General features: G+C 43.0%; 2 protein-coding genes across 3 annotated transcripts; one reads left to right on the forward strand and one right to left on the reverse strand.

Moving 5' to 3' along the window:
- Positions 1-31,315: 31,315 nt before the first annotated feature.
- Positions 31,316-42,165, forward strand: Lect2 (leukocyte cell derived chemotaxin 2). The gene is made up of 4 exons (XM_052728847.1): positions 31,316-31,361; positions 33,287-33,383; positions 35,010-35,155; positions 40,793-42,165. Exons 1-4 carry the CDS (start codon positions 31,316-31,318, stop codon positions 40,957-40,959), a joined length of 456 nt encoding a protein of 151 aa, XP_052584807.1. The 3' UTR covers positions 40,960-42,165.
- Positions 42,166-46,380: 4,215 nt separating this feature from the next.
- On the reverse strand, positions 46,381-59,814 carry LOC128104084 (F-box/LRR-repeat protein 21). 2 transcript variants are annotated; one of them, XM_052728845.1, is made up of 6 exons: positions 59,679-59,813; positions 57,470-57,600; positions 56,031-56,397; positions 55,497-55,619; positions 50,471-50,642; positions 46,381-47,485 (listed from the first exon to the last, which is right to left on the reverse strand). In XM_052728845.1, the coding sequence occupies exons 3-6, from the start codon at positions 56,394-56,396 to the stop codon at positions 46,842-46,844; spliced, it is 1,305 nt and encodes a 434-aa protein (XP_052584805.1). In that variant the 5' UTR covers position 56,397; positions 57,470-57,600; positions 59,679-59,813; the 3' UTR covers positions 46,381-46,841. The 2 variants fall into 2 exon arrangements, with proteins under 2 accessions (XP_052584805.1, XP_052584806.1); XM_052728846.1 differs by lacking the exon at positions 57,470-57,600 and having other exon boundaries at positions 59,679-59,814.
- Positions 59,815-66,645: the final 6,831 nt, after the last annotated feature.

A 66,645-nucleotide genomic window follows, 5' to 3' on the forward strand; every position in this document is an offset into this window, starting at 1 on the left:
ATCAGAGCTATCATCATCATCAGTACTACCCACCATCTCTCTCCAGATGCCTACACTCTCCTAAGTCAAGGCTCACCCATCTCCCTCTGGGAAGATGGCAAGGAACCTTCAGTTAGCCTTCCTGCTTCCTAACCTGCCCAACCGCGTCCACAAGGTCCATCCATGGAGAAGGGAACCAACACACAGTAAGCATCTATCATTGGAGGCATTCAAATCGAAATCCCCACATAGCTCAGAGGAAGACAGCATTATCCTTATTTTACCAGGGAGAACCTGAGGCTGTGAAGAATTTAGTTCTTCCCAATTCAAAGGGCTTGTGAGAGGCCAGCTGAGCCAGGGTCCCAACCCTCCATTCACAACTCCCAGGTAGACCTAAAAGTTTCTTCCGTCCACTTCCCTTTTCCCCCTTCCTCCCATTTCCTCTTTCCTTCTCTTCCTTTCCTCCTTCATTTCCTTCCCTGGAACTCGTGATCCTCCTGCATCAGCCTCCTGAGTACTGCTGTTGCAGCTATGGCCCAACACCTGCTCCTATATGGGTCTTAATTCCGATTCCATTCCATTTAGTTCCCCCACTAAAATTCTTTGAAGAACCAACCCCTCACTGCTTTCAAAAATAACTTCTAAAGCTGGGTGGTGGTGGTGGCGGCGGTGGCGGCGGCGAACGCCTTTAATCCCAGCACTTGGGAGGCAGAGGCAGGTGGATCTCTGTGAGTTCAAGGCCAGCCTGGGCTACAAAGTGAGTTCCAGGAAAGGCACAAAGCTACACAGAGAAACTGTCTCAAAAAAACAACCAAACAAACAAACAAAAATAATTCAAAAATAATTTCTAGTGTTTTGAGTCAGTACAGAACTGCCTATTAAAAATATCTTGTCTTATTCTTATGTGCCCCTCTGACAAAGCACTGAAGTGTGAGTAATTTGATAAACAATAGAATGAATTCCTCACCGATAGGCTGGAAACCCAGGGTCAAGACAGCAGCGGCGAAGGCTGCTCTCTGCTTCCAAGGTGGTACCTTGACAGCTGCATCCTCTGAAGGGAGGGAACACTGTCCTCACTGGCCAAAGAAAAACTCCCTTTTCAAGCCCTGGTATTTGTGTGCTTTACATGTGCATTAGTGTGTGTGGAAGTCAGGGGTGACAGCAGGTAGGATTCAGTGTGAATGGAAGTGACACCAGGCACCTGCCTATTCACTTTCCTAGGTGATACCTCTACTGAGGTCATACTGAATGGGGGGTGGGGTGCAGCCTGAGAGAGCAGAGAGCTGTCTTTCTTACTTTATTAAAAAATTTATAACTCTGAGATTAGAGTATCTGCCAAAAATGTGTGCTGTGTGCGTGAGCATTTATGTGTGTATGAGTCTCTCCGTGTGTGTGTGTGTGTGTGTGTGTGTGTGTGTGTGTGTGTGAATGTGTGTATGTGTAAAATGTATATATGTGTGTGGGAGTGGATGTATGTGCATACATGTGTTAGTATATGTGTATATATGCACGTGTGTGTGTATATATGTATGTGACTGTGTGTGTACGTGCACATGAGCGTGTGTACATGAATGCACACTGGTTGCTTGGTTTGCTGTGACTAAGAGTACCCCAGCTACCAAGAGGAATTAATAAACCCACTGCTTCTCTCTTGTCCACAGTTGTCAGGGAATGAGTTATGCAGAATATTCTACTTGGAATTAATTCCTAGGAGTATATACATCTGAAGCAATCATGTATCACTGACCAAAATAGTAAACCTGAATATACAGACATCTGGTTGACAGTGGGATGTCCTAAGACATAAAACAAATTTTGATGAAATAGTTAGATGCCTAAATTTCACTTGTGTCCAGGACAAGCACCCTCTCAGAATCTGTATTTATACATGGAGTTGGTCACAGGATCACATAAATCACAGGGGAATTTGGAGCAGATGTTGTCGAGTAGCCGGGATTCTGTTGGGATTGCATTTTAATGAAAAAATGACACAGAACAGACTTCTACATGCTTCACAGATAGAGCAGCATGACTACTTGAAAGGGATATTTATATTCCAGATAGGCTGATTTTTAATCAACAAGTGTGATTACTTTATTGCTGGTCCAGGATAAGCCAGATGGCAGAGTATGCAGGCATTGTGAGCGGAGGGGATAGGGCCACGGGGAGAAGGCTGTACGGTGCCTCATCTTGTGGTGCCTGTCATGTGGTCCTTTCTGCTCTGGCTGGCAACTGAGACCTTTCCTGAGGCCCTCCCCAGAGTGGGGTAAACATGAGCTGACCTGAAATCCCAGTCCCAGAGTCCGTTCTCGGGCAGAGTCCACGCAGACATGCTCAACAGGATCCTCTGCTCTGCTGTTTACTCCACTGAGTCTGCTTTGTCTGAAGTCATTGTTTTGATCTTCACTTGGAAGAATGTTCCAGGCGTTCTTTCCTAGGGAGGAAGAGTGCTCCTCTTAAGACAAATGCCTGCATCGCTGAGATAAAGTGAGGGATGTCTGTTCCATGTGGCCTCTGGCTCCCCTGCTGTCATCTCCACACAGTACACCCACTCCATGTGACCAAGTGGAGTAAGGTGGAACCATAGGCCAGAGTCTCCTCTCTTTGTAACTTGGCAATGTTTAATGACATGGGAGGTCTGGTGGGTAAATGAAGTAGAAGATGGCTTAAGCCAAACAATGACTCGATTTTCTGGCACAAAGACCATGTTGTTTAACTCTGCTGTGAAATGAGCCTAGGTGCTCTGCTGAGGGAAATCACCCTTCTGAGCTGGGTGACTGCAGCTGCAGGCTAACAGAAGAGGGACTGTATGGACCACTTCTGGAGTGCAGAGCAGGTGGGAGGCCAGGGAGAGGCCCAACAAGCTTCTTTATCTTGCTCCTGAGTGCAAGAAGCCTCCCTCACTGGCGTCCTTCTGCATAAGAACCCCTCAAGTCCTTCCACAAGAGACACCTCAAGTCCTTCCATGAGAGACACCTCAAGTCCTTCCACAAGAGACACCTCAAGTCCTTCCATGAGAGACACCTCAAGTCCTTCCATGAGAGACACCTTAAGTCCTTCCTTTCATGAGAGACACCTCAAGTCCTTCCTTCTATGAGAGACATCTCAAGTCCTTCCTTCCATGAGAGACACCTCAAGTCCTTCCTTCCATGAGAGACACCTCAAGTCCTTCCTTCCATGAGAGACACCTCAAGTCCTTCCTTCCATGAGAGACATCTCAAGTCCTTCCTTCCATGAGAGACATCTCAAGTCCTTCCTTCCATGAGAGACATCTCAAGTCCTTCCATGAGAGACACCTCAAACAGCTTTTTTTTTCAGTCTGGCACAGTGCATGGTAGACAACAAAAACCAATAAAAGTGTCCTCAACCTGAAAAATCACTTTCTGATTGTAGTAATTACAAAGATCAACCTTTAGACTGACTTGTGCAGAATACTGATGCGTCACTGGCTCTCCATGATCTCAAATATCAAGTAAATGCTTGTTACACACTCATTTATGTGCTAGGCTTGGTGCTCTGGGATAGGCTTGTGATAGTGTTTTTACTAGCATAGTGTAGTATTCAGAAAGGAGTTTGAATCACAAAAAGACATAGACTAGGGGACACACAGCGATGAGTTAGCCATGGCGTTGCTAAAATTTCTTCCTGCAGGGAGATATAAATAATGTCTACCTTCCTCCTATGTTCCAAAGACAAACCAAAGCACCGTTCAACACAGGTCCACTCTGGGGAAACAGTGAGTGTGTTAGGTTTACTTACAGAGTAATGGGAGGAGCTACTTGGCAGCAGAGTGTATTGCCTTTAAGCAGCCACACCAGAAGGGAAGATCTGCACCCCGCATGGCTGATGACTCTCCCAGAGCTGTGGAGATAGAGTCCCCTCTTCTGATCCTTCCCCACCCGTATCCTTCTTAGATGCCGAGGCCACAAGCAACCAGGGTACAACTGCATGCAAATGGTTGAGAGGATACTCAGGTGAGGGTCCTCTGACCCTACCTGCCTCTTCCAGGAGAAACATCAATAGTCATCCAGCCCAGCTGTAACGATCTCTGGTGAGCAGACCCAGCTGAACTCCAAAGATGGCAGAAGTTAGGCTGTGAGGATAGCTCTGTACAACATGAGACTTTTGGGTAATTGGATAATAAACAACATTTACATTTTTATAGTATTTCAAACTTAGAGATGTTCTTACTGAAGATCTAACACAGGCTACCAGGAAAAAGCTTTCCGAACCATGAACCATCTAGAGCTAACAAAGGATGTATGCTATTTGTTGCCATAACTACACAGATCATTACAGACTGGTCACTCACTCTACCTAGAAGCCCTGAGATGTCTTCATAGCTTTGCAGTACATGAACCAGATGGACAACCTGGGAGCAGCTCAAGGTTCAAGTCCTAGAGAAAACATATTACCATCTAAGTTCTTTACACAATCCTTATGTGTGGGAAAACAAAATTTGTGTGAATTAATCAGCATGAAATCAAGTTGCTGAGGTCTGAATGCATACCCCCTCCCCCACAGCGTGATAGCATTAAGAAGTAGGGCCTTTGGCAGGTGGGTTAGGTCATGACTGTGGAGCTCTTGTGAACGGGAGAGGAGGCTCATGTGAGGTCATGGTGAAAAGACTGCACTCTGAACCAGGAACCAGTTGATTACTGGACACCACATCTGCCAGACCCTTGATCTTGGAAATCCCAGCTTCCTGAACTGCAAGAAATAAATCACTGCTGTTTATAAACCACAGGCTTTATAGTGTTTCATTAGAGCATTCTGAATGGACTAACACAGCCCTTCCATTTTCCACCAGAAAACTGCATCACGCAATTGCTTTTGATCTTTTCTCCTGAGCCAAGTTTAGTCAAGAGACATAAACTTCAGGTAATTCCTCCTGAGCCGCAGTGTACTGAGGACATGTGCTTCTGGAACACTGGGGTTTTTGATGAATAGCATGGGAGCCACATCACCAGCGAGATGTGACCAAGGACTTAGCTTTTCATAAGCACTGATCACATTACCTGAGTATTTTTGAATTACACATAAGGCTTTATTTCTCTGAAAAATGTTTCTGTCTTAAAATACTTACATAACCCACAAGAAAAACAATAATAAAGATGAAATATTTGGTGAATTAGGCATATTCCTAGCTTATTGCAAGGAAAAGACATGGAGATTTATTTCTAAATGAAATTTGATATTGTCTCGTGCTGTGGGATGGTCTGTATGTCAAATGTGTTGCTGATTGGTCAATAAATAAATCACTGATTGGCCCGTGGCCAGGCAGGAAGTATAGGTGGGACAAGGAGGAGAATAGAGCTGGGAAGTGGAAGGCTGAGTCAGAGAGACACTGCCAGCCGCCATCAGGACAAGGAAGATGTAAAGTACCGGTAAGCCACAAGCCACGTGGCAAGGTATAGATTAATAGAAATGGATTAATTTAAGCTGTAAGAACAGTTAGCAAGAAGCTTGCCACGGCCATACAGTTTGTAACCAATATAAGTCTCTGTGTTTACTTGGTCGGGTCTGAGTGGCTGTGGGACTGGCGGGTGAGAGAGATTTGTCCTGACTGTGGGCCAGGCAGGAAAACTCTAGCTACAGTCTCGAGTTATGGATACATCCTAATGACATGAGACAGTTTGAGATGTATGCATGGCCTAGGAAAACCAACTTCATGATTACTATGATGTTCAAGGCACAAACTACATGAATGCTATTTTTGTCTTGCCATCCCTCAGTGGAAAATCCTGGTTTTGAACTTGGACCTGTCGAAGTCCACCTCTATGTTATGTTTTGATTGTCTCAGCATAAATTCTCTTTGTATGTTTGCTAAACAGGATGGCATTGCCATGGATACTTTCCACTGCCCCATAACTTCCCTCACATATTCTGGCACCTTCTTTCAAAGCTACCACATATGATATCAATTGAACATATTAGCATGTCATTTGTTTCCAACATGGATGGGAAATCCAGAGAAATATGCTTGAAAGGGAGGAGACATATAATGGGAGGGCTGGAACACACAATTTATCTTAGAGAATGTCTGGGGAGCGGCTTTCTGTGCTCACATGGGACCCTCTGTGCAAAGGGACACACTTAGGAGTGCTGACAGACACCAGGGGGTGGGGGGGAGGAGACTGGTGCACAATGAAAGAAGACAGCTTTCCCCGATGCTTGATAATGGGCAACAAGAACCAACAACCCCTGTGACTCTAACGGTGCCACACCCAGGGACCACTGCTCAGCCTTCAGCTTCCTCACACACTTGTGCAGGGTGGGGTGAGACCTGTCCCCCCGAGTCAGTGTGGGCCACTGGGCCACTGACATGTCTGCTTGTGTGTTTGGCTGACTGCAGAGGATGGTGGGTATATCTCTCCCCAGATGGACACTTCTTGCTGAGCTGTGACAGGCCAGGGGCAGGAGAGTAGGACTCCACAAAGACAAAAGCTGCTGTGACTGCCCACCCTGCTCTCTAACTCCACTGCTAAGTCAAAGTCAAGGACGCCATGTCCTGCTCACTGCCTGGTCCAGTCTCTGACTTTCTCTACTCTACTAGTCTCACTGCACACGAGACACATCCTTTCAAAACCACAGCTCATAGACATGGCTTTGTTCTACACAAACACTGTCAGTGTACCCCTACACACACACACACACACACACACACACACACACACACACACACACACACACACACACATATCCCAGGACAGAATCCCAAACCCCTCATGTGACCCTCAAATTCTTTGTGGTCCTCTTCTGCTCTTCTGCCCACTGCTAGGTCGACCCACCCCTTTGCATCATGATGGATGAAGACTGTCAGGGCTCAGAGCACGCTTCCTGACCCTGATGACCCCGAATCTGGGCCAGGTCCCTTGCCGTGCTGCTGTGGCAGATCCATGTTCCTTTTCCTCAAGGTGCTTTCCTCAGTTAGTGAGGAGACCCAAGCGAATCACCACAACCTAGGACACAGGTTCCACAGGACGGAAAGGGACTTGGACTCTCCGTTTTATCTTTAGCCTCCTGGAGGCCTGTATACAGTGAGCACTTAATAAATGCCTTCATGATTGCAATGCATGTCATCTGATCTGACCGAGTCATGCAATCGCCGAAGCCTGTTCCCAGGAGCAGCTAGCATGTCCTTTCTTCTCTTTTTACACTCCACTGCTAAACGACTGTTAACAACAAAATGCACACTTTGCGTTAAAGTTGATAAATCTTGCTTTGACCAAGGACTGGAAAGAGCTACAGTGGTTTCATTTCCTTATCTCTCTCTGCCATCTTGTGTTAACAATGATTTTTGGATGTTTTTCAACTGTTCTATTGGCAGGCTAAGACTACTAGGTGATGCCAGATTTCAGAGACTCTAAAGTGAGTCCAGGTCAGAAACAAAAAGGCTTAATTACAAGCTTCTTCCAACTGCAATCTCCCAGAGCCAGCTATCTGGCATTCCTGGACAGCCAGACAAGTGCAAAAACTAAATGCCAACCAATGGTTCCGAGGTCCTTCTCAGATACCCATGTCACTTCCATCCCATGCCCTAAAGCCGTGGCAAGAGGATGGCATGACCAATGACATGAAGGCTAATGCCACACATGGCCACAAAGAACATTACTGTAGCATGAGCCCTGTGGCACACATCTACAATCCCAGCTCTGGCTGAGGCAGGACCAGGGCACTTGTTAGTCTAACCCTATCCTGGATCTTATAACAGATTTGATGCTAACCTGGAACTACATAGTGAGACCCTGTATCAAAAACCCCAGATAATTAAAACTCAAAGTGCTATTCATTGCTGCTGCGTCACTGTGACCAGTAGACGCAACCCTGTGGAGGGAAGACTCATGTTGTGCCTGTTTGTGGAAGTGTTAATCCATTGGAATGAGAAGCACTGACAGCAGTGCTGTCCTTGACAGCAGGAGAGGTTGGTGGCTTCCCAGGGTGCAAAGAGGCGTGGCTTCCCAGGGTGCAAAGAGGCACCTGGACTTAGAGTATACCCTTGACACAGCTGCACCCAGAAATCTGCATTCATTCCACCACCTCCAAGGAAAGTGCCAACAGCTGACGGTGATATTGGCCTATGTAAAGAGATCCATCTTCAAGACCTGAGTCTGTGGGGGCATTGTAAACTGAAACCATAGCAACCATAGCATAGTGTTGTTGTGAACAGCCTTGGTTTATACTAATACACAAGGGGGATCCTAGGATGTCTCATTGCAAAACCTGCCTGGCAGACAACCACACTATAAGACAAGGATTCTTGTTTCAGGACAGGAAATAGCAAGCATTGCTCTTTTCCCATATTCATTCACAGAACATCTGAGGAGGAGGGTGAGTCAGTAACCCATCTCTTGATAATAAATTAAACTCGGCGATACACAGTGAATTGTCTAAGTTCTCAGAGCAAGACAATAGGAGGGCCAACCTAAAGAATAACCAGTACACACACCTTTAATCCCAGCACTCAGGAGGCAGAAGCAGGTGGATCTCTGAATTTGAGTCTGGCCTGGTCTCAAATTCCAGGACAGCCATCGCTACACAGAGAAACTGTCTCAAGAAACCAAAAAGAAAAAAAAAAGTAAGAAAGAAAAAGAAAAGAAAGAGTAGCCAGTTCATTAAAAAGGGTTTTACAAAATGCCTTGGGCTGGGCAGTGGAGGTGCATGCCTTTAATCCAAGCACTCAGGAGGCAGAGACAGGCGGATTTCTGTGAGTTCGAAGTCAGCCTGGTCTACAAAACAAGTTCCAGGACAGGCTCTAAAGCTACACAGAGAAACCCTGTCTTGAAAAAAACAAACAAAAAACCCAAAATGCCTTGGGAAAGGGGTCACCTACATTAAAAAATCATACCATAAAGTTTGTGGAAAACATTCTAATGTAACAAGTCTTTCTCTGTCCCACCAGCCAGATCTCAAATAACAACACAGAGACTTATTATTAATTATGAGAGTTTGGCCTTACTTTAGGCTTGTTCTCAACTAGCTCTTATAAGTTAAATTAACCCATTTATTTTAATCTACACTCATGTGGTGTTACCTCATCTCTGTACTGCCCATTCTGCTTCCTCTAAATCTACCTGTCAACTCTGCCTTTCTTCTTCCCAGAGTTCTCTCTCTGCCTGGAAGTCCTGCCTATACCTCCTGCCTAGCTATTGGCTATTTAGCTTTTTATTACACCAATCATAGCAATATATCTTCATACAGTGTACAAATATCCCATAACATTTCCCCCTTTTTGTCTAAATAAAAAGGAAAGGTTTTAACACTAATACAGTAAAATTATATATTCTTATTGAACAATTTTCAAGTAAGAATTACATTCACAATGTCCAGTACATTTGTATCTGGCAAATTTGGAGAAATTATTATCTATCTTATCTTGATGAGTTCAAAATTTTATACCTAAATCATTTTCTGTCATAATTTGTATTACCACCCTAAAAATATCTTTTCTGACCTTAAAATATCTTCTTAGATAAATAACTTAAGCTTTTGTTTCTCAACCATATAAACTACATCTCTTATATGAGTTTCTTTTCTGAATTTGGTAACAACGAACACTGTAACTATAACTATCTAATCTTCAACCCCATCAAAGACCTGAGAAGTATATAATATTAACTGAGTAAATAGTAAGTACAGAGCAAACAACTTCCAAAACTATAGAAATGACAGAAACAGCTAGCTGCCTAGATAGTCACCCAAGTTTCTGCTGTAACATTGGAGCATCTATCTTTGGCCTACAGTTCTAGACAGTCTGACAGACTTTTCTGTGAAGCAGGAATTTTGAAGGACTTTCCCACCTTGTCCTGGCAAAGTTCAGCAGTTGATTTCTTTTGTGTCTTGCTTGTCCAATTTGGACAATATATTGTCAGCAGTTGAGGCAAAGGCAGTTTCTTGCCCAGTGGCTAACTTTTGCCACAAAGAAAGTGAACTCCATTTCTTCAATGCCCATCATCTTCTCTGAGTAGATTGGTGCTACCAGGAGCAGATGTGTCTTACTGTCAAGAAAAGCTTTGTTATTAAAACATTTTAAATGCCATATTCTGCAGATCTCTGACATGTTTGAAGACCATCTGTCTATTTAAAATATATCTCTGTTTGGCCTTTAAAACATACCTAACATGGCCACAAATTTCATTGTTATAGATGATTAACTACTAACCTACATTTCTTAATTATCTTAAACAGTTTGTAATAATAGCCTTTAAGGACTAGAACTTTACATTTTAAATTGAGCTGCATAGGTACAATAACTTAAGCAAGAAGAGAAACATATATACAGTATGTTAAAACAAAATAACCTTAAATTTGTATCATCATACAAAAAGATCTTAAACAAGAGTAGAAACATATATACAGTGTGTTGTGGAAATTACTTAACTATATAAAGCTGTGTTATATTTGTTTATGCTGCAGAATATTACTTTAACTGTGTAAAAGTGTGTTACATTTATTTATGCTGCATTTGTTTGATTATAAAAAAGATGTGTTGCATTTGTTTCACCTTCCCTGCCTAAAGTACCTGATTGGTCCAATAAAAAGCTGAATGGCCAATAGCTATGCAGGAGAGGAATGGGCAAACAGAGAAATAAGTAGGAGGAGAAATCTAGGCTTGAGGGAGTAATGAGAGAAGGAGGGGAGGATGAAGGAAAAGTCTGAGGCCATTAGCCAGGTAGCTACCAGCCAGCCAGTCACAAGAAGCAGTGAAAGTAAAATATACAGAAGGAAAGAAAAGTAAAAAGCCCAGAGGCAAAATGTAGATAAAGAGAAACAGGTTAATTTAAATTACAAGAACTAGCAAGAAATGAGTCTAAGCTAGGCTGAGCATTCATAACTAATATTAAGTCTCTGTGTCATGATTTGGGAGCTGGTTGGTGGCCCCAAAGAAAAAGCCTGGTACAACAGTATAACAAAAAAACCCTTAAATTTGTATCAATATACAAAAATCCATACCAATGTATGCTGTGGGATGGTCTGTATGGCAAATGTGTTGCTGATTGGTCAATAAATAAATCACTGATTGGCCATTGGCTAGGCAGGAAGTAAAGGCGGGACAAGGAGGAGAATAAAGCTGGGAAGTGGAAGGCTGAGTCAGAGAGACGCTGCCAGCCGCCATGATGACAAACAGCATGTGAAGATGCTGGTTAGCTACAAGCCAAGTGGCAAGGTATAGATTTATAGAAATGGATTAATTTAAGCTGTAAGAACAGTTAGCAAGAAGCCTGCCATGGCCATACAGTTTGTAACCAATATAAGTCTCTGTGTTTACTTGGTCGGGTCTGAGCAGCTGTGGGACTGGGAGGTGAGAGAGATTTATCCTGACTGTGGGCCAGGCAGGAAAACTCTAGCTACAAATGTAAAATATTTAAGACTAGTAGTTGCTTTTTTAGTTTAAAAGTAGATTCAGTAATCTACCCTTTATCCTACCATTCCTATATTCCCCTTTTTCCTTTCAGAAGGAGATCCCTGACTTTAATTTCCTTTGCTTGTTTTCCTCCCTGACCATGACCAGTAACAACCGACCCCCTAAATGATGATCAACACCCATAATCCACTGAATAACCAAAAACCACCCACCCGACCTCTTGTGAACATGGGTGTCATTTTCTCTAGAGTGCTTCCTGATGTCTGGAGGTGACAGCATCTTTAGGGGACCCTGAGAAAATTGGGATAATGGTCAAGTCCTGGAAGAGCTAGTTATTATCCAGTCTCAGTGTGATATGAAAGTGCAGAGATTATCAGAAGTCCTGGATGGAGTAGTCTGTGAAGCTGGACCATCTCAGCTAACCACCTTGAATTGTCTTGAGCAGTTTGTAGTGCAAAACTGATTTTTGGGTGGTGTTTGTCAGCTTAGTGGCATTAACACCATCCAAGTGGATTCATCATTGTAGGGCCCCAATATCCTTTTGGAGACTTCAAAGGTTGCTGTTATAAATAGTCATAGTTCATTGCAGAAAACTTGAACATTTTAAATGTCATATGCAGCATATCTCAGAGAGATTAAAAGACCACATCCATTAAATACATCCGGGGTACACATGCTTAATTCCCAGTTACCTGGTTCAAACTCAAGCCCAAAAATCACATACAGGAACCTAGATGGAGCCTATTTCTAGAATTAGTTAGTGCTGTATATGACTATTAATATCACAACAGAGTTATAAATATTTTTATTAATCTTATAAATTTTGAGATAATATTTATATTTTAAGAAAAGTTTTAAAGAGTCAAAATAAAACCAAAGGATTATGAAATTAGTGTCAATAGAATAGTCCCTTAATTTTGTTTTTTCTTCTGTCCCATACCAGGTAGCTCTTCTGACATGAGACAGAGATTTTGGATTTTCTTTTAACAAGCATTCTTAGGTTTAGAGAAAGAGAGATCCACGCTCCAACTCCAAAGCCAGATTTAATTTTTAATTGAAATGGGACTACAAAAGACCATTTGTCTTATATGTCTGTAGAGAACAGCAGAAACAAACATTTGGGAAGATTTATGAAATTTTATCCTATTGGAAATGTGATATACCAATAGGCCAATTTACTCTTTTACTTGAGACATTTTCTCTGGATGATTCTCTCTTCTTCGTATATCTCATTTGTCCAGTGGCCTTCAGATTCCTTAGTTGGTGCTTTTATTCTACTGGGAAGACAAAAACAAAACCCTGCCCCAACCTTAACTTTGGGGAGTTTCCATTTTTGGCAGGTTATATCTGATCAAATGACAGGTATTTGTTAGTCTTGTAAGTTGGTTTAGATAGAATGTACACACTGATGAACTATCACTTCTCCTAATCAAGAGGTCTCTCCTGTTTGAATCTAATCTTTATCAGTTTTGATGGTATTCATAGTTTTTCTTCTCCTGTGGAAACAAAAGCAAAACCTCTTCCCCAATGTAACACATATCCTGGTTTCCATTCTGAGGTCAACACATCTTTAAAATATACAGAGCTGATTTAATTCTGTAGTTTTTTCTATTATCCAGTGTCTCTCTGCAGCTGTCATTCCTTTCTCATTAGCATTTAAAAATTTAAAGTTAATAAAACATTCTGTAATATATCTCTAGGGATCTTTATTACCCCTTTCTGTTTATTAAGCATATCTTTTAAAGTGCAATTAGATCTTTCTATAACTGCTTGTCCTGTAAATTGTGTGGTATACCTGTAATATGCTTTATGTTATAATATGCAAAAAACTGTTTCATTTTACTAGAGACATGTGCTGAAGCACTGTCAGCCTTAATTTGTATAGGTATTCCCATGATGGCCATAACTTCTAATAGATGTGTAATTACAGAATCAGTCTTTTCATAACTCAAAGCAGTTGTCCATTGAAATTCTGAATATGTATCTATGGTATGGTGCACATACTTGAATTTTCCAAACTCTGCAAAATGAAGCACATCCATTTACCAAACTTCATTTCTTTGAGTCCCTTTTGGGTTACTTCCTGCAGATAGTAAAGTGGGATATTTGTACACTGTGTGAAGATGTATTGCTGTAATAAAAAGCTGAACAGCCAATAGCAATGCAGGAGGTATAGTTGGAACTTCTGGGCAGAGAGAGAGGAAGTCAGAGGGATGCATCTAGGCATGCCAGAGTCACCAGCCAGATGTGGAGGAAGCAGAGCATGCAGAAGGAGAGGTAACAGCCATAAGCCAAGTGGCAGGACGTAGCTTAATAGAAATGGGTTAATTTAAGTTATAAGAGCTAGTTAGGAACAAGCCTAAGCTATAATTAGTAAGAAGTCTCCATGTCATTATTTGGGAGCTGGCTGGCAGGACAGAGAGACTCCTTACACCCTGACTCAAACACTCCTGGTGGTGTAACATCAACATCCCCAACACATTCAAATCCTTGCTGAGGATCCTGTTTTCCACTAATAGGTGGGATCACATTACTGAACCTAAATTTCTGCCTTGAAAGTTCCCATCTTTTCCAATTTTATACTCAAATTAGGTTTCTAAGATAGAGAGGAAGTAGGGTAGTCTTATATCATCCCAGATGATGTCACTGGTACTGGGAATCAAAAAGGGGGGCTTCTATATTATGGTAGAGATGGAGCGTAGTATAGGAACGATTTTGGACAAGGGAAGGATAGTGCTTGCTATGGGGATGGATCTGATCTATGCCTTGGACTTGTCTGAACAGACTTTCTACAGCTCTAGGATTCAAGCAGATCTCTTTCTGGAGTGCAGAAAGAGAGAAGAGCAATCTCCTTTAGGTGGAGACCACAGGGCTGCACACCAGCAGCAGTGGATAGAGAAGCAGGTATGCCGTGGCAGGGCTGTCCCTCTGTGTGGAGTCACCTCAGTCTCTGGTTCCCCTTCCAGCTCTCCCTGGCTTGCAGAGGTGCTGAGGAATCTGGGGAAAGCAAACACAGTTCCTTCTGGAATTAAAACCTCATTCTGGTGTTCCACCTCCACAGAAAGTTTATAAACACAAGGTTCACCATAAGCTAAAAATGACCAGAGTTGTTCTGTGACAGAACCCCATGGGAGAAACAGCAGGGCAGCTCTAGGGAGGACTGATGGATCCACATGGCTCTAAGTCACTAGGTTTACCACGCAGACATTAACAATCCCATTTATTCATTTGCCATGGCCAGCACCATTCACTGTAAGGACCGTGGTTTCTCCCACATATGTGACTCCTTTGTGTCTACAGCTATGTGGATTCCTCTCTGGGTCCTGGACCGCATGTCTGTTTTCGTGCCAATAGCCAGCTGGAAGCTTTAGAAAGTAAATATATGGTAACTAAAACTTAGAAAAAAGTGGATCGTTTTTACGATAGACAGATAGAGAAAAGTGCCTGGGCTTCTCAAGAAGACACAAATGGCAAGAAAAAGGACGGTGGTAAAGCTGACGGGATGCACTGAGGATCCCTCACGATAGGAGCTGTGGCTGACAGCAACCAGGGGCCGGCAAGCAGGAGGACCCAAGCAGATGGACCAGAATGGAGGGGAGATGGAAGAGTGAGGCTTGAGAGCCTTTACCATCAAACATGCCGAAGTGCAATCGGATGCTAGCAGCAACGGATTCATCCATTGTGGAAGCAGAGACATTTTTGTTACCTTTGTAATCTTTTTCAGTGTTTTAATTTTTTCCTCCCCTCTTCTTTCTTTTTGACTGTTCTATTTACTTGTTTTTGAGAGGGACTCTTGCCCTTTATAAACCCGGGCTGGCCTGGACCTCACTATGTAGGCCAGTCTGACCTTACATCAAAATATCATTGCACAAATCAAGTTTTCAGTACTAAAAGGAGCAGAGATGTGCAATAATAGTGTTACAGTAACTGACAGAATAAATACACAAGAAGGCAACTGAGATGGAGGAAACATCAACAGCAGGATAAGCAAACAGACAATGGACACACATTCCATGTTGCTTTTCCAAACTGCAAAGAATGCATGTTTCCATGCATATGGAAATTTTACACAGTTTGACCAAGCTGAGGTTACAGAGTGCTTTCTCTTCTGATAAATCATCAAGCTACCAATTTCTGTCTCATGTATAAAATTGTTTTTGTACCATTTCCCACAGTAGTTTGGGCTTCTGTATTCTGTCTAGGACTATTACCATCCTCCATGGCAGGGGTCAGGGATAGCCCTCCATGATGTTAGAGACACAGGCTTTTTCTGACACACAGGCTCACATGTACACACACACACACACACACACACACACACACACACACACACACACACCTTAAAAAGTAAAAGAAACACTTTCTAAAACTTGCAAATGCTATTTCTACTTATATCATACCTAATTCATAAAAGGCTGGGATTAAGTATCCCATCACATAGTGCTAGTCTAGGGAAGGCTCATAGTTCAAAATTGACACGTGATTTCCACTGGATGAATATTGCTTTTGCATCATCATGAAGTTGAAAAATCCCAAGTCAAACACTGTAAGTCAGAGACTGTGTTCCTTTGGGATGAAGTGGAATCAGACAGGCCAGGGATGAAGGGGCAATTGTCAGTCAAGTGAGCTCTGCATCTATTTGCTGCCTCTTAAGTTAAAATGAGTGAGCTGTGTGGAAACTGAAGCATTAATAAGGACAGCCCCTATTTTATGTAGGATGTCCAAGTCTAAATCAAAGGCAAGTGTTGGAAGGCCAGATGTTCTTCCCATCACTGCATTTTAGTGTTTTCCTGGAAATGATCTCATCACAATGGCAGCGCTGTTGGCCAACTGGGCATTCTATTTATATCCTGAGCTCCTATGCTCAGGTTTGAAATGCACCAAACCGAATGCACAGCTTTGAATGTTGAGCTCATCCTGGAGAATCCTTTGGCTAGGGCTGTAATGTGTTAATTGTGACAACCTGTGTCATATGTACACATGTGGATGTATTATGACCTAGAGCTAAGGGGTGATTCTGAGTGACGCCTCCATGTTAACCAACATGTGAAGTCAACTATTTCACTATTCCCTTCTGCAAAGAAAAAAAAAAAAAGACTGCACCTAATTATCTCCTACAGATTAACATCGAGAGGGTCATTTAGTGTCATAAAAACACCAATACTTAAAAAAGAAAAGGGCCAACAGAGGAGATATGATAACGCTTTTATCTGCAGTAATTTCTTGGTTTTCTTTTTATCTTTAAAGTTCGAGGTAAAGAGAGGCATCAAAGAAAAGTTAACTTTTTTGAGAATAGCATAGATTTTTTTATAGCTGTCTAATTTTGAGTTTATACATTCATCTCACAAAAATCAAGAAAGCAAAACAAGAGTTACTGACAAACATATCTATGTACACTTTTAATAATTTGTTGAAATGATGTGAAATTGAACATTTAGAGAGAGCCCTTTATTGTGTATCAGTATGAAGGAAATGGATGTATACACTGACAAAAAACCACAGTGGCCATTTCCAGATACTTTCTATAGGCCAGGTCCCATGCTGATTGGTTTCTACGCTTTATCTCACTTCGTTGGTCAGCTTTCTGTTACTGTGAGAAAGTACCTGAGGTAATCAGCTTATAAAGGAGAAAGGTTGGTTGGGACTCACAGTTCCATGGTCCACTGACCTTGCTGCTTTTGAGCCTGTGGTGAGGCAGCGCATCATGATATGGAACAAAGAGGAAAGCCCTTCAATTCATAGCTAAGTTGTAAAAAACGGGAGAAAGCAGAAGAGTCCCACATTCCCTCTCAAGGACACCCCTCAATGTCCCACAAGGCTTTACCTATAACACTATCTGTCTCCATTAACAGTATACTGGAGACAGAGCCCTAACACAGGAACTTTACAGGGCCATTCCAGATCCAGACCCCAACTTCAGCAGAGAAGAGAAGGCGCAGGTGGCCTATCTTACCTTACCCAGTGAGGTGCTTGGGGAGTGTGGCTAGACTTGAGTCCAGGTGGGTTGGCTCCTTAGTACAAAGCTCCTAGACTATGTGAGTAACAGCTCAGAGCCGGGCACACAGTGAAATGCCAGTCCAGGGGAAATGGGGGACATTTTCACAAGAGCAGAGAGCAAGCTGAGAGCCATGCCATTCCCCATCGGAGATGGGAGCACCTGGGGAGCCCCGTTTGGACCTACCTCCACCTTAGGCTGTCTCTGCTCTCCAGCCCAGCATCAGTCACCACAGTGTTGGGTGGCTCAGTCACCACCTTTCTCCTGTGCAAGGGGGGATTCGCCAGAAAGATTAAAGATTCCCAAACTTGCTTTCTGTTCTGAATTTAAACAATTCAAGTCGTGTGTATTTCCCAACTCCATCCCCGTCTGTGAAAACTGCTTGAAGCTGCCAATTGCCTTCAATATGTAGAAATAAGTTAATTTCCTTATTTAAAAAAAGCAAGAGCAACAATCTGTGACCAGCTTTTTCCACAAAGGGTAAACCTTTTCAAACAGCAACACTGCAAGCTTCCATTGTGGGTATGACTCAGAACCAGAGGGCTAGGCCAGCTTGGACCTTGAGACGTGCTGATGGATCCAGCTAGTCCAGCTACTTCCACAAGTCTGGACCGTTTAAGATGCAAACATGGGCTTCAGGACTGGAAACAGCTCCAGAGCTTTGGGAGGTTTCGCAGTCTGCTCAATGGCGCCCACTCGTGGACATTCGCGCTGCGGCCATTGGTGGGAGCAGGCATTCCACCGGAAATTCTGTGCACCAGCAGATGGGGAAACTGAGGAAGAAGTGACAAGAGTGGCCTCTTGGCACCCGGTCTGGTCCATGAGAGACGTTACCTTCTATACAAAACTCTAGTTGCTCATCATAACCTATCTCTCATTTATTTGTGCTATGACAAGTAAGTGCAACGCACCATGACATCAATCTAAGGGAATACACAATGTCTGGGTAAAGTGTTAGCCCTTTTCAGTTCTGCATAATTTAATGGCTAATCAAATAAATGCTTGGGATCTCCTCTTCCATAAATATTTTACTCAACCTATAGAAATAAACAATATTGTAGATAATAATTATTTGACAAATATTTTAACTTCTTATTTAAGATGATGCTATATATCAAAACTCAAAATACAAAAAATATTTGACAAAATTTGCCAATAAATTTAAAATGAATCACAGGGGTAATGGGATTTGTTTAAAGGACAAGCAACCAGTTAAATGTGAGGACTGGGAGATGGGTCAACAGATAGAATGCCTGCACAGCTGCATCCCCAGCACCCATGGAAAACCAGGCAGATCAGTGTGTGCCTGTAACCCCAGAGGGTAGGGACACAGTGTGTGTGGGTTCCAGGGACCTACCAGCCAATCAGTGTAGCCCAAAGGATGAGCTCCAGATTCGGTGAGAGACCCTGCCTCAAAAAATAGTGTGAGAAGCAATAGAGGAGGACACGTGACATTGACTTCTGGATTCTACATGTCCACACTTGCACAGGTGGGCACACCAGTGTTCGCACATGTACATACACACAGAAAAAAACTTACTTGTGCTCAAATATTTGATCATCTTTGGGACATAAGTGCAAGGGGTCTTGTCCTTCAAGTTGTCTACTTTCACAAAGTAATGGGGCCACGTGAAGGATACGCATGGAGCTATAGTTCTGAAGGAACTTTAAATGCCTCACAAAAAAAAGTCCTGAGGTTGTTTAGAGACAGGGTGGTAAACCTGCAACCAGCTAGGAGACTGGTGTGGAGCAAACAAACAGGACTTGAGGTGAAACGTTCAAGGACAGGAAGGGTCTTTGAGCAGAAGGGAAGGACGAAAAGAGCACAGGGCAGTCAAGCGAGAGGACTGTGCGGGAAGGACGCGTTACATGGGAAGAGCGTAGGTACTCAGAGTGCTCCCGAGCCCCACAGCTCACGAAGACTGGCTCTTCTGACGCCACCCATGTTCTCACTGGTTTTTTCTGTCTCCAGGTCCAGCCTTGGCTCATGGCTAAGCTGACCCCCTGGGTCTTGACTCCTCTTGTTTGTTACTTCTGGGCAGCCAGACATGGGTGGGGAGGGCACAGACCTTTCCAGGATCTCACCGTGAGACAATCCTATAATTGGATGAATTTAAGTCCATACCCTGTTTCATTTCAACCTCATGGTCATTTCCTCACCTATTTTTACTTTTCTCAAAAGATTGGGGCTGTTCTACCCTGTCAATCCCCCACCCTACCCCCCACGCACTTCTTCCTTAGACCAGGCTTCCTCTCTAGGTACCCTGACTCTGCTGGCAGGCTCTCATGGAAGAGACCACTCTTTGCTTCTGGCCATTCTGTGCTTGGGCTCAGTAGGAAGCACACGTGGTGAAATCTTCACCACACATGGACCTCCCTGGGATCTCAGGGATGGGGATTTGGCTGTCTGTGCTTGGACCAGGAGCATGGATGTAAGTGAGTGCTTTCCAGGGGTCAAGGTCAAATAGCTGTGGCTTGTTTGAGCTCCAGCTCTGGAGGAGCAAACTGTAGCAAAAGGTGAAACAAAAGGTGCTTTGTTCCTTGTGAGAGACACAGAGAAAGTCACCCCTGGAGTTGTTAGCAGAGAATTTACATGTAACGCTTCTGCCTTAGCAAGGCAGAGTTGGCCTTAAAAAAACAAAACAAAAAACAAAAACAAACAAAACATAATTTGAGGGGGAATAAAAGGAGCAACCTGGAACTTTTGACATGGAGAAAAATGCTCTGAAAGAATTGCTACTGGTCCATAAAAGAAACACACACACACACACACACACACACACACACACACACACACACACACACACACTAATTGCTTTATAGGCAATTTTCATTTCAAAAGCCACAGAGGAAATATCCCTCCTCCAACTCATACATGCTCCAGTGTTGTATGGAAAGAGCCTCTTCCTGAGTTGGGGCTGAGGGGGCCTGGGGACACTGTACTGTTGCGGGGAGGTATTTGATCACACTGTGTGAAAGGCACCTTCTGATTGGTTTAATGAGACCTTACCATCTCTGAGGAGTGGGGGGGGGGAGGGAGGGTAGTAGGGGGAGAAGGTGAGGAGAGCAGGAGGGGGGAGGGGGGAAAACTGTGGAGAGAGAGAGAGAGAGAGAGAGAGAGAGAGAGAGAGAGAGAGAGAGAGAGAGAGTTGAATGGCCAATAGCTAGGCAGGAAATGTTAGCCAGGACTTGCTGGCAGAGAGAGGAACTAGGTTAGAATCTATGTGCACAGGAGATGCCAACAAAACATGGAGCAAGTCGGATATACAGAATGGAAGAGAAGTAGGAAGGCACGAGGCAGAATGTAGATGAAGAGAAAAGGTTAATTTACATCATAAGAGCCAGTTGAGGACAGCCTAAGCTAAAGCTCAAGCTTTCATGATTAACAAGAAGTCTCCGTGTCGTGTCGTTATTTGGAGACTGGCAGCCCAAGAGAAGGTCTGATAAGAAAGACCGGCTACAATGTTCTTTGTCTTCCCCTGTGGGATCCTCCCTGCCTGCTACAGCCGCCTTCCAGCCTTGGCTGTCACGAAGGCCCCTCTCTTCCCTATTGCTGAGAAATGACAAGGACTAGAGCAGAGTGCTCGCAAGACGCGGCCATCCACGGAAGGTGGACTCAGGGATGCTTCCCCGGCTCAGATGTTTTCCTTGCGTCTTATTTCTCCCCTTTTCATCAACCACGGTGAACTGGACAGACCACAGGTGTCCTTGAGATCATTGCAATCAGTAGACCAGCAAAATGAAATTCCTTGACGTCTCAAGGTCATGCTCACAGGGCAGACTCCTGTTCTAGTTCCATTCAAATCAAACCCATAGTTAACCTGAAGCAAAGGTACCGACCAGGTGGTGGCACAACGGTTGCTTCATGTTCTCTTGGGTTCCTCACAGTTTCCAGATGTTAGTTCAAACACCAGTGGAGGAATGAACGTGCCTGTGAAGTTACTTTTTGTTGGTGAGAGTAACATCTAAACGTTTTCCTGCAAGCTAATTACTACATCTACTCTTTGTATGCGAGTGTGCACGTGAGTAGGCAGACACACGCCACAGCGAGGTGAGGTCAAAGGACAGTTGGCTAGAGCCTGTTCTCTCCTTCCACCACAGGAACCTTGGGGATTATACTCACGTCATCATGTTTGGCAGACCACTGAGCCATCTCTCCTGCCCCAGATTAACGTTTAAATCCCTAGACTCCCAGTAAGCAGGTCTCTCTTTAAAACAGGGTGTGGCTCATCCAATCAGTTGAAGGCTTTACTTCTGCCTCCTGAACACCTTCGGACCTCGCATTGCAGAGCCAGCTCTTGCCAGCTCTCCGGCCTGCCTACCCTGCTTGCCCACACAGTTGCCGGGGCAAATGCTTTAAAATCGATTTGTCCTACCCCTCTCCCTCCCTCTCCCCTTCCCTCTCTATCTCTCAGAAGATGCCTCTAGGGCAGAAAGACAGCCTTCTCCCTGGAAACTTGTGCTTCCCACCAACAGCCTGGCTAAGACTAGCTTTAAGTCAGGTAACACACTTACACTCACACCACCCTTTGGGGCAACAGGTCCAACCAAGTTTCTTAACTTGTTAGTCCTGATCTAGCAACGACAGGATTCTCTTAAATTTCTAACTTCTCATTAAACATGCTCACAGTAAACTTTGAAAACAGATAACCAGCATGGGACATACCCAGTCATGACATGAATATTTGTGACTGTCCAAGGATGGCATGAATATTTGTGAATGACCAAGGATAGCATGAATGTATGTGAATGATGTCCAGTGGTTACCTGTGTATGCTCTCTGCCAGTCTCCATCAGAAACGTTCCCCGGGGGAAGGCCGTGACTCCCTGGAGGAAGATAAACTTTAGAAATGTCAGCTTTGGAAACAGCCAGGAAGTGAGCTGGATCCCAGCCCTGAAGTATGTCACAGGCTGAGCTTGCTACAGGTTGTTCCTGCTTCGTCCACTCATCCCACCTCTGGGTTCTCTCTCATCCTCAGTCTCTCCTCTGAGCTGCACTCTCTTAGGTACCCATCTTGCCAGGTCTGCCTGGGTCTGCCAGAGACCTGATGGATCTCTCTGTGGAGCTCAGTACTCTGCCCACACACGGAGCCAGTGCATGATGGACTGGCTTGCTGAATGCTGAAGTAGCATCTTCGTCATCACTTGGAAAGACATTCTTGTTGACAGTTTCTTTTTTTGGAGACGTCAGTAGCTAGATGGGCATTTTAAACCCTGGTGGTCTAGCATCATTTCTTCCCTTGTTATGGTGGAGCGATCCTTTGCTTTAAGATGTTCAGCTGCTCTGAGTCAATCAAAACAACGGGGCCAAGAATGTGTGTGTGGTAACTGCTGGCAACAGAGACACGGCCGTGTGTGGTGCAATTTCTGGGTTCAAAGTTCAGTGTTTACTATGGCATGGGGTAACCGAAGTCTGTGTTTCCCTAAGTGGCAATCAACTATTTGCTTTCTGTTGGTCAAAGTTCCAGCAGATGGTGAAGCTGAGTGGGACTCTGTGAGTGCTGGAGATAGTGAACTGTCTGCCGCCTGGTACTTAGGGCATTCTGGAATCTTGAACTCAAATAGTCTGTTTCTATAAATTAAATCTCAGGGAGGGATTTGAAAATAGGAGATTCTCCGTTGAAAAGATTGGATTTAAATGAGTAGCTGTTGAGTCTTCCCAGATTGTCATTTGAACTAAATGGAATGAAGTATCTAAACGCTACTGACTGAAGTGCTGAGCTTGGTTTTGTACCAATTATCACCAGAGTCTTTTGGCCATGAAAGTGTGCCAGAGACAGAGTCCACCAGTCACAAGAGGCAAGTCACCTGAGTGAATGTTAATACTAAAGCTGTAATGTAGACTGAGAAGTTTAGAAAGCTGTGAGAAGCAGATTCCACACTTTGAAGTTCTCTGTCCTTAGCATGCTGTGGATACAGTCAACACACATTCCACTTATCTATGTTTCCTGAGGAGGCTGTGTGTGCATGTACGTGCATGTGTGTGTGTGTGTGTGTGTGTGTGTGTGTGTGTGTGTGTGTGTGTGTGTGATATCATCTCACCTGTCTGGATAGTTATTACAAAAAAAATAGTAAACTCAAAGAAATTAAAACCCTTATGTACTCTTGATAGGAATGGAAAATGGTGTGGTGGTTCCTCAATTTTTTTAAAAATTTATTTATTTTTATTTTATTTATATGGGTATTTTGCCCAGAGGCCAGAAGAAGGTATCAGATCCCCTGGAACTTGAGTTACACAGATGGTTGTGAGCCATCATGTGGGTGCTGGAGGATCAAACCTGGATCTTCTTCAAGAACAACCACTGCTCTTAACCTCTGAGCCATCTCTGCAGTTCCCAACATTTAAAATACATAACTACCATGTGACTTAGTGATCCACTCTAGGCAAACATCTAAAAGAATTGAAGCCAGGATATCAAAGAGATGCTCACATCCTCATATTCAATGCAGCATTCATCCACACTCCCATATTCAGTGCAACATTCACCTACATCTCCATATTCAAATCAGCATTCACCTGCACTCCCATATTTAATGCAGCATTCACTTGCACCTCCATATTCATTGCAGCATTAATCACAATAATCAAGTTATGGAAAGTACCAAAATGCCCACCAATGACCAAATGAAGCATGGTATGTACACTTAATAGAACATTATTCAGCCTTAAAACATCATTAGCACAACATGCATGAACTCAGAGGACACTGTACTAGGTATACTGCGTCAGGCCCAGAAGGACAAAGTCATGATTCTACTTCTGTGAGAAACTGAAAACAAACTTGTAGGGGTGGATAACAGAATGGTGGCTGGCAGGGACAGGATAAGCTGGATCTAACAGGTTCAAGAGGTATAAAGTTTTAGTCAGAAAAGATGAGACAGTTCTAGAGGTTGACTGTACATACAACATGGCGCCTGTAGTTCAGGACGGAGTAGCGTGAACTTTAAAGTGTGTTGGAAGGACAGAGCTCATACTCACCATTTTTACTCTGAAAAAAATAAAGACAACAAACCACACACAAAAAAGTGCTAAGAAATGTTTGGTGATGAAGGATAAATTGAATTAAACGTGTCCAGTGTTGTATATCAATTATAGATATCTAAATGACATTTTAGAAGATGTTTTTTCAGATATGACATACAGGTCACAAACAGTTAAAGGTAAACACAAATACACAGGATTTCATTAAAATTCCAAACCTCTATTCTTCTAATGATGCTATCTAGAAAGTGAAAATACAACCCATGTAACAGGACAAAACAACTGCAATTAGGTATTTGACAAAGGTTTAGTATCCACAATATGAAAAGATTTTTTACATCTCAACAACAAAAAATGACAAAATAAAAGTCAAGCAGAAGATTTAAATAGACACTTCTCCAAATGAGAGAAACAAATGGCCAATTGCTCTAGTACAGGAAAATACACTCAACCTCACTAATCAATGGAGAAAAGCAGTTCTTTAAACCCGTAGGTCCACCTCTCACCTACTGTTTTAAGGAGATAGCCAACAAGTGTTGGCAAGGTTGTGGAAAATCAGACTCACACACCACAGGAACCAACAGAGATCAAAGGGAACCTTGGAAAATGGCTACAATCTTTGCTCAACACAGTGTGCCAGTAATTCCACCTCTATGTGTTTATCTACCTAAGAAAGCTGAAACCTTATCCCCACAAAAACCTGTAGGTGGATGCCCATAGAAGCATTATTCATGACAGTCCCAAAGTGAAGGAACTTAAGTGTCCAGTCCTGATATATGTTATATATGGACGATCCTAGAAAACAAGGAGAAAGAAGCCAGACGTAAGACACCACTGGCTCCATGACTCCACTCATGTAAAATGTCCAGAATGAATAAAAACCACAGAAGGGAACTGCAGACCCCGAGTTATCAGCGGCTGAGGGAAATGGGGAAGGGTGACTAATAACGTGCATCAGATTTGTGTTGGGGGTGATGACAACATTCTGGAATGAGAGAGTGGTATTGTGATTCCCTGAAGATACTAAAAAGCAACATGTTATAAAGTCTAAAAGGATATATTTTATTCCATGTGAAATCCCAATGGAAAAAACTAAGTTTGTTACAGATGTAAAAACACTGACATTTAATCTATGCAATAGTTCTTCCTCTTCCTTGTGCCTATTTCTGAAGAAATGAGGACACCCTGAGTGGCCATGCTTACCCCGCGGCTTCTTGTGATGCCTGGCTAGCAGAAAAGGAAGTTCCAAGTCTGTTTGGTGACCTCTAGTGGGGAACACTCTCTGTTTCTTTTCTTCATGGGAAAGGGAGTGATTTCACACTAGACTGCAACATTGGTTGGAAAAGCTCTAGATTCTTCATCTTTTTTAGGTGTTAAAAACACTTTCCCAAGGACTGGAGCAATAAGAAGTACATTTCCCATTACATAGGAATCATCTCCATTGAATATCATAATCTTTATCGATCTACCCACCTACATGCCTATCTGTCATCTATCTATCTATCTATCTATCTATCTATCTATCTATCTATCTATCTATCTATCTATCTATCCATCCATCCATCCATCCATCCATCCATCCATCCATCCATCCATCTATCTATCTATCTATCTATCTATCTATCTATCTATCTATCTATCTATCATCTATCTATATGGAGTTTCTCCATGTCTTGGCAGCCTCTCCCAAATAACCATTCAGAGACTTAATGTTAAGTATAAATGCTTGGCTGATAGCACAGGCTGGTTACTAGCTAACTTTTACATTTTCAGTTAACCCATATTTCTTATCTACCCTGTGCCACATGGCTGTACCTTATTTTTTATCTTGCTTCTCTCTGCATTCTCGAGACTCCCCAAACTCCACCCTTCTTCCTCCCAGTGTCCGCCTTCTGGCTGTCCCACATATATCTCCTGCCTAGCTAAGAATTAAACCAATTAGAAGGCACTTGGCAAAGATACATCTTCACAGTGCACAAAAAGATTATGCCATAACATATCTATCTATCTATCTATCTATCTATCTATCTATCTATCTATCTATATCTACTTACCTATCAATCTACCATCTATCTGTGTATCTATGTATCTGTCATCTATCTATTCATCATCTATCATATATTTCTATCTATCAATCAACCTATCACCTTTCTATCAACTATCTATCTATCTATCTATCTATCTATCTATCTATCTATCTATCATCATCATCATCTGTTTCTGTGCTCATTAATTTGGTCCCTAGTCACTTGACTCATTCTCTCTACATCTGAGACTTGGGCACTGAGAAAACTCAGAGCCAGAAATTGGAATAAGGTAACCTATCCTCCATTAATGATGACCATTGGATTTTAATCTCCATGCTAACCTCAATAGAGTAATAATTGAGGAAGATTTTTTGCTGAGCAAAATTCTGGTGACGTGTCCAAATTTAGTTTGACATAGTTCCCATGCTTGACTAGTAATTTCTGCTTTGAACACATGTACAAATTCATGGCTTGTATTCTACATACTTGCCAGCTAGACACAGACAATTTTGCTACAGGGGCCTTGGGCCAAAAAAATCTATGATATCATGCCACATTGAAATGCAGCATTACCCATGATAGAATGCTGCACTGTGTGTATAATATATGTTCTATAAAGAGATGGTGTGTACCTTCTATAGCTTACAACCAAATTTAAGGTAAGCCAAACCTAATCTCTATTCTGTTGTCAGGGCCTTGAACCCACACATCTACTATTATTCATTCCAACAATACAAAAAGAAATGGCTTAATGGAAAAGATTTTGTTAGATTCTAGGATAAGCTGATCACTCCCATCCAATGGAAAACCGAGAAATCATTCCCTATACTGAAATTATTTTCTACTAATTCTCCCTCTTGTTTAATCCACCTCCCAAATTGTTCATACTAATTCCCCATCTTGTAATTGTTTCCCTCCCCTATGGGTGTGTAGAAAGGGTAGGGACCCATCACTACAACAAGGTTCCCAGTCTCCAAAGCATGTACATCTAGTGCCTTCTCTCTGACAATGACTATAATAGGCACACTTCAGTAGAGAGGTTCTGGCCTTGTTTTAGATTTCTGAATGCACTTGGCAAGAAAGCCAGTTTCCAACAGCTTCAGGCAGGTTCTTCTGAGTGAACTCTGGAGGAAGGACCAGTAGGAAGCCTGGGGTGTTTGACCAGGTCAAACATGGATCGAATTGTAAAGTGAATGTAGAGCACAGTGTAGTAAAACACTACAAACCCATTCTCAATAACTGCAAGTTTGTGACGTCATGTTTAATATACATGCCCAGTCTTCAAACCCATGGAAATTTTGAAGTCAATCAGAGCCATCCTATGTTTTGAGAGTCATGTATGTTTCCTGTGTATTTTGAAAAGAGAAAGATGATAAAATCCACAAAGGATTCTTTTTACATAAGCAATAAATCCCACTGTGAGCCAAGTGTTAAAACGGGCAGTGGTAATATCCTAGCCCCATCCCTCTTTTGTTTAATCTCTGATCCACCCACTGCCTTTTGCTGCTCAGGGTCATGATGTTCTTCACGGAGACAGCTTCCCACAGTTGACATTTGGCTGACTGCATCACCCTGCTATCCTTTTCCATCTGACCCGGGCCTAGAGCTTCTCTACACTGGGTAGTGGAGCCTTTCATCAGCTCTGAGTTGGCAGGTAACTGTTAGGTGGCACAAAAGGTTCCCTTTCCTCTGCTTTTTTATTTTACAGTGGTACCACTGCGAAGACATCATGAGCCTGCTCTGTCAGCGTTACATTCCCCAACAGCTTTTCACATCACTCACACCCGCCTGGACCCTATTTCATCAAGGGTTTCAAGATGGAATGCTACCATCTCTTCTTCAGTTTGGAGAGTTGCTGCAGTCTCAGAGAGAAAGATGAGTTAGAAAAAGGTTAATAAGGAAGGCAGGGAAATCAAAGAAAGGGCCACAGGCAGAAAAGGCTATAATAAAGTTGCTGGGACAAAGGTCTTGGGCATTTGAGAATGAAAGGTATTGCTAAATTGTCCTCTGGAAAGGTTAAACTGTCTTCTATTTTCAGTAAGTGTTCAGGAGTCCCCATATCCTTGCTCTGCCTATCTGACAGGTGAAATTTTTCCTGTTTTGTAACCATTTCTAAGGGAAATGAAGCTCATGCCCACCACTTACTGGTGATTAGTATTCATTCTGTTGTGAAAGTCTGTTGATCGCTTTTGTTTGTTTTCCTATTGTTTTGTTTACAAGGTGTTTCTTGTAAGAATTCTCAGTATGCAGAGGTGACTACAATCAGAATGCACTACGTACATGCTTGGAATTGTCAAAGAACAAAGTGTAGACGAATTTCTAAGCAGTCTTATTAAATAAAGAACACGGAGCCAAATGTAGGGGTGAAAGCCTTAGAGATCAGGGAAATAGTGAGAGCCACCAACCACCTTACCTCACCAGCTCTGCAGCTTCCAAATGCAAGCTGCTTCCTGTCTATCCGTGCCTTTATTGCCTTGCTGTTCTGCCCTCTCATTGGCTCTTAGCCCAGCTACCTCACTTCCTTGTCACTGCCTATCTGTACAGACCTCCAGGTCTCTGTGGTTGGTACTGGGATTGAAGGCATGTGTCACCACGCTTGGCTCTGTTCCCTAGTATGACCTTTAATACACAGAGACCCTGCCTGCCAAGTGATCAGATTAAGAGCGTGGCTACCACTGCCTGACTTTTGTGTTAATGGCTTGCTATTATTAGTTCTTCTGATCTCCAGGCAAACTTTATTTATTAACATACAAATAAAATATCACCACATTTCAGCACAAATAAAATATCACCACAACAAATTTAATAAAAGCTCTAAGAGGTAAATACCTTATTTTATATAGAAAAAAGAATTGTTAGGATATTGGGAAATGGATGACCTTGAACTTCTGATCCTCTTGTCTCTGTCCCTGAGTGCTGAAATTAAAGGTTTATACCATCACATCTATTTTATGAGCATTGTGAGTGCTTGGCAAGCACTCTACCTACTGATATATATATCAGTATATATATAATATATATTATATATATTATATATAATATATACAGTGTATATATAATATATATTATATATATAATATGTGTGTGCTATATACATATACATATACATACACACACACACACACACACACACACACACACACACACACACACACACATATATGGCTGCAACAACCCATCAGCGAATGGTCCTTCAGTCTATGGGGGTTTGGACATTGAAAGGCCTCATCTATTCCTGAGAAAAATCCTATGTGAATTTCATGGTTTACACTTTCCCTCCTCTCTCCTCCTCTTCGCGTGGAAACACTGGTCCACTTTGATGTACAGATCAAGTTTTGATTTCCTTCCAGATGTGTCCACTCCACTCTACCTTCCCTTATGGTCTGAAGTGGTGTGTCTCCTGTGTACTACATGCTACATGGATTTGGGTCTTCTTCAGGAACCATTTCATCCCACTGGTCTATTATTCTTTTTCTCATTTTGACTCAGTTCTTTGAGGCCTCCATTGGGGTGGCACTCTGCCCCTCGAATTCCTTGAAGACCCTGTGAAGTAACGTGCAGCCTTACCTACACAGTTCTGTGACTGTTGCAGCCTCAGTGACTTCAGGCGACACCCAGCTCACACTGTTCTAGGGTGTTCTGGCTGACTTCAGCTGTTGAGCCTCTGCTCTACGTGACTTTGTTCTGTCCGCAGGCCAGTGGGTTAGCCTGGGAATGTAGTGTAGCCCCCTTGGCACTGGCAGAGCACAGGAAGGTGAGCACAAAGACAAGGTCCATAGGCCATACTGTCACCTTTGACTCACTTGGTCCAGGCCATGCAGCTGAGCCAAAATCAAGGGCTGGGAAGTCTGACCAGGAAGAGACTCCTGCAGATGGCGAAGTGTTAAAAGACCCGTTTCCAACACCTGCTGACTAGGCATGCAAAGGAGGATGCTTCACAGAAAAGTCCAGGTCCTCTTCTAATGTTGGGGATGTCAAGAAGCTGGTAGTTTATATATGAAAATCTCAATTCAGAAAATCTAATAGAGATAATTAGGAAATCTTGCATCATGTCTCCAATAATTGATAAATTAGTGTTTTGCATAGTTGCTATTGACTTTTTTCAGAAACTAAGTATTTTAGAGCTTAAATAGCCTCTGTGCCCCCAGCTCTCCTCTTCCCCAGTCTGTGCTGCATGTTCTGGCATCATTATTATAATGCAATATTCATGAAAGGTTGCACTTCTGTTTAGGGAATTTAAAGAAATTATATACTATACATAATTCTAGAAGTGCTTTTTATTCAATAGTGTATTAATAATCTAACTATATTAATATATACAGTCTTCATTTAAGCTCTTATACTCTATCAAATGACTGATATCATAATTCAAATACATTTTTCCTACTGATGGATGCTTTGGCATTAATTTCCACTATCATAAATACTTAAAATCACATGCTCAAAAGAAATAAATATAATTTTAGCAAAATGTTAAAATTATCTAAAATCTTATGTAAATGAAATCTAACTGAACTGACAATAAAAAAAACCACCACTCCTAATAGATATGTTGTTGTTAGGGAGCAGCTGCCATTATGACTAGTCAGTTCTCTACTGAAACAAGCATTATCCACGGAAAGAAAGGTCTTCAGCAGACAGTAAATAACTGTACCACCGTCCACACGTACATACTCCCTCCAGCCCCAGGCAAAGGACAACAGTCTGCATCCAGCACTGTCATTTCTGTTAATATGTAGTCAGGATTCCTGATAACACTGGCTGCTTCCCCAGATCAAAGGCTTTTACAGAGGTCTCCACGGCATGTTACAGTTTAACTTGCCTCATTTTGTTTTCCGTGTCTCATACTAAATCTAGGAGGAATACAGGATTCTAAAGCTAACTTAGCAGAGAATATTAAGTCAAACTTGAATGCTGTATGTGTGGAGCAATTCTAATTAGAGGAAGAGACAGGAAGCAAAATCCAGATGTTTTCCACAGCAGTCCTCATTTCAGCTGCTTTGATTTCCACTGGTAAGTTGAAAGCACATTGTTAGAATCCTGGTTAATTAAAAAAAAACTGATTTAATCCTGATCTTAGGGGTAGACTTAAAAGTCAATGATAACAAATTTGCAACATAAAATTAAAATTGCTGTAGGTGAGAAAACGGTGTAGGGCCGTGGGAATGTCTCCACCATCTCTTCTTGATGTTCTTATTCTTTAGTGAGGGAAATGTAAACATGGTGTAGGAAGACTTTTGGACAAGCCTTCCAATCCTGGCCTGGAATTTATTTATTTATTTGGCTTTTAAGACAGCATTTCTCTGTGTAGCCTTGGCTCTCCTGGAACTCACACTGTAGATCAGGCTGGCCTTGAACCCACACAGATTTGCTTGCATGGGGAGAGCAAGGGGGTTCTCAGTCTCTCCCCTCGGTGTTTTTTTCCCCCCATTTCTCCTTCTTTAAGAAGTGGAGTAGACCAATACTCCAGGGTGAGCATGCTAGCTGCCTCTCTTCTTTCTCCTGGACGCAGGTCAACCAGATGTCCAGGCTGGACTTTGCCTCCCAAGTGCTGGGGGTAAAGGTGTTCACTGGCTTGGACTGGAATTTAATCAGTTAACACCCCCACCCCCTCCCCACAAAAAGCCTAGAAGATAAAAATCTCAAGTAAGAGTTGGATGAATTGGATGTGGGAAATTCCTGATGCAAGACTGGATTGGGATGAAGGGAAAGTCCCATTGATGCTCATGGTAGGCAAGAAAAACAAACAGATTAATAATAAAATGTCCACTAGATGCCTCAGTTGTCCAGGATAGATGCTGGTTCCAGAGCCATGCTGTTAGAGGTGCTCGAGGATTCATTTGAAGCTTGGATCCACAGTAGAAGGCTTTTGAGACTCACAGTTTAAGTTACAGTAAAGAATATACTTAATGGCCATATTCTATAGCTTTTCTTCACAGCATATATATTAGTGAAGAGTAAAATGTCTCTAAATAAAACCAACTATCAAATTAGCAGGCTCTTGTTTTTGCTTTAAAGTGAGAGGCTAAAATTGTTAACTGAACTTCTATGAATATGAACATCAAGAATCGGGGAATTTAATTCAATTCAATTGATATTACTTACAATATTAACGGTGTAGGCTGCACTTAAAGTTTGTACAAAATACGCTGAGAGAGACAGCTGCCTCTCGCCATGTTTACTCTTCATAACCTTAATATAATCATCTTTACTCCCTTCCCAGCCTTCTTCTGACCTGACTTTAGGCTAACTGTAGTGTAACACTTTAGATTACTTCTCAAATCCCCACTCCTGTGTCTGCAAATATGAAATTTAGTCCATGCTGCGTGAAGTTCACAAGTGCAGAGTATGCTTTGCCTGTGAGTCAGACATTTGCTGGGGTGCAATTCTTAGACCTGACTATAAAGCAAAGTTACCATATAGCTCCTAAGGTTGTTTTCTTTAAAGCTATGCTATTTACTTTTGCTTAGCCATAGTGGTTTCCAGGTCTGGTAACAAGCACAGGAAAATTGGAAAGCACAATTATTATTTTTTTTTTTTTTTGGTTTTTTTCGAGACAGGGTTTCTCTGTGTAGCTTTGCGCCTTTCCTGGAACTCGCTTTGGAGACCAGGCTGGCCTCGAACTCACAGAGATCCGCCTGGCTCTGCCTCCCGAGTGCTGGGATTAAAGGCGTGCGCCACCACCGCCCGGCGGAAAGCACAATTTATACCATGTATTCATGAATGATTTGAATCAGTGAGATAAGGAGTTTAGTGCTTATAAATAAGTACTTTATGTGCCACAGACAGAATAATATAGCAAGGGGGCTAAGTTTTATGTCTGAGTCAGTTGTCCATAGGAAAGACTTACCTATAAACTCCCAAAAGGAGTGGGGAGTAGACATACAAGGGAGACACAGGCTGGAGATGCCCATAGCTCTCACATTTCTCCTCTGCAGCCCTGGCAGGACCATGGGCTAACATATGTGCCAGCAAATCTGCCAATGAGATCCGGACATGCGACAGTTACGGCTGTGGACAGTATTCTGCTCAAAGGTACCTTTCTTTTTCTGGTTTTTCGAGACAGGGTTTCTCTGTGTAGTCTTGGTGCCTGTCCTGGATCTCACTCTGTAGACCAGGCTGGTCTCGAACTCACAGAGATCCGCCTGGCTCTGCTTCCTGAGTGCTGGGATTAAAGGCGTGTGCCACTGCCGCCCGACTCCTCTCCTCTTTTCGTATTGTCTTTGTCCTGTGTTTCCTAGAGGGCTCACAGTGACCTCCCTCTGACAGACTGGAACCCAGTGATATGTGTGTTCAACAATGACTATATCTGAAGCAACTTGTAAGATTTTGCTTCAAGGATGGGGTCTGTACTGGAGACAGCAGGGAACGAGCGAAAGGGAAAGGAATCAAAATGCTCCTCCTCGACTTCTCTACACGCTGTCTCACCTCATCTGGCTTCCCAGCGTAAAAAGAGCCAAACTATTCTGCTGCATTTTATACATAAGGAATTTGAACTGATCGATCATCCGGCAGAGCTAGAGATGGCTACACTTGAATTCAGCCTTTTGGATTCTTTTTGCGTAGGCCATGCTGTTACTGACCAAGGTTCTGGAATTTTAACATTAGAGGCTGACCCTGAACAGGCAAGGACCTCTTGACCCCCTCTAGATGAGGGTCATAGTCCCGAGGTTCTAATATCATGCACGCTGTGGACAAAGCAGCCATATACCTAAACGGTGTCACTGACCTCCACCCTAATCACAGTGAGGCTCTTGCATGATAGACTTACAAAGACATGCAAATACTCAAGACAGAACTGAGAGATGGCAAGCCGTAAGAATGACCTCAGAATGAGTGCACACTCAAACATTTGTATGTTGGACTGACTTCTCGACTCTAGCCATGGAACTTGATCAATGTTGCCTTATACACAATCCTAAGAGTCCCATCCTTGTGCATCTGATTGTTCAGTAGTGCCCACTAGAAGGGAGGAAGCTGGGTAGGGACAGGCAGTGAAGGCAGTGGAAGCCAGAATTGCTGGGTCAGAGAGACAACTTCTAGACGCCTCGCTCTATGGAACGGTTTTGTGTTTCCTGCAGTCTGACGAGCCTGGGAGGTGCCCCTCACTGTGTTAAGGCAGTCTTTACACCAAATGAAGTGTATAACTGCTTCTACTATGAGAAAAAAACAAGACCTGGGGAACATATGCTATTTATACAATAGGTTCCCTAAAACAGTAACTCTTTTTAGCTGGTTTTGAGAGGAGTGGGTGTGTAGTGGTATTCAGTAGTACAGCACTTGCCTAGTACCCATGAGGCCCTGGGTTTGATTCCCAACATTGAAAAATAAAAGGCCTTGAAGGGACCAAGAGTCAGACAGCTATAACATATATTTATACACCCTGACTCATTTTTTAAATACCATATTATTACAATATTTAAGGCTTGTGAAGCAAATATGATTTTAAATTATTTAATTTTTACAATACGGCCATTAGTACTCATGGGCAGAGAGGTTAAAATTGGGCTAAACAGAACAAAATATCCCTGGCCCTGCAATGTTTTCTGGTTGTTTCAAGTTTGGATGCCCAAGGCTAGGATCTGTGCACTATGAACAAAATCCTGGCAATAAATTTCCCTGAGGCAGCCCCTCAGTCTGGGGCTCTTCTTTATATTCTAGAAGTCCCAGGCATCACCCAGGTGTGGATGTCCTCTGCTCAGATGGATCTGTTGTGTATGCACCATTCACTGGGACAATAGTGGGCCAGGAGAAACCCTACAGAAGCAAAAACGCCATCAATAACGGCCTGCGACTGTCTGGAAGAGGTAAGAGTGTAGATCTGGGACACTGTGCTGGCGCTGTGCCGTGACCAACCTCCCAGAGACCCCCTGTGCTGGTTCTGTGCCATGACCAACCTCCCAGAGACCCCCTGTGCTGGTTCTGCACCCCTCTTCTCAGAAGGACAGTTACTAACCCATCACCACACAATAGTTTGGCCGGTTTGAAGGATAAGTGGAATTAAGCAGTCTGCACTGTTTCTTGTGAGGCCTCTTGAGTTATCATCACCGCTGTGAAATTCACCCATGTTTTATAGACATGCTCATTCTTTTCGTTTAGAAATGAAGAAATAAAGCTTATTAACAAAGAGAAGGCATTTCCGATAATGGAAGTGGACTAGGGAGCCAAGGGTAAAATTCCCCAAGGCTCCTCTCCATTGCTTTAGGTACACACTCCACTATTTATCTCTCCTCCTTTAAATGGACACTAGAGTAATGCCTAGTTTTAGGTGGTTGGGAAAATGCTGCTAGGGATTTTCTGGTGCCTGTCTGTGGTGCTGAGGATGGAAGCAGTGTGCATGCTGGCTCTATCACTGAGCTGTACACCCAGCCTCACGTGTACTCTTTTTAAGTGTGTTTATATGTTTGCAAGTTCCTATGTGCAAGTGCGTATGAGTGTATGCACACGAGTGCATGTGGGGGTCACAGGGCAACCTGGGGTGTCTTCCTCAGGTGCCACCCCACCTTTCTCTTCCTTCAATTTTTCACATGTATTTACTTACTTACTTTTGTGCATGGGCACATGTGTGGAGGTGAGGAGACCCAGGAAGGCTTCAGTAGGCTACCATCTATTCCTTCCTAGGGTCACAGGATCGTGAAGGTTTGGATGAATCTGCTTGCTGCTTCCACCTCATTACCTGTTAGGTGGTCCTAGAGATCTTGGCTTTGGCTATGAAATACCACTTCAGAGGTAGTTTAATGACACCGGTTTCTGCTGCCACTTAAGCTACCGAAAGCAGCCAAGAAATAGCTCCTCAAAGACTTGGGGTCCCTCAAAGCCTTGGTGATGAGTTGTCCCCAGAGCCTCTCCCCCTTATTACTTCCCCACTACTGTGACAAAACACACAGCTGTCAGGGCAGAAAAACCATGGCGCTGGGAGCACAGGGCAGCTGCTCGCACTGGGTCTGCACTCAGGAAGCTGAGATGAATGCTGATGCTCATCAGGCTTCCTCCTCGCTTCCAGCCCTTTCTTCAGCCCGGGCCCCTAGCCCACAGTGCCACTGGGCTAGCATGGGGCTTTCCTCCTTGGTTGAACCTCTGTGGAAATCCTCCAACTGAGTGTCTTCTAATGACTCTAAGTCCAGTCAGACTGACAGCAAAGATCAACCATCACACTACCACAGAAATAAACATACATACTCACTAAAAGGTACAAGATCAGGGCTGGGGAGAGAGTCTCTTCTGTAAAACGCTTGCCTCACAAGCATGAGGCCCGAGTGCCATCTCCAGGATCCATGGCAAAACCCAACGTGGTAGTGTACCCTTTGAACCCCAGCATTGGGGAGGTCGAGGCAGTGGATCCCTGGGACTTAGCATATTGGGTGAGCTCCAGGCCAGTGAGACACACACACACACACACACACACACACACACACACACACACACACACACATACACACACACACACACTGAGACAACAACCACAAAACAGAGAGAGAGAGAGAGAGAGAGAGAGAGAGAGAGAGAGAGAGAGAGAGAGAGAGATGCTAACTGGGAATGGAGTGGGCCTTTGAAAAAGCCCACCCCCCACTGCCATCTCTTCCAAAAAGGCCACACCTCCTAACCCTTCCTAAACAGTTCCAACTGGGGACCAAGAATTCAAATATATGAGCCTATGGGGTCCATTCTCTGCCAGTCCACCAGTGAGCCAACACAAATCCTTCTTCCATTCAGACTAGGGGATTACTGAGTCAGCTGATCAGTGTGTCTGTGTACTAGAGTTCATCTTCACATGGTCCCAGTACATCCAGCCTACCCAGGGCTACTTCCTTGGTTCCAGATTGCAATGTGGTCAGCACACTCGGCACCTGACTGTGTATTTTCAGCTTCAGGAGATGCTGCCATGCAGTTCTCCAAAGGCTGTTGTGATTTGTACCCTTGCTAAGAGCCGGAGAGTTCCAGATACTCCACACATGCTCCATGCTTCCTGCTGCCTGGCCTGTGCGTTGAGCCTATCACTGTGGGTTGAATTTGCTTTCCCTGATAGCTAAAGACATTGGCACCGTTACAGATATTTTGACAACATGGATAACAATCTTTTGTAATGTGTTTATCTAAATACTTTGCCAAATTCCTACTAGATTGTCCCCTCACTGATACACAGGAGCTTTTTACATTTCTTGATGGGTGTCCTCTGCCAGATGTGCACATGTACACACTTTCTCCACTCTCCAGGGTGCCATTTCCTTACCAGTGTCTTTTAACAGACAGAAATTATTTTCATGTGGTAAAATTCAGTAATTCATTTAATTTCTTTAGACCTGTTAAGACACATCTGCCACCACTGAAGACAGACTTTACTATGTCGCCCTCATATTCTGATCTGCAGTCAGTCTCCAATGGGCTTGTGCAAGACACTACACAGGGACTGCACTTCTTTTGGTTTCATTATACTGTTATTTTTTTCAAATAAATTGCATAGTCAGATGCCAGTTTCTATAAATCCTACTGGGGTTTTGGGGTGTGTGTGTGTGTGTAATGGTGTAATGGTGTAATGGTGTCTTTAAGCCAAAAGTCCTTCAATGAACCATTGTGTCCTCTGATTTAGAGCTCCGTTTTAATACTTGTCCTATTAGTTTTTGTACAGAAGCCTCCCACATCTTCTGCCATCCTTTGTTTAGTGTCTAAGGGTACCGTATGAGTTTTCTTAGACCTTCTGCAGAAGCAGGATTTAACAGAAACATAATACAAGTTGAATATGGAATTGTATATTTCTAGCAGCCTCACTGAAGGAAAATAAACATAAAACCGATTTTAATATTTTATTCAACCCAGTGTCTCCAAAACAGTATTTTAAATATGATTAAATCCACATAGCTGAGTGTGGTAGTCCACACGTGTGATCTCAGCACTCGGGAGGCTGAGGCACGAGAACTACACGAGCTCCAGGTCAGCCTCGGCTCCAGAGTGAGACTCTGTCTCAAGCAATTGCCAGCTGGGCCACAACTCTAGCATTTAGAAGACCTGCCATAGTTACATGGAAGACTGTGTTTCAAAAAGCCAAACAAGCCAACAAAATAAAATACTACTGAAATATTTTTCATTTTATGCTGGTTGCTTAAAATGTATTGTGTATTGATCATGAAGCAAATCTAAATTCACACTAGCTACATGTTAACCGCTTGCCTTGTTGGGTTACAGTTACTATACTGGACAGTACAATTCACACTAGCTACATGTTAACCGCTTGCCTTGTTGGGTTACAGTTACTATACTGGACAGTACAATTCACACTAGCTACATGTTAACCGCTTGCCTTGTTGGGTTACAGTTACTATACTGGACAGTACAATTCACACTAGCTACATGTTAACCGCTTGCCTTGTTGGGTTACAGTTACTACACTGGACAGTACAATTCCATAGCTTTACTTTCCACCCCAATCTTCACTTTCTCTGTCTGCACTGAGAGGAACATGGTCAAGTTTCCCCTTTAGCAGCTGCTCTGTCAGTTAGAGCATGGACAGTGGTGGGGTCACCTCTTCCTCGGGAATGGGCCGTTAGTGCCAAACATTATTCTGTATGTTTCAACGTGTTTGGATTGCATTCTGGCCTCTGGTAACAGGATCCTTGCTTTCTGCTGCCTCTATCTCCTTGGCAAATCTTTGTCTAGGTCTTTATCTTTGGCCTTTTCAATCACTGGTGGTGTTCTATGCAGTACAAAACGGGTTTATTTGTGCCATCAGGGAAAAGTTGTAAGAAGACAAGCCTGTTCACACTTATAGATCACTCATATTTGATCCCAACACTATCCTATTTTATAATTATTACATTATACTATGTCTCTACTTGGAATTATCTTTAGGATAGATGTATACATAAGTATATATACACATATATCTATATTTTCTAAATATATATACATATTTACACAAATATTTAGAAAAGTATCCTTTGTTTGTTTCCATTTTTCTTTTTTAGGACTAGTAGTTTTGTTAGACTATATATGTCTTGGACATAACAATATTCTGGGTCGGTTTTCTACTGTCTAATGCTTTTCTGCTACTATTCTCCAACGCTTTATTAGATTTTTATTTGAATCTATTCTCCATCATCTTGCTTTGAAATAGGATTCTGTCTTCCTGAGTTTGTTCAGTTCTGTTTCTCTCTGGTTTTTTGTCCACTTCTGCCTTTCCCCACCCCGCAGCCCCACCCTGTCTGATCATTACTCGTCACTCTTAAAGGCTCACGTTTGCCTGGACTTAGCAGCGGACACTCGCAGCAAGGACAGCCTACGTCTCTCGGCAATCTGTTCCTGGCGCTCTCCCTAGGCTTCGCCCGTTCTCTTGGCCCTAAGCTTAGCACTTTCTGCAGCCTCCTCCTTGCCTTGGTGGGCTGTTTCTTTAGCAATGCATTGGCATTTGTGTTGCAGGACACGCAGGACATGTGGGGTAGCAAGTCCCTGAATCTTGGGAGCTTTGGTTCTGGGTTTCCTACCTTCTTTGTTAAGGACCTTCTGACAGCATATTGGTGAACACCATCTTTTCTAAAGAGATTGAAAAGTTTCCAGATTAGGCTAGCTTTTGTGGGCTCCAACCACTGAGGCACAATAGTATCTGTCAGTCCACGGAGATCCATCTCTCCTTTTTTGCAATGACCAAGTTGAAAACGCCCAGAATGACATCCACAATGCATCCCTGAGCAGCCTGGCACTTCCTCTGCAGCTCTCCTTGATTGTAACAAGTATGTCCCTTATACAACAGCAGGTGTACTCTGCTGTGGGTCAAGACCTCTTGCTTCACGGGAAAACCTTGTTTGCCATTCCCGCCACAGACTTGGACCACTTAACCCTTCCACTCTTCACCCAGAGCATCAGAAGCCACTTCTGTGGCCATGAGCTTCTCAGAGAAAGTACAAAGTTCAAATTCATCATTCACTTCAGTGAGTTTCTGACGGCGTGGCTGGGAAGGCAAAACTCAGCTTCAGCCTGACATGGCGGACTACCTTGGAGGTGTCACAAAAATAACTCCACTACTGTTCTCATATTTTAAATGTGTGTGTACACATTTCGCATGTATATGCATGAGTGTGTGTGTGTGTGTGTGTGTGTGTGTGTGTGTGTGTGTGTGTGTGTGTGTAAAGGGCAAAGTCATCTTCAGGTATCATTCCTCAGGTATCATCTACTTTGCCTTCTGGATCAAGGTATCTCATTGACCCAATGCTTGGCCAGTAGGCTAGGCTGGCTGGCCAGGGAGCCGGGAATACATTGGTTTCCACCTCCCCAGGCCAGAGATGACAAGAACACGCCACAATTCTCAGCTTTTTTCATGGGTTATAGGAATAAAACCCAGGTCCATATGCCTGCAAGACAAGCACTTTCTCACCTAACTTATCTCCCCAGCCCTGTGCTTTCAATTTCTGATTTAAACCTGCAGACGTCTAAATAATATCTTCATTTTCTTTTAGGTTTCTGTGTCAAAATTTTCTACATTAAGCCAATTAAGTATAAAGGTTCTATCAAAAAGGGCGAGAAACTGGGCACCCTGCTGCCCTTGCAAAAAGTTTACCCTGGCATACAGTCGCATGTACACATTGAAAACTGTGACTCCAGTGATCCCACTGCATACCTGTAGGTGAAGATAAAGAGCAGCCACATCCTGTTCAGAATGGAAGGGGAAAGATCCGCTCCCGAAGAACTGTGTATTCTAACAGAAACACAATCGATGCAGAACCCACATTCTGATGCCCACTCATTGTCACTCTGATCTTTCTGCCATCTAGAGGGTCAGGGTGTTGTTTTTTTTTAGATGTTTAAGTCCTGATGACTGAAATAAACAAATGAATTCCAACATATCCAGACTGTATTTCTGAGACCTCTGAACTAGCCATTTCTCTGCCTGAAAGTGACAAAGAGCTCAAAGGTCCTTCTATGACAGAAGAATGACAGAAATGAAGAGCTGCTGTCAAGGCTTGGCATGTGACTATAATAAATGCCAGCTGACAGAACGGAGGCTTCTTTTACAAGGAGGTGATGAATTCTCAGCAACACCCTTACCTTTGTCAGGCCAGATGGAGGGACAGCTATTCACAGGGTTAAGGTTTGCTGGTCTTTCTAGCCGCACTCTTTCATGCTTCACGAGAGTAACGGGTCTCCTAGGAGGTGAATGGTGGCATCCTCTAGAAAAAGGCATATTCTAGATCTCAGTGCGGCTGCATGCATACAGGAAGGATGAGGGTGAGAAAGAGAACTACTCTTAACTGAAGTGCTTAGGAACTAGGTCAGGCAGCCTCATCCAGCAATGCCATACATCATTCTATATACAATTACCCAACTTATTACACGTCATTCTTTCTTAATGCTGCTGACAAGAAGTACTAGGAGAAAACAGACTCCTCATTTATAGGTATGGTAAAGGAAAAGACAATTACTTGACTTTTATTACTGGGGAAATGACTCCATTTGTATTCCTATGCATAATAATGTTCATGACAACACTACTTGTCATAGTAAAACCAGAAACAATCCAAATGCCCATTAACACTGACAGATTTTAAAGACCAGGTCATAATTACAGAGACAAATATTATACAGAAGTCATAATAAATGAAGCTCAGTTGAATATAATAATATACACAAATGATAGAAATAAACAGTATTTAAGAAAGGTGAAGCCGGGCGGTGGTGGCGCACGCCTTTAATCCCAGCACTCGGGAGGCAGAGCCAGGTGGATCTCTGTGAGTTCGAGGCCAGCCTGGGCTACCAAGTGAGTCCCAGGAAAGGCGCAAAGCTACACAGAGAAACCCTGTCTCGAAAAACCAAAAAAAAAAAAAAAAAAAAAAAAGAAAGGTGAAAAATTCACTTAAAGTGGGATGCTCTTCTTCCAAAGTCAAAAGAAATAAAGTAACAAAATTTCCAAGAACACATATAGGTGATAAAATTAAGAGAGAGAGAGGTGGGGGGGGGGGGGAGGGAAGGAAATAATGGCGTAATTACCCCAGCGTTAGGGAGAGCAGAGCCACACACATTTAAGTCACTGCAGTGGTACAGTTGTGCAGCCAAGGGTGACACATGAGTACTTCTTGTGAATGAATAGTATGTCACAGAGGCAACTGGACATACGTGTATTTGATGTGTCCTAGAAGAGTTAGTGATGTTTCTCAGACATTTAAGGACCCACGTTGTAGTCAGCACTTTTTATATGCAGGCTCCTATCATCATCCAGCACATCACAATACCTATGAAGGACTAGTACACTGAAATTAAAGTTTTCCCGGGATGTCATGGCGCACGCCTTTAATCCCAGCACTCGGGAGGCAGAGCCAGGTGGATCTCTGTGAGTTTGAGGCCAGCCTGGTCTACAGAGCGAGTTCTAGGACAGGCACCAAAGCTACACAGAGAAACCAGGTCTCAAACCAATCTCCCACAAAATTAATTTTGATTTACAAATATATGAATCACTGTTCAATTTGATGAGCTTCTGTAACACTCACTGGTGTCCACCAACTTTGTATTGTTCCAGTGGATTGCATTTGCTTTCAATAGCTAAGCAGCGCACTCCTGCAGAAGACACAGAAGGAAGGGGCTTAAAGGCCACTGAAAAGGACCTGAATTAGCTGACCAATGAAGTTTGCTCCACATAATCAGCACTCTGGACTGGTGCTTAGGAGGTAAAACATGGCTAGCGCTTTCAAAGCCAAGCTGATTGTACGTCCACAGAGCAGCGCAGGAGCACTACCTTCTGCCTGCCATGCACATTTTACAGAAATGCAAACTCCAGACAAAGAACATCTTTCTTAGGAAGAACTAGAATACTGCGCCCTCTAGTGGACTACATCAGAGCTGCTCGTAGGTTCTGATTTAAGGTTCAAATGACAAAAAAGAATACTAAGAAACTTGCTTTTCTTCATAAAAGTTATTAAAAATGTGGGGCCAGACATTGCCACGTTTTATAACTGTGATTTAATATGAATAAAAGGATTTTTATTTTGAAAATGCTTTTAGTTAGTTGTAGAAAATAAATGTAATGGAACAGCAAGGTCAGCAGCCAATTGAAGAGGTTAGGTCCACAGAAGGGTGAACTCGTACAGTGCCCTTTTAAGAGGGCACTGATCACACTTGGGGGACAAGAGCAATGCAGATGCACTCACTGTCTGCCCACCCTCCTGACCCGTCCCCCGACTCTGCAAATAGCAAAGGAAGCCTGCAAGGATCACAGGAAGGAAAAGGAAAAAAAGGGACAATCCAGTTGTTCGTTTGTTTCTTCTGTTTGACATGGGGAAGGACCCTTCTCTCCACTCTCTCCATTTGCTTCTGCCCACAAAATTATCTCAAAGTTCCCAGAATCCTCCAACAAACACAAATATTTTAACACGAACAGGCATGCAAATAGGACTAAAATGCTTTCAAAGCTAAAGTTTATGATCCATCTCTAAGAAATGCACTCATCTAGCCGGGTCCTCCGATCCCAGGTAGAGCAGAATTCACAGGCTCTGAAAGGACACGGAGACGCTTGCAGGCCCAGCACCTTCTTGTATTGTTCCCAGCTGTCTTTACAATGTTTTGCCCTTCCTTTCACTAACCCAGGAGGTTACCAACCAGAGGGATGGACACGAATTAATAAACGTAGATCACTGTGATTCACTAGGACACGAATTAATAAACGTAGATCACTGTGATTCACTAGGACACGAATTAATAAACGTAGATCACTGTGATTCACTAGGACACGAATTAATAAACGTAGATCACTGTGATTCACTAGGACACGAATTAATAAACGTAGATCACTGTGATTCACTAGGACACGAATTAATAAACGTAGATCACTGTGATTCACTACTGTGGTGTCTGGTTCACGAGGTTCCCACGGGAGCCACCGAAAAGCCCTACTTAGACCAGAACATGTCACACTTCTCAGAGACGCCAGTCTTCCTTTTGTGGTGCGGCCAGGCTGGAGGGAGAACCATCCCTTGGTGGCTCTTCTCTAATCCCTCTGGTCTGCTGCCTTAGCTTCGAGGGCAAACACCACTGGCACTCGGTCACCTTCCTATCCAGCTGTGCACACCACTGGCACTCGGTCACCTTCCTATCCAGCTGTGCACACCACTGGCACTCGGTCACCTTCCTATCCAGCTGTGCACACCATTGGCACTCTGTCATCTTCCTATCCAGCTGTTCACACCACTGGCACTCTGTCACCTTCCTATCCAGCTGTGCACACCACTGGCACTCTGTCACCTTCCTATCCAGCTGTGCACACCACTGGCACTCGGTCACCTTCCTATCCATCTGTGCACACCACTGGCACTCGGTCACCTTCCTATCCAGCTGTGCACACCACTGGCACTCTGTCACCTTCCTATCCAGTTGGGCACACCACTGGCACTCTGTCACCTTCCTATCCAGCTGTGCACACCACTGGCACTCTGCCAGCCTCCTATGCAGGTGTGCACACCACTGGCACTCGGTTACCTTCCTATCCAGGTGTGCACACCACTGGCACTCGGTTACCTTCCTATCCAGGTGTGCACACCACTGGCACTCGGTTACCTTCCTATCCAGTTGTGCACACCACTGGCCCTTGGTTACCTTCCTATCCAGGTGTGCACACCACTGGCACTTGGCTACCTTCCTATCCAGGTGTGCACACCACTGGCCCTTGGTTACCTTCCTATCCAGGTGTGCACACCACTGGCACTTGGTTACCTTCCTATCCAGGTGTGCACACCACTGGCACTCTGCCAGCCTCCTATGCAGGTGTGCACAGCGTTATCTCACCGAGGCAACAGCAAGTGAGGCCACAGGCTTATCTACCCAGTATTTCCATTACCCTGACCCCAGCTCCATCACACTTAAGCCATTTCTTTCATGCCTGAGGTGCTGTTACCCTGATTAGATTTCAAGTTTTAAATTGTGGCACACACCTTTCTAGTATCTTAATGTGTATAAATGATATGATCTGCAATGCTAAGAACTCTGTCTTCAAGAATTACTATTGTTGTTACCCAGGACACACTATTGCAGCACACAGTTCTAAGATCAAGGAACATACAAGTGAATTAAGACACTTGTCTTACAGAGCTCATCATAAGAATGTATAAGTATGGACAATAAGTATGCAAAATAAGTCTATTTTCCAAACTGTTTACAAACTACAGTGCATCCTAATTGCTTAATAGGTGAGGATACTTGCATTTTGATAATGAAAAGTACTCAAAACTGGAAAATAATAAAAAAGTTTCTTTTTTTGAAAGCTGACCTCTAATAGTAACTGTACACACACACACACACGCACGCACGCACGCACGCACGCACGCACGCACGCACGCAGCAGTGATCTTGTCCTGGTGGAGTTTACAGCACAATGATGTAAACAGGTCACAATGAGATAAGCGGACCACACACAGCACAGCAATGGGTCTACAAAGAAGAGCAGAGTACTCTGGAGATGAGCAAAGGGTCTGACTCAGGAGCTGGACAGTGTCGAGGACAACATCCCCCAGGAAGTGCCACAGGCGAAAGATCTGAGGGAGCACAGAGGGAGCAGGTAGAGAGATGGACAGATGCTTTGCGGTGGCCGAGTGCAGGGCACTTGGAGAAACAGAGAAGGTGGGAAGTGGGCAAAGGGCAGGCACAGTGGCTGGAAATGAAGCCGAGTACCCAGGCAACTTCTAAGACTACATCTTCATCCTAAGGGCAAGCTGGTGAAGGATGTCACCAGTGTTACTAATTAAGTGACAGGTCACGTGTGCAAAGGACATGGCACAGTCCCAGATCAACAGCAGCAGGCTAGTAAACACAGATTTCCAAACACATTCTGCAAAATTTACCTCTTCACCCACACCGTGTGTTCAATTAATAATCACAGTATCTTCTTCTATTTGCTGTACCTTTATGAAATGATTAGTATTACTGGATTTTAACATAATGCCAACTACCTTCCAAGTTAATCTAAAAATGAATTAAAAGTACTCTAGAAATCAAAGTTGTTTACTGAATCACAAGATGCTAAAAATTTTGTAAGTACAATGACGAACACCTCTATAATGGTACCTTGATTTTTAACAGTATATATTTTTTAATACATGTATTGGTACCACAATGAAAGAGATGAAATTAAAATAAAATAACATGAGGTTGTAACATAAAAATACATAAAGGGATCTAATACTGTAAATTATAATCATATATTAATTATATAAATTTCTTAGTAAGCTAAAATATGCCTCCAAAGAAGATTGAGAAGTCTAAGTCTACTTAAATCTTAGGTATCTGTAATCTACCCTATCAACCATCTAATTAACACATAGTGTCTGTGTCCTACTGACAAAGATTTCCAGCTATTCAAATTTGTTATATTGTTTTCAAATGATTTTGCATCAACCAATTAAGACAGCTGGCAAACATTAAATATTTAACCTAAAATAGTTCAGCAGCTCATCTCAAAATTTACATTTGCATAGACAGACAACAGCTAATTCTACTAACCGAAAATTTGGAACCTTTGGTAGCTGGTTACCAGATAGGCATCACATCTGGGAACCATACTCTTCCCAGGTGCTTAGAGACTTCAGCATGAACTTCGTCTGGGGTATAATTGTCATCAGGGACCAGAACCTCCTCCATGATAGACAGCTGGGTGAGCCTTCTGCCGCAGAGTCTTACAAACTCAATGAACGCACTGCAGCTGACTTCACACTCACTCAGGCCCAAGGCTGTTAGGTTTTTACAGTGCTTGGCAATGCAGATAAGTTCGGTGTCCAGGGGCTGAAGGCCGTTTGCACACACCACTAACTCAATGAGCCGTGAGCAGTGAAGACCTATTCGGCCTAGAATGGTTCTGCTTACTGAACGCCCAAAGTACAGGTGAGTGACAGGGGTTTCTTCTCTGAAGAATGTCTCAAACTCTTCCTCATACAAAAAGAAGTACATGACGATATTAACTCCCGGAGAGTGTTTAATTAGTGCGTCCCAACTGTGTTTTTTAATAGAGTGAAACTTGACCTGTCCAGGATTTTCACTTACAACATCTATTCGGAGATGTTCGAGGTTCACATGAGTCTCACTCGATAGTGCAAGGAGAAGTTCATCACTCAGAATGTAGTAATTCAATGCCAGTTCTTTGAGGCCCTGACAGTGGTCAGCCACACAGAGGATTCCTGTGGGAAATGGGAGAAATCCTTAACAACAAAGAATCACACTGATACTAAAACGGATTTTGTAAATTTAAATTTTCTATTAGTTACTTAGTTTTCTACAACAGATAACTAATGATACTTGAGAAAATGGCTGCTAACATATATCATTATACATGTGCAGATTAATTAAACTTGTCCCCAAACCCTTACACACTGCTGAGGGGAGGGATATGCAGCCACTGGTGCAGCCACTATGGAAATCCGTGTGGAGGTTCTTAAAGAACTCAAACCAGAGCTACTGTTAAGACTTGTCCACCCATCTTAGGGACCCCCAAAAGGCTAATTCAGCACAGCAGAGATGCTTGGGCAACCATGTTGGCTGAGGCACTATTCATAACAGTCGAGACAGGGAAACAGCCTAGGTGTCCACTAGCAGATGAGTGGGTGAAGAAAATGTGCTCCACAGATACAATGATTTCTACTGAGTCATAAGAATGAAATTGTGACATTTTTAGCAAAATAAATCAACTGGAGATTACTAGGCAGATTCTGAAAGATAAATTTCACACTTTCTAACACACTCAAAGTTTATATTTAAATTCACACACACATACACACACACACACTCTTAAAAATGGTTGCAAACTAAATAAAGAAACTCATCAAAGAGGTCATTCAGCATGATCAAGTTGTCTTTATTCTTCAGCTACAAGGAGGGGTCAACATGTGTCAATCAATAAACATAAGACATCACATAAATGGTCTTAAAGACAGAAATCACATGACTTTCTCAACAGAAGCAGAAAAGGGTTTTGACAGAATGCCACATTCCTTCATGATAAAAGCTCTGAAGAAACTGGAACAGAAAAAATGCATCTCAGCATAATAAAGGCTATCTATGATGACCCTATAGCCAACATTATATGAATGGGAAAAGATCCCAAAGCATTCTAACTAAAATAGGAATGAACCAAGGCTGCTCACTTCCTCCACTCTTACCATAGTAATCGAAGCCTTAGAATACCAAGCCAAGAGAAGCAAATAAAAGGAATATAAATAAGTGAGCTGGCTGGTTTTATGTCAACTTGACACAGCTAGAGTCATCTGGGAAGAGGGAAGCTCAACTGAGAAAATGCCCCCACCAGACAGGCCTGTGAGGAAGCCTGTGGTGAGTTTTCGTAATTACTGATTGATATCAGAATGTCAAGCCTGTTATGGGTGATGTCACCCTTTGGCAGGTGGTCCTGGGATGTATTAAAAAGCAGCCTAGCAAGCCATAGGAAACCAGCCAGTAAGCAGCATTCTTCTTTCTTTATGGCCTCTGTATCACTTCCTGCCTCCAGGTTCCTGCCCTGACTTCTCTGGGTGATGAACTACAAACTAGAAGATGAAATAAACCCTTTCCTCCCCAAGTGGCTTTTGGTCACAGTGTTTTATCACAGCAGTAGAACCTAAGACAACAGGAAAGGAAGTCAAGTACTTGCAGACCACATACTTCTGTACATAAGACTCTTCCAGAAAACCTGTAGAGCTCATGAACACAGATAAAAGTGGCAGAATACAAAATAAACATACAAAAATCACTGCCTTTTTCTACATACCAATAACAAATGTGCTGAGGAAGAAATCAGGAAAAGAATCCATTCACAATTGCCCCCACCCCACATGCACACCTTGGAATGAACCCAAGCCAAGGAAGTGAAACCCATCTACAGTGAAAACTTCAAGACATCCAAGAAAGAAAGTGAAAAGGACACTGGATGATGGACACAAGCTCTGGCCACAGGATGTAGATGAATCAAGCTGAAACTGAGCTGGATATTTCCTGCAGGCTAGCTTTCACAATGCTTCATAGTGCTCTGAAGGCTGCCGGTGGAGAAAAGGATCTACAGCTATGAATCCTGTGTGTGCCAGCCTCCACTGGTGCAATGGCAGCACCTCTGTTACGGGAGTAACACTTTCTAACTGAATTTGAGGCACCTCTGTTATGGGGGTAACACTTTCTAACTGAATTTGAGGCGCCTCTGTTATGGGAGTAACACTTTCTAACCGAATTTGAGGCCCACTCCACAGAAGAGAATCCATGCTCAGTACTGCAAACCTGTTCTAAGGCCCACGGTTGGGAAGGTCATGGACCTGACATGGAGGCCTCTACGGTCATTCTGCTAACGAGGCAGGCTACACCCACCAAACCGACCTCTAAACACCTGTCTCATGCTCATGGGTTAGCACTGCTTAGCCGGAGTCAGAGAAGCCCCATTTTGTAATGGACAGCGGTTGCTGCAGAGCCTTGAACTGGTGAAAGAGGTGAAATGCTTTTGAGTGCTCAACCCGAAAGCGAGACTCGGGGACACTGCAGAGGAGACAAGTGAAATGATGCAAGAGCCGGAGGGCGGGAAAGAACCCCTCAGACTGCGATCTTCTGGACACAGCACTACTGTTCCTGCACTCCCGAGCGAGCTCACAGCAGCTGAGTTACCCAACAACAGATCACCACGGCTGGGGGAGGGGTCATGTCACCCACCCCACTGTGAGGAGCTATTTTCTGTTGATTGTTGCTGGGGAGAAGACTTTCCTCAGTGGTGCTGTCACTGGTAAACTGCCCATGTGCCAAAAAATCCCAACCCAAGCTCATGAAAGTAATCCCATTAAACTCAGTAGGTCAAAAAAATGGAGACGAAATTAATTCGACGGGGAGCTAGCTGGGGAGAAGAGGGGCTCTGACAGGGGAGGAACAAAAGACGGTCATGGGGGTGAACGTGATCAAAATACGGTATATCCGTGCATGAAACTGTCAAAATAGGTCACTAATTTAGAAAAGACTAACACATGTCCAAGGAAAAAATATTCTCAGAAGAAGCAACTTACATCTAATTTGAAGATTAAGATTGCTTTTGAATACAATTAATAAATTATGTTCCAGAGGCATGTACTTCTCAATGAGTAATCTATTGTTACTACAATAAAAACCATCCATCGACTTATAAAAAAAACCCCACAACCTACCATCAGACGAAACATGAGGACAGCTACTCATTTTGAGGAGTCGCAGAGTGTCACTATTGTTGGCCACAAGGATCTTCAGTGAGGGGTCATCCACTGGCGTATCTTCAATTTTAATGGATGATAATGATTTTGAGTTGACAAACACAACCGTAAGTGCTGACACAAAATGAGACTTGCATGGCAATAAGAAAAAAATATGAAAATATTATTTAAAACTCATAGTTGCAATCAAGTAGCATTAAAAAAACAAATTGTTAAATGCTAAAAGGTCAGTAAAGACAATGCATACATTATATTTTCACGTTGTCACTAGCCAATAGAAGACATTCCTATTTCCTTTTTAAATAAAATTTCAAGTTAGTATATGAAGTATGGGTTTCATTACAGCATTTTCATGCACATATGTCCTTGTGCTTTCTTCTCATCCATCCCCTGCTCTGCCATTTCCTAGCCTCCCGGCTAAGCTGCTTCTGGTCTCCTCAGCCCTGCAATACTACCCCTGCTCTTCATGTGTATTCCATCTCTCTCTGTGTCTCTGTCTCTCTTTCTCTGTCTCTGTCTCTGTCTCTCTGCCTGTCTCTGTCTCTGTCTCTCTGTCTCCCCTCTCTTTCATGGTTCCCTTTCTGTTTTCACACACACACACACACACATTGGACACACATAGAGTCTGCATATGAGAGAAAACATGCAGTATCTGTTTTCCTGAGTCTGATTTACTTCAGTTAACATAATGATCTCCACTTCCATATATTTTCCTGAAAATACCATGATTTCACATTTCTTCAAGGTGAAAAAACAATTCTACTGTGTATGTACATGTGTCTGTTGATGGACATCTAGGCTGGTTCTACTTCTTAGCTATTATGAACAGTAAATCAATAAACATGGCTGTGCATGCATCTCTGTGTAGCTGACTTAGACTATACTCCAGGTAGTTTACCAGTAGCATGACTGGACCATATAGTAATTCTTTTCATGTACATTCTTGCTTTTTGTGGGGGATTAGGTGACTGGAGCTGTTTGAGCTCAGTTTTAGGTCTTACATTTCTATTCCAGTGATTCCTATACAGGGTAAGAGATAAGGATCGGGTGGTGGTGGCGCACACCTTTAATCCCAGCACTCGGGAGGCAGAGGCAGGTGGATCTCTGTGAGTTCAAGGCCAGCCTGGTCTACAGAGTGAGTTCTAGGACAGCCAGGGGTGTTACACAGAGAAATTTTGTCTCCAAAAACAAAAAACAAACAAACAAACTGCATAGGAGATAATGATCTAGTTTCATTCTTCTACATGTGGATGTCCAGTTTTCCAACCATCACTTGCTGAAGATGCTGTATTTTTTCCAATGCATGTTTTTAACTTGTATCGAAAGCCAGGCAGTTGTGCCTGTTTGAGCTCTATAACACAGCTTGTATGTCTGCTTTTGTGACCAGCTTTTGTGCTCCCACACTGCTTTCTGATTAGAACTGCTGTGTCGAGGAGGGTTTATTCAAGCTTCTGTATAAACAACAGACTGCTTTTCTCTGTTTCTGTGAAGAATGTCAATGCAATTTTGATGGAGACTGTTGAATCTGAAAACCACTTTGGTTTTTCCATCTTCTAGTATCTTCTTACTTATCTTTCTTTGGTGTCTTAAGGTTTCCATTGTAGATCTCTCCTACCATCTTGCTCCCCAGTTAGGTTTGATTCTGAGTTTTTGGAGTCTTCTGGGGGGTTATCATGAACGGGATTTTCTTCTTGATTTCTTCTCATAATTAATACATAGAAAGGCTACCGACTTTTCCATGGTGATTTTGTACCTCGTTACTCTGCTGGACTTAAAGGTTCTCTGGTGAACTCTTAAGCATCTTGTAAGTATAGAATCATGTCTTCAAGTATGAACAATTGTCTTCTTCCTTTCCCATCTGTACCCCTTTTATTTCTTTCTCTAACTTTAGTGCTCTAGCTAAGATTTCATGTTTTATGTTGAATAAGAGCGGTTAGAGTGGACACACTTATCGAATTGTAGAGGAATGCTGGGGTGTCAGACTCGGTCAAAGTTCTCTTGTGCGTCTAGTGAGATGATCATGTGATTTCCATTTCTAAACCTATTCATGTGTTACATTACATATACGCATATGCAAAACCAACCTTGAATCTCTGGGGGAAAACTAACTTGTTTGTGGTGTAGACTTTGTTTGTTTTTTTTTTGTTGTTGTTGTTGCTTATTTTTTTGTTTTTTGGTTTTTCTTTTTGAAACAGGGTTTCTTTGTGTAGCTCTGGCTGTCCTGGAAACTCACTCTGTAGAACAGGCTGTCTTTGAGCTCACAGAGATCCACCTGCCTCTGCCTCCCAAGTGCTAGGATTAAAGGCGGGCACCACCACTGCCCGGCGGTGTAGACTTTCTTAATGTGCATATCCATTCCTGTAACAAAAAGTTCCAAAGTACAACTGGAAATGAAATCATGAGACAGAAAGAAGTCCCAAATATCTCATAAAGGATGGCTTAGATATTTTCAACCTTAAGGGCTTAGCTATTTTCAACCTTAAGAATTTGATGTCTAGTATTAAAAGGATATAATTTATTTATTTTCTAGAATAGGGATTACCTAACTATGGACCACCAGGCAAGCTCAATGCAGAGTCTGTTTGTCTATGTTTCCTGAGAGAAGAAAATATTGTTGACATTATTCAAGGGTTGAAAACACTGAAGAAGAATACTGTATGGCATGAGAGCTGCATGAAACAGTCACTAATGCTCACAGGTGAAATCTGCATGGCCCACAGCCATGCGCTTTCCTTTTGCATGGTCTGGGTTGGCTCCCCCCTGCAACAATGCAGCTGAGGATTTGAGGCAGAACTGTACAGCCCTCAAAGCCTAGAATTCTTTGGGTTCTTCCTACCTCTTGCTAGGAAAAATACATCTCCCCTATTTCATTTGCTTCCATATTTCCAGACTTAAGATAGTACCTGGCACACAGTCGTCAATAAACATTTGTTAAAAGGATGAATGAAGGGATGCATAATCTTATGTTCTTTTTCTAGTATATTTAAACAAAGTAAATAAAATAGTTACATTTTTGAAGAATTATAAGATAAAAGCTTATTAATAATTTGCCGTCAATGTAGGCAGAATTCCACACATTTTCAGATTCACTATTACTGACAAAGTCAGAAAGTGTGGAAAGCTTCCTTCCACAGACTCAATCTTGGTTGTATTAAAGGTTCTCCTGGTCCTGTTAGGATGACTACATTGGTTATAAATGTGTAAATATGTTGTCTTACACTAATTACAAGTGGTTTTCACATAGTAGAAAATTATTACAGTAGTAAATTATTATAGAACCGTATCTCTTTTTCAAGAACTAGAAAGGTGATTTTTTTCTCTTTAATCAACTCTGAATTATTTGTTTTAGTCTTAAAGGGCACTGATGTGGTACAGCACACACTTCATCACAATCACATCTGCTCTAGTCTTTATGTTCAAATTCCCATAATCTTGTCCAGTTTTCCCACTGGTTTATAAGTAGGAAAAACAAGACAGTGTCCTGGAGAGCGTCTTACGCTGTCCGGAGGCCACAGAGTTCACCGAGACAGAGCAGGCTACCTACTGCCTGGCATCTGCTGGGTAACTGCATCAGCAAACCCAGATGCTGGCCCTGAGGGCTGATGGGCACTGCTAGCCTTAGCTTTAGAACCTAAGACTCATCAGGTCTGTCTGAGCCTGTGGTTTATAAACAAGGAAGTAACTATTTAACACTAGTCAGTTTTCATCTGATTACTTATATTATTCTAAATCCCCAAATGACCCAATTTTTTCCAGCCTATCTCCTAAAAAGATAACAGGCTAGCAGAAAGCCTGGCTAAGAGAGCCACGACCCAGTTTACAGGAGTGAAGACACTGTTATCCCGACCCTCTACTGTGGGAGGTCTCCATGAGGTGATTATCAACAGCCATAACGAAGTGCTTGTTACAAACCAAATACTATTAACCTGGGTTTCTGGTGGTAAACAAAATGGATAGATTCCATCCTTCAAAGAGTTAGTCTGAGTGTGAGGAGCAGACAATAAACAGGCTACATTAATCATTAAGATGGCTTTGAGTACTAACAAATGACGTAGAGAAGATACAATAGTGTAGCGTTAGGTTAGTGTTAGCTGTCAACTTGACAGACTCAAATCATCCTGGAGCCTTTAGGGATCATCTTATTATTTATTAATTACTTGTTTGTGTATGTTCGTGCATGAGCACATGCTATTGCCCATATGTGGAGGTCAAGGACAAATTGCAGGAATTGGTTCTCTCCTGCCACCATATGAGTTCTAAATTCGATTCTTAGAACTTGGTGCGAAGCACCTTTACCCAGGGAGCCATCTCACTGTCCCAGAATCACCTTGATGATGTTAACTGAGGTGAGAAGACTCGCTGACTGTAGACAGCACCTTTTCCCGTTTAGGTTCCTGGACTATGTGAGTGGGGAATGGACACCGAAGAGCAGCAGCATGCACCCAGCACTCTCTGCTGCCTGACAATGGATGCCATGTGACCGGATGCTTCAAGCTCCTGCTCCTTGGCTTCCTGACCATGATGGACTATGCCCTGGCACTGCCAGGGCAGGCCCTTTCTTCCTTACATTGCTTTTGACAGAGTATTTTCTCACATCAATGGGGCAAGAAACTGAGACAACAGGACTGAGAGTGACAGTTTGAGAAGGTGTCTCTGAGGAGCTGAGGACACTCAGGTGAGGCCTGCAGCAGACAGTGCTGTGGACTCAAACAATTCCATCTCTCCTCTCTGATTATCCAGCACCAAATGCTAACCGACAGGCAGACTCCTGGGGCTACTTGGCCAGCCGCTCTAGCCTAATTAGTGAACTTTAAGCCAATGAGAAACCCAGTCTTAAAGGAGGTGGATGGTTTCTGGGGGTGGGGGGACACCTGTCCTCTGACAGTCACATGCATGCACACATATGCGCACCTGTACACACATGAACACAAACATCATTTAAAAAGAAGTTTATCATATCTCACAAAAGGTACAATGGTCTTACCTTTGGCACATTCATAAAACTTGGTTTGGCTGTTGAAATCAATCCCAAGGTCTGGATAGAACAATTTACCAGCTGAGAAAGAATATCACAGGCAGCTTCTGCGGACTCAGTACTACTATCAACCTATAAAGACAAGTTTTAATCTGAATTTCCCGAAGGCAATTCATCAGAACCACTGGAAATGCAATTATTTAATGGAATTCAATAACCAAGTTGTGTTGATCCCTTTCATCAATATAAACGATTATTTTCATATGGAATGTCTGAGCTCACAAAGGGAGAAACAGAAATATGGCAAAGTGACTTTGCAGCGCTTCATGCTTTCAGTTCTTTATGGGTATTAATAATAACAGCCAAATGAGAAAACTGAACCTTAAGTCACTCAATTACAGTCGACCTTCTCTATTTCAGTCTGTGCAATAACTAGAGAACAATCAGGAAGCAATGTGGGATGAAAATCCCAGAGTATTTACAGTGCCTCAAAGTAAGGCTCCAAACACACAAAAGGATCTTAGCGACGCAAGCTGTTCCTACCTTAAAGCTGACATACTGCAGATGCGCAGCATGCCTTTTGATGATCTGCTGGATGAGGTCAGGATGAGTGGACTTAAAATAGGAAGTGGCTGATTGGTTCAGCTCAAACTCAAACTTTCTCCAGAGGTCAGGAGTGTGAAATACTTCATTCCATCTCCTACACACAGAAGATGCACGGGCTCGGTCTATTAAAGGAAGATACTGGAAAATTTGTAATATCACATGGTGAGGTAAAGTCCCCCAGTCTAGAAGAACAGAGAGCACATGAGTCTGGGTGAGAGAAGGGCAGAGCCCACGTTTGGGCTGCTTCACTACTGGTGGAGTCTGGACAACTTTATTCACAGCAGAGAAATTATTCCTCTTCATTCTGTAAGTATCAGAAAATGTTGTTGGTTTCTTTTTCATCATTCCACAAATATCTATTCTAACTGTACAGAATAATATGAGAAATGGACAATAATCCAACTAACACACTTTCAACAGTAACCTTCCACTTCTGTGCACTGATACGCGCTACACTGTGCTGAGGGCAGAGGTTAAGTGCAAACCCGCTCTCAAAACCATGATCAACGGCTGAACACGATGGTAAATAATATGAGTGAGGTGGAGCAAGTTATGTGAGAGGGAAAAAGAGGACTGCACGTGACCGACTTGGTGTACGAAGAAGTGGTCGGGGCCTCTAAGAAGCAGCAGTCAAAGTAGCATATACCCCAACTGTGTTTTCCCCAGGGTTAAGGGCTGTACCTTACTGTGTGCTACAAAGGAAATGCCACACACTGAAATTCTGCTAGACTCCGGGAGATCTGGGAGACAATTCAACTCAGCTATGCCACGCACTAACCATGTGACTCTAACCCTGCCTTCTCATCCATAAAGCAGGGATCAGAGCACTCATAAGGCTGCTCTGAGGACTAGACCACTTTCTGTATCGTGTACTGTGCATACTTAAGAAGTGTTGCTATACTAACTTGTATTTTTCTGAACTATTTTCATTTCATAAGTCAAGTCACAATTCTAAGAGAAAACTAAATGATTCGCAATGAATTTCAGGTGACAGCTTGAACATAAGAATTCTGGGACATGTGGACACAGCAGGGACAGAGTTGTTACATGAGTCCATATCTGCTCCTCTGTGGTCAGTATAAAGAACATGAGAATGAACTTTCTTCTCCCCAGAAAGAATCCCCAGGTGTTAACTACTTGGGACACTAAAAAGTGCTGACATCTGAAGCCCAGATATACCGACACATATAAGAAATTATCTGTGATCTTCTCTGCATGTTTTATGTAAGAATCTAAAGTATTAATATGCCATTATTTGAGAGGCTTTATAATGGTAAAAATGGTTCTGAATGTAACTCTGATTACCGACTTAACCCTGCTTTCACCCATCAGTGTTAGGAATGTATATACAAATTTAGTATCAGATTTGAACATACCTTCAAATCTACTGAGATATTTATTTACAGTGTAGGTATATTTGTCATGTGATCCAGGCTGAGTGATGTGAAACATTTCTTAACCACAACACAAGGTAGGATCCCAGAAGCAGGACTGACCTATAAAATGACTGAAAAAAACATGAAGTCGTTTTTAGAGCTTGGGAACTGGAATGGAAAACAAAACTCCTTGTAACTCAAGTGTCAGAGAAAGAGCTATTCTATGCATCTCCATCTGAACCTGCAAGCAATATCAGCACTCGGGAGGCAGAGGCAGGTGAATCTCTGTGAGTCTGAGGCCAGCCTTGGCTACAGAGTGAGTTCTAGGACAGGCTCCAAAGCTACACAGAGAAACCCTGTCTCAAAAAAATAAATAAATGAATGAAAAAATAAAAAGAAAGGCTATACCTAATATAAAACTTTACTAGAAGACAAAGTGAGGACAAAGACTTTATCCAAATGCCAGGTCTTGTATAACTGCCTCACAGTTTTCTACACAGAGCGACTGTGTTATACACTAAGCTTAATTGTATATAACAAGAAATTGTTCAATTTGCTCAATTCATTAAATTACCAGTTTACTGAATCATCATAAAGAATTAATGTTATTAGGAGCTGAAAAGATGGCTCAGTGGTTATAGCACTTGCTGCTCTTACAGAGGACCCAAGTTCAATTCCCAGCACCCACATATGCATCAGGTACACACATGGTACATAGACATAAATGCAAGCAAAATACCAATATAAGTAAATAAACTTCTTAAAAAGGAATATTATATTAATACCAAATACGTGTTAATTTTCCTTCTCCTCACATAAATAAAGCATAAAACTCTACCCTTCCAATCATAAACTTCATATAGCACAACATTGCAGGTATATGTGTCAGTATATTTTAGAATGTAAGATAAATTGATTTGTATTACTTGGAAATACTTTTTTGATCATTTATTCATTTTTAGTTAAATAATATGAGCTACATTAAATGATTTATGAATATGGAATGCCACTTGGTCATATTGTATTCCCATTAAAAAATTTTTTCTTGGAAATGTTTTATATAAAAATTCTACCTTAAATACATGGGGCCATTAAAAAAAAACCTGATCATTTCTTTTTACATTAAAGAAATGGATCACTTCTTTTTCAAGACTCTCCTAGGGAAAGATGGCTTCCAAGTTACAGTTCACGCTGAACCAATGAAATGAAGCATTTGCTGCATCGGGTACTCACCAACATCCCTTTGCCCTCACTTTCAATCTTGGAAAACACCACAAAAGCATCATTAGGGCATATAATAATTTATGCTTAGGTTATTCATAAATCATTATATATATTAAGCAATTTTATTAGTAAATTATTAATACTAAAACTATTTTCTGCCCAAATGAAAAACTAGCTTGTGGAAATATCATAATACTTGTCAGGCGTTACACTGGAAGCTATACTAAGGTTCCATATCAGGCAGTAAACGACTCTGAAAAGTCACATTTTACTTAATATCTGTGGAGAGATAGCATGAAAATTTGAGGTGGTTCAATAAATACATGTATTTGTTTATAAGCTGTATAAATCTTTCAGCACAGTTCAAACTTCTCTGCAGTATTGGGATATATTTACTTACGAAGGTAATTTCCTAGTTGAAAAGATACATTCATTATTAAGTACAGTATCTGAAGACTGAAGTTTGCAAAACTGTTCTTGGATTGAAAACACCTTTTGAGATTCAAGGATGCCAGAAAGGTTGCACAGAACTTGACCTGGACCATTCCTTAGAATCCCTTAGGGAGTTGGGCACCTAGCAACCTGCCCCATCTTCCTGCAACCTCTGCTTCCAGACTGGGCTAGAAGACGACGCCAAGCCAGGGCAGAGTTTAGAGTCTAAAAATGAATACAAATGACAGTGCAAATGCACCGCTCTAAAGCTGCTCCGTGCAATTTCTTTACATTCTAACTGCCCAGAGAAACGGGGCTTGGGAACAGCCTTACCCTAGCCAAAAAACCCTCTACAGAACTAGCTGCGAAACGGCCAGAAGGCTGCGAAGCCCCGGGAGGGCAGCTCGGCTCGGCTCCGCTCGGCAGGCTTGGTTCCGAGCTGGTTCGGTTCCGCTGTCCCTCTGCAGCCCTGCCGCTCCGAGGGCTCGCCTCGGAGGCTCAGCCCGGCCCGGCCCGCCCCGTCGGCTCCCCGGGGCTGCTCCACAAATGTTACCTCAGAACGTACGCCTGAGCTGCAGCCAGCCCAGGTCCAGCCCTCAAGTCCAGCACAGGACTCTGCTTCCCGAACCCCAGCAGCTCGCTTCTCAGTGGGTGCGCGCCAGCACCGCCTAAAGCCGTGGGCTGTGATAGACAGAATGGTCCTACAGGCCAGGCCCCGCCCGCGTCACGCCCCTCCAGGAAGCCCCGCCCCAGCCAATTTTCTAGTGTCCAGGGCTTACCTTGCCACAGGTCCCCTTACCCGTCCACGCCCCGCCCTCCCGGATGTTCAGCCCCTGTAATCCCCGCCCCCGGGCAGCCTCGCCCCATCCCTAGCAGCTGTGTTATGCCTTGTGCCCGCCCACGCCCCGCCCCTCAAAGCCTGCCCCTCAGAGATGCCCCGCCCCTGTCAATCCCGTCCCGCCCCTAGCCACTAAGCTTAAAGCTAGAATTCACCTAGTAGACCTTGACCCCCCGCCCACGACCCGCCCTTTGGAGAATGCCCCGCCCATTGATGGAAGCCCCTGGAGCTTTGACCATAGGCCGCCTCGCTCTGCCCCCGCCTCTCTGTTGGACCCTAGGGCCTCATCTAGCATATGCAGATTGCCAGGCCCCTAGAAATCTCTTGGTGGTACCAGGCGCATCACGGGAGTGCTCCTTAAGTAGCAAGAGGGATGCTTAGTATTTAGTTAAATAACTGACGGCTTGCCCAAAACTAGCAGTGCCAGCTTCCGGGTTTTAACTTGAAGGCCACCCTACTTCTACCAGCATGCAGCTACTGGAGGAACCTTGATCAGAAGCTGCAATGATAGCCCCTTGGGTCTGGCAGCTGCAGGCCAGGACTGCAGAAGGTCACCTATGAGCCGCCAGCCTGCCAGTACGAAAACAATGAACAGTGAACTACGAATGTTAAAGCTTATCTTAAAAATTGTTTCAAAATAGGAGATCAAGCCATGTGCGGCGTTCTGGAACTTTCCCTTTTGCTTATTACATCAGGACACGGTTTTATATCAACATATAGTCCCTCGCATACTCATTTGTTAATGACCAGCTAAAACTGTATAACCAACAAGCATAAATTGCACATCCCCTAGGTTCTGTTGCCTTTGGAACCAGCATGGCAGACAAGGAAATGAACATACTGTAGATCTGGGTCTCCCTCTGTAATTCCCCGGTCATCGCCCTCCCTCGCCTGCTTTCTGACAGTTTAGATGAATTTGCAGTCCATATTATAGACTGAATTCTGTGGTGTCCAGCTGTCAGTTCTTTTTCCGCAGGAACTCAATTGACATGGATCCTGCCACATCGGCCTCCAAGTGACCTGGACACTTTTCCCTGTCTTGTCCTTCTTTGACTTCTTTTAGACTGTTTAGTCATCTTATGAACTAGATTCACATGCCAGTCTAGACCTCAGGTCTGCCAAAGCCTCTACTCCATAAATTCACCTCCAACCTCGGTGTTCAACAAAGCTACTTCCACGCTCTTGGACCCCAGGCAAGGCTTTTCAACTTGGGTCTATCTTGAACCCTCTTAGACTTGCGATTTGGGGTCCCTACTCTGACCCCCTGTGGCTCAGCCCTAATTACACATCTCATGACCCATAGCAATAATCTTGCAACTCCAGCAACAATAATAATAATAACAATATCAGGTGCATTACCGAAAAACCCAGAAGGCTGGCACCCTCTGCTCAGGTCACAGGTCAACAACCAGAGACGTTTCTCAGCAGCTCGCTGGTCAGAGTCTGGCTTTGAGCAGCGGTGTACTGCTTCTGTGCAGTGTGGGAGGAGTCTCTGAGAATACACTGAGATTCTGCTTCCCAGGTATGTGACCTTCGTTACCTCCTATGTCTCATGAGCATCTTCCTACCTCCTGGAGGGGCTGTTTCAGTTCCAAGAAAATAGCCATGCACTATCTATTACTCAGTGTTTTAGATTTCATCTTTTCATGACATCCCAAAGATCATGTACCTTACATTTCCATTTTAAAACCCTTTTATTGTTGTCCTTGAATGAATATACCAATTCCTCCATCTTGTCTTCAAGTCCTGACATTTCGTCCTCCCTGTGATCTGTTTCACTGGTGAGGCTTTCCACGGGGCTTTTCATTTCAATCACTGGAATTTTCATTTCCAACGTCATTTCAGTTTGGTTTCCCCTGATATTTCTGTCTTTATTGAATTCCATTCATATCCTACGTTGACTTCCTTATTTCATTCAGCTGTTTGTGTTCTTGGGGATTTCATTCAGGAGTGTGTTTATGCTGTCTTTCGTTTCTATGAATGGGTTTATCATCGTGCTTTTGAATTCTTTGTCTGGAATTTCATCTAGGCCACTCTTGTTGAGGAACATTATTCTAGGGTGGGCAGAATCTGGAGGAGACATGTCTTGTTTTGTCTTGCTGCTGTTCCTTCTGTTTTTACATTGGGACTTGCATATCAGGAGTTAGGTTGGTTTAATTTTATTATTATTATTTAAAGTTTGTTCTTTTAGTTAGATGCATGTGCAGTGTTTAGGAGGGACTAGGTTGTAGTAGGGTTGAAGTGTTGTTTTCCTCGGTTAGACTGATGGTTAGGGCTCTGGTCCCGCTCTCTCACTGTTTATAGCCTACCCACTTTATGGTAATTTGTTTTAGCAGACCACATGGACTAAGACAGCAAGTCACTATCCAGGATTAGACCCACTAGGGAAAAAAAAGAGTAGTAATCAACTATGCAACTCACCCCCGTGCAGAGCTAAGGAAGCCCTGAGTGAAAGTGAAGATTAACTTAACAAGTCCTGAGTAAATGTGTATTTTTGCCCTGCTCACAGCCATGTCAAGGACTCACTGCCTCAGACCCATAGGAACTGACAAAGCCTTTCCCCTGGGATGGGGTTCAGAGGGACGGCAAAGTCGTCTTTTGGTCCCAGTGCGAATGTTGACAGTGTGTGCAAGTATGAGTGTTTGTGAACGATTAACAGTTTGTGTAAAACTAGTGCCTGCAGCTTCCTGCTCCCAGGTGTTTACAGCCTGAGATGACTTACCTTCAATGGCCTCCTTCGGAGCTAACTCCTCCCTGATGCTGGGGTCCCTGACACTGGGTTCCCTGATGCTGGGTTCCCTGATGCTGGGTCCCCTGATGCTGGGTCCCCCGATGCTGGGGTCCAGGATGTTGTTTTGAGTTGGTGCCACTCAGTCAGTATGCCTGTGGTTCACCTGACCCCAGCTTTTCTGCACACATGCCTGCTCTTTCTTCATCCCCTCACCACCCCAATCAGGTTTCCAGGACATGCAGCACACAGCACACCCTTAAGCAGTACCCGCTTTAGCGAGTAAAGGGACATAGTACTATGAGTCTTTGTACATTAGTTATTGTCGCTGTAAGTGAAAAGAAAAGAAGAGGAGGGAGGAAAACGCACACACTAAGATTCGTGGTTGGTGGGTGACAGACTGCACACAGAAGAAAGGACTCTCAAGGGGTGGGTTGTAGGAGAAAAACATGTCAGGGATGCTGTGGGATGGGCTTTCTGTACGCTGTGAAAGACCATCCCGCAGCAGGAACAGGAGGAAAGATGTAGACTAAAGAGTGGTAAAGATACATTGACAGATGACATGGGGCGCTCCCATCAGGAGGCTAAGGCACAGGGACCCTGAAAACCAGGCCAGGTATGGTCTTCCGGCAAGGGGTGGGGGAGAGATAGAATAACGAGAAAGGGTCAAGGAACCACAACAATAGAGGACAAGAATACAGGAGGCCAACCTGCCTTTGGAAGACTGGACATGTCTTCCAAAGTAGCAATTGGTGATAGGACTTTTCCGAGATAATATATCTACCTTTATGAAACAGATGCCCAAATCACCTCATTTCCTCTGCTCTAGGTTTCAGAGACAATGTCAAAAAGCCCAGAGGTGATGGAGACTCACATCCTGACTCTGCCACTTCCTGTTGTACCATAGACAAGCTACTTCACTCTCGGCCTGCTGCTTCAGATAACAACATTGTTTTCATAGAGCTGTTGGACTAATTAGGACAATTGGTTCACAACAAGGGCTTAGATAGTGACTGGCACAGGATGAGTGTTATATTATGAATGTTTGTGTCTCCCTCCACATTCATCTGCTGAATTCTGAACCATAAACTGGTGCTCCTGGATGTGGTGTTTTGAGGAGCCAATTAGATACCAAGGGCGGGGTTCTCATGATTGACATTAGTGTCCTTACAAAAAAAAGACTACACAATGCTAGCTATCTCCTACCCAGTGAAGACGTAGACAGTAAAATTGATAAAATAGGACACAGGCCCACAGTGAATTTGCAGGCATTTAATGTTAAACTCCACTGTTCCATATTGTGAGAAATAAGTTCCCATTGTTTATAAGCTACCCAGTTTACAGTTCCTTGTTATAGCTCGCTAAATGGACTAGGACAGCAAGTCATTCAATACCTGCAGAATGGTGGTCATATTCTTTCTGGTGCTTTGAGCCCAGTGCTATGAATTTACTATGCAGAACTCCGACAATGTGCTCCCACGCTGAGCAACAGGTCCTGGGTCATATACATGACAATGCTAATCATCTTCAAACACTGGTCCCATCTAACTTCCTGTTTTTTCTTTCCTTCCTCTCTACTAAAGCCTAACTTCCAACAAAGACCCTTACCAGGTCAGATGTACCCAGGGCTGGAAGGTCACCACCCTGGAGCTGAGGCCAAAGGCCAGACCCCCTCCTTGAGTAGAGGTAATTGTTTTCCACACCTGAATTAAATCAACTTGATTTGACAATCACTTCAAACTCTACAGTGATAGTGTTCACATGTCTTTTTGGGAAGAAAAGTACATCTGAAATAAGCCAGTAACATTTTCTGATAAAGGGGTTGTTATTTGGGGTAGCGTTAATCCTGAGCTTACTTTTCACCTGCCTGTTCCTGGGAAAAACTCCCAGGATGCCGTCTACATTTTGCTTCCTGTAAGTCGTCAGACTCATTACTGGGAGGTCAGGAAGGAGGGTGGATCTGAGAGGAGATAGAGGGAAGTGTGGGAGGTAACATGATCAAAATATATTATATGACATTCTCAAAGAATTAATAAAAATATTAAGAAAAAGGTCCTCTAAGACTTCCCAGTGGGCCAACATGAGCCAAGTCCAATGATGCATGCATACAACACTGTCATCAAGCTCATTGTTTCCACACTGACTTAAAAATTCATAAATATAAAACTTTACCTTTATTATTATTCCACTTGAACCTTAGCTAATTATTCTTTGACTATTTTTCATCAAATAAATTTTTTTCATTTAAAAGGATGTATAATATGCTTTCTAAATAAATTTCCAAGGAAATAAACAGATTCCTAAATAAATATTTTCTAAGTGGTTTTTGCCTGTGTAAAAAAAACATACAACTTTTATTTCATAATCCCTTAGATTAACTTTTTCCTGAAGGAAATCAGTAAAGGAAACATTTAATTTTACTCAAAGATTTAGGCTATTCATTTTAATAATCATGACTCTCACATTGTCTCTGAACGTAGAACTCAACAGCACTTGACTGTTCTCACAGCACGAAGCCCCCACAAACAGGGAATTATGAAATAAGCATTTCTAAATGGGTCAGGCTTAGTCACCACCACTGCCAGCATTGATTCAAAGCCGTCACTCTGCTTTGGAGAGTGAATAAAGCCAGGGCGTTGCATGGAGCTCACGATTTCATTAACGCCTGCTTCTGGCACCCTGTAGCTTTGTCCTACCCACTGAGTCAGAGAAGACAGAGGGCCACATACTTCCTGTGTGGCTCAGCCAGGTGCTCCCAACAGTGATGGTCTCTGCTGTTTGGATCATCTCTGGTCCTTCATACAATTCACCAAGTCTCCCAGATAGTGCGATTAATGAAAATTATTGCAAAATGAAAATTCAAAGGGAGCACAGAGTATCTAACTTTCACGGATCCTTATATGGACCGCCTGTGTGGAAAGAGCATCACCTATAGACACTGGTGGTTTTCATCGGAACCTTACAGAATGCGGTGAGGGCATTTATATCCTGATTATTTTTTCTTTTTCTTTTCTTTTGTCAAATAATTTTTATCAGTTCTTTGAGAATTCCATACAATGTATTTGACCATATTTACCCCTTTCCCTTAATCTTTCCAGATCTACCCTCACCCCCTTGCCCACCTAACTTCCTGTTCTTTCCTCTCTTTTGTCCTCCCTTTAAATGCACCAAGTCCAGTTTGTGTTGGCCAACAACTTGGGGACTGCCATGGACTGTGGTGGGTAGACCAGAAGGAGATTACATGGTTAAAGAGAACTGACTCTTATCCCGGCAGCCATCAAATGCCAATAGTTCTTCAGCTAGGGGTGGGGCTTTGTGCCCACCCTCCCTCCATTTAAGTGAGACTGTTTGTTGGACTATGTGCAGATCTGGTGCGTGGAGTGGGGTGGCTCTGAGGCCAGCTCAGGACAAGTCCAATCCTTGGGATGGCAAAAAGCCCTGTGCTTGGAGAAGAGGTTTTCTCCCTGAAGGAGAGAACTGGAACAAGCTTTTCCCACCCTAATCATCTCATCACAGAAATGCACTTTGGCTTGGATCATAGCAAATGGGTGTAAATACTGCCCTCAAATCCTTGCTGGATCTTTTTACCTTTCTTTTTAATATCAGAGGATTTTCTCCTCAGAGAATAATTCATCATTCATTTCTCTCTAGTAACGTCTAACACACATTCTTGCCTTTAGGGAACTTTTTAAATTTTTGAAAGGAAATTTTATAACACCATCCATTGCTGAATGAAGTGTGTTTTGTGACAAGCAAATTGCTATTGAGTCACATCCTGAAGTATATTGTCAATTTCAGTAAGGTGCTTCAGAAGAGAGCCCAGTCAAGACTGATTTTACTGATGTGTTTCTTTTGGGCAGAGCTTGTCAGTTAGCAGACACATGTGAGCACACATGAGCACACACTGTGAGCATGGATGTATGCTGCCTTTTAACGAGCAGTGACGATGGTAGC

Source organism: Peromyscus californicus, unplaced genomic scaffold (assembly GCF_007827085.1).
Source record: "Peromyscus californicus insignis strain IS unplaced genomic scaffold, ASM782708v3 Scaffold_8__1_contigs__length_139910024, whole genome shotgun sequence".
In the NCBI taxonomy this organism is placed as follows: Eukaryota; Metazoa; Chordata; class Mammalia; order Rodentia; family Cricetidae; genus Peromyscus; species Peromyscus californicus.

What these genes read in the sequence shown, in the direction of transcription:
- Lect2 (XM_052728847.1), top strand. Translation starts at nt 31,316, where the DNA reads ATGTTTTCCACAGCAGTCCTCATTTCAGCTGCTTTGATTTCCACTG. An exon ending in AGCTGCTTTGATTTCCACTG is followed by an intron (nt 31,362 to 33,286) that starts GTAAGTTGAAAG and finishes TCTCCTCTGCAG; the next exon opens with CCCTGGCAGGACCATGGGCT. An exon ending in GGACAGTATTCTGCTCAAAG is followed by an intron (nt 33,384 to 35,009) that starts GTACCTTTCTTT and finishes TTTATATTCTAG; the next exon opens with AAGTCCCAGGCATCACCCAG.
- LOC128104084 (XM_052728846.1), bottom strand. Translation starts at nt 56,396, where the DNA reads ATGAAGAGGAATAATTTCTCTGCTGTGAATAAAGTTGTCCAGACTCCA. An exon ending in GTTTTATGAATGTGCCAAAG is followed by an intron (nt 50,643 to 55,496) that starts GTAAGACCATTG and finishes TTGCCATGCAAG; the next exon opens with TCTCATTTTGTGTCAGCACT. An exon ending in TCCTCATGTTTCGTCTGATG is followed by an intron (nt 47,486 to 50,470) that starts GTAGGTTGTGGG and finishes CATTTCCCACAG; the next exon opens with GAATCCTCTGTGTGGCTGAC.